Here is a 63,202-nt window from a genome sequence, read left to right on the forward strand (position 1 = left end):
CATGCTGTCTCTGACCTATCCTGGTACTACTATCCAGATGTGTCGTAATTTCATCCTTTATAATAGACTCCAGCATCTTTCCCACCACTGAGGTCAGACTAACTGGTCTATAATTTCCTGCTTTCTCTCTCCCATCTTTCTTAAAAAGTGGTACAACATTAGCCACCCTCCAATCTGCAGGAACTGATCCCGAATCTATTGACCTCTGGAAAATAATCACCAACGCATCCACGATTTCTCGAGCCACCTCCTTCAGTACCCTGGGATGTAGACCATCAGGCCCCGGGTACTTACCAACCTTCAGACCTAACAGTCTCTCCAACACCAATTCCTGGCAAATATAAATTCCTTTCAGTTCAGGTCCTTCAGCCACTGTTACCCCAGGGAGATTGCTTGTGTCTTCCCCAGTGAACACAGATCTGAAGTACCATTTCTTTGTTCCCGTAATATATTCCCCTGTTTCTGTCTTCAAGGGCCCAATTTTAGTCTTAACCAATTTTTTGCCTTTCACAAACATAAAAAAGCTTTTACTATCCTCCTTTATATTTTTGGCCAGTTTACCTTCGTACCTCATTTTTTCTCTGCGTATTTCCTTCTTAGTAATCCTCTGTTGTTCTTTAAAAGCTTCCCAGTCCTCCGTTTTCCCACTTATCTTTGCTATGTTATACTTTTTCTCTTTTAACTTTATATGTTTCTTAACTTATCTCGTCAGCCATGGCCACCCATGCCTCCTCCTGGGATCTTTCTTCCTTTTTGGAATTAACTGATCCTGCATCTTCTGCATTATACACAGAAATATCTGCCATTGTTCCTCCAGTGTCATCCCTGCTAAGGTACTGCACCATTGAACTTTGGCCAGCTCCTCCCTCATAGCTCCCTTTATTCAACTGAAATATTGTCATTTCTGTTTGTACCCTCTCCCTCTCAAATTGCAGATTGAAGCTCATTGTATTATGGTCACTACTTCCCAATGGCTCCTTCACTTCGAGGTCCCTGATCAATTCTGGTTTGTTGCACAATACCAGATCCAGAATTGCCTTCTCCCTGGTAGGCTCCAGCACCAGCTGTTCTAAGAATCCATCTCGGAGGCACTCTACAAAGTCTCTTTCTTAAGGTCCAATACCAGCCTGATTCTCCCAGTCTACCTGCATGTTGAAATCCCCCATAACTACTGTAGTAACATCTTTGCGACAGGCCAATTTCAGCTCCTGATTCAACTTACATCCGACATCCAGACTACTGTTTGGGGGCCTGTAGATAACTCCCAAGAGGGTCTTTTTACCCTTAGAATTTCTCAGCTCTATCCATACTGACTCTACATCCCCTGATTCTAGGTCCCCCTCACAAGGGACTGAATATCATCCCTTACCAACATGGCCACCCCACTCCCTGTGCCCGTCAGTCTGTCCTTACAATAGCGCGTGTAGCCTTGAATATTCATTTCCCAGGCCCTGTCCACTTGAAGCCATGTCTCAGTTATCCCTACAATATCATATCTGCCAATTTCCAAAAGAGCCTCAAGCTCATCCATCTTATTTCTAATGCTTCGTGCATTCATATATAGTATTTTTAATTTGTTACTGCCCTCACCCTTCCCATCAACTCCTATTTCACTCAACCTTACAGCATGATCCCTTTTTGAGTTTTCTGCTTCATTGAAACAGTTGTCTTTCTTGACTTCCTTTGTTCTAATTTTTCCTTCAATTTCCTTCGTCAACATCCAGTTTGTCCCCTCCCCCCCACTACTTAGTTTAAACGCAGCTGTGTTGCAGTAGCAAACCTGCCTGCCAGAATGCTGGTCCCCAACCAATTTATGCTTACCACAAAACATACCCCAGTGATCTAAGAATTTAAATCCTTGCTTCCTGCACCAGTTCCCCAGCCACACGTTCAAGTCCATTATCCCCTGTTTCTGGCCTCACCAGCCTGAGGAACTGGAAGCAAACCGGAGATAACCACCCTGGACATCCTGCTTTTCAGCCTTCTTCCTAGTTCTCCAAAGTCCCGCTGTAGTATGTTCCTCCTCTTCTTCCCAACATCATTTGTGCCGACATGTACCACCACCTCTGGCTCTTCACCTTCGTCCTTGAGGATTTCCTGCACTCTGTCTGTGATGTCTTTAACCCTGGCACCAGGAAGGCAACACACCATCCTTAAGTCCCGCCTGCTGCCACAAAAACCCCGGTCAGTTCCTCTCACTATGGAGTCCCCTATTACCACGGCTCTGTGCGATGTCCGACTCTTCCGCTCTGCCTCCACGCCAACTTTTAATTCACAGACCTGGCCGCCTCGCGGACTGGCAGTGTCATCTGTCTCTAATGTTTCCAAAAGATTCAACTTGTTCCTGACAGGTACTTCCCCTGGGGTGTCTTGCACCTGTCTCCTCTCTGCCTTCCTCATTGTCTGCTCTCTTCTGGTATGGTCGGTGTAATAACCTCACTGCAGGTCTTGTCCAGAAAGATCTCGTTCTCTCGGGGTGCACAAAGGATAGTACATTAGAAGGAATGGTTCAGGAATAGGAAGAAAAGCCAATGTAGGTAGTTCTGATTAGATAGACAAAAATGGAACCTAGGTGAGTGCAGTCAAAGTTCCTTTAAGCTACAACACAAATGCTGCAACACAGGCTTCGCACGTCAACCCTTCTTATGTACCATGTGTGCGTGGCAGCACAGAAAAATTTAAAGGGTCCATGTACATACATGGAATAGCACTACACTACAAAAGAAAATTAGAGAGGCCATTGGTGTAGTCCCACCCAGCTGGTCAACAGAAGGGATATGGTGGACGAGGGTTTACTCAACCTTGTCAAAAGACAGGGTGAGAATGATATGGAGGGTTATGATGACCAATATCAAGTTAATAGGCCTAAGTTTAATTGTTTCGCCGATTCTGCTGAGTACCAGCATTACATTTTCCACTTTCCAATCCATTGGATCTATTCCAGAACTTTAAGAATTTTGGTAGATTACAACCGTGTCCACCTCTTTAAGAGCCCTGGGAAGCAGGCCATTTGCTCCATAGAATTTGTTGACTCTTAGTCCCACTAATTTCTCCAGTACGTTTACTCTAATAATATTAAATGGTCTATGAGAACAAGGTTACTCTCAGCATGGTTCGCCATTATTTTTGGTATGATTCTGCATCTTCTACTCTAAAGAGATATACAAATTATTTGTTTCATTTCTCTGCCATTTTCTAATTCCACATTATAACTTCTGTCTCATATCAAGGTTACCCACATTTACTTATGCTACTTTCTTCCTTTCACATATTTATGAATATCTTACTATCTGGTTTTAGACTTTTTGCTAATTTACGCTCATAATTTTCTAACTATTTAACAACTTTTTAGTATCTGATTGGATCATGGCCCATCTCCTTCAGGGCTTCGGAAGATTCCACTCTGTAAAACACTGAAACCAAATGAAAACCTTTTGTATATGAAAAAGTTTACAAGGATGCTGCCAGGGTTGGACGATTTGAGCTATAGTGAAAGGCTGAATATGCTGGGACAGTTCTCCCTGCACCATCAGAGGCTGAGGGGTAACCTTATAGAAGTTTATAAGATCATGAGGGGCATGGGTAGGGTAAGTAGACAAGATCATTTTCCTTGGGTGGGAGAGTCCAGAACTAGAGGGCATAGGTTTAGAGTAAGAGGGATTTTTTTTTTTAAAGGGACCAAAGGCGCAACTTTTTCACACAGAGGGTGGTGCATGTATTGAATGAGCTGCCAGAGGAAGTGGTGGAGGCTGGTACAATTACAGCATTTAAAAGGCATTTGGATGGTATATGAATATGAAGGATGTAGAGAGATATGGCTAACGCTGGCAAATGAAACTAAATGAGGTTAGGATATCTGGTCAGCATGGATGAGTTGGACCAAAGGGTCTGTTTCTGTGCTATACATCTGTGTGATAAGTCTGTAACATAGTCATGGTATTATAATGTGAGGAAAGGTTACACTCATAGATTTGCACTTAAATTGTGAGGATCTTTTCCAATTACGAGGCAAACTCTGTTGTCTATCTTTTACCGTACAGAGATAAAAAATATAAAAATACTAAGTGATATTACATTAGATGTGGAAGGGAATTAAAAATCTGTTTAATTCTTCCTTAAATTCAATGTTTTGGCATCCACCACACTCTGAGGTAATGAACTCTACAGATTCATGGCCCTTTGAGAGAAGTAATTTCTCATCCGTTTTAAATTGGCTACCTCTTATCCTAAAACTATGACCTCTCGTTCTGTGATGTTCCACAAGAGGAAACTTCCTCGCTACATCTACTTTGTCAATTTCCTTGAGCATCTTATATTCCTCAATTAGATCTCTCATTCATCTAAGCTTTAGATACAATGCTGGATTATAGACACGAGGATAGCATGGTGATTATGATACCTTGATTACAGTTTGAGTGCGTGTAATGTTTGAACAAGTTTGGAAACTATGATCATGAATAGGTTTGAACACAATATTGTATCTCCACTGATAAACAAAACCATGATATTATGATAAATTCATTACTGGTTCTAAAAGGCAGACTGCAACTGCCAGTCAACATTACATAATGCCAAAGAAAATGTTAACTATTTTTCTCTCCACAGATGCTGCCTAACCTGCTGAGTTTCTCTAGCACTTGCTGTTTTTTCCTTCAGATTTCCAGTATTTTGCAAATATTTCAGTCAATATTACACTTGTGATCAAAATATTTACTCCTAGTGTGGCTAGGGACATTGATGGAGGATTGTTAAAGCAGCTTTCCTTCAGAAGTTTCAATAATGACTATTATAGAAATTGAAAAGGATAGACAAAGTACACATAGCACAGCTTTCTTGTGATATGTTATTGCAATGCCGGGCATTATTAGGCTAGTTTGGGAATTAAATTTTCCCTATGCTCATGGATGACATGAGAGCAAGTACAAGTATGCAGCAGCAATAATTTTCTGGAATCAGAATCTGTTTATTTTTGGCGTTTGTCACTCAGCTTGGGTGTAAAAGTCAATAAGTATTTAAGTTCTGCAAGATTGCCCAACAAGGCAGAGTGCTGAGAGCATCCAGATGGAACTCATTCACTTTGAGCCTATTAGACCAATTAAACAACTCACAGATGTAGTCTGGTCCAGTCCATCTGCTAGGCATATGTTCCAGAGTGCAAAGTATCCTTGCTGCAACATTTCAATAATTGCCATTTCATTCTCAGGTGCAGCATTGAAGTGCACTGTAAGTGGATCAGAGATTTGCCATGACGGCTTTTAGAGGCTGACATATGTCAGATGCCAATGTCCATCGACTGAAGCAATATTTGTCAAATGGCCATGGAACACTGAGAGTTTGGTGCCTGGTTTCCAACATGGAGATCCTTTGAAGCAAATAGCAAGCTGAAGTTATCAAGTAACTATTCTGACTTCTATATTGAGAATGTTCACAATCCAGTTTGCTCGTGGTGTGTGATAGGATAGGCAACTGTATAAACTGAGGTGAGATGTGTAGTTTGTTAATAAGCAATAATCCTCCTTAATAGGCAACTTACTGCTCCCTAGTGAGAATCTCACCTCATTGCCCAGAACTTAGTAAGAAGATGCAAGTTTCTTCCAGTGCCAAAATAGGCCTCACCGAACTTCTTGCGCTATTCTGCCATATTTCTCCCTGGAGCATCTATTGTTCAGATCCTATGTTTTATTCTGGTAGGAAGTGGCATATCCCAATGTTAAATAGGTGCTTATATCTTATACTTTTGGGTTCGGGAACTATTGTCTATTTCTGGCCCTGGTTTTAAGACACATTACTGTTGCCATCAGCCTATAAAGCAAATAAAGGGTAAAGTTCAGACAATATACCTTAAGTAACTATAGTGTTTGTATATCCTGTAACCGCCTATCAGTTTTAGTCTATTACAAGTAATAGATATAGCATCTCTGTCTCTAAAACACACCCAGTGAAAGTTCAACAATTAGTTTTAAAAGGAGACAAAGAGTTTTGAGGGCTCGTTCATGATGTATACAAAACATTGGAAAGAGCCTGGGCTATCTGTGTATCTCATAGACTGTGTTGCCCGGATCATAATAACTGAATTATTGTTGGTTAGTTGGTGGGTTTGAAAGTTGGTGAGGATTTTTGAACTAATATGAACTACCCATTAAAAGTAATGGCGCTGCTGAAGTGTTAGTGAACCATCAGAAAGGGATTTCTTCATTTTCAAGAATGGCACTGTAAGCTATCCCAATTACTATATGTATGTATATTTAGTTTATTCTCATACGTATAAAATTTATGGTTTCTTTTTAAAATGTAATAAGTATTTTAAAATAGCCAATTTCCACCATACTTTCAGTTTTGATTTATCCATGTACAATTTACCCGATAGCTTGGTTCGGGTTATAAGAGATTTGTGTTCCTTGCTTCGTTTGCATTGGGAATCGGGTCAAAAATCAAAGACAGCAGGTTATCAGTGAATCAAGGCAGTTTTGAAATAAAAAAGTAGAACAATGGAATAACATCTGGTATCTGTCATTTTGAATGAGTACATCTTTTCTGTAGATTTAATGATCTATTTCTCTGTACATCCACTCTTTACAGTTATTGTAATTGTCTAGACTTCGTTTGATACAAGTGAACAAGAGTTGTTGCAAACCATGTTCTGATGTCAGAATCAAGCTCATTATAATTTCCACAGTAACCATAAATAATAGATCATTTTTAAGAGTAATGCATCATTGTGAATGTTTCTTTACAACGCAACAATCTATCTCTGTTTATATTTGGGACAAAAGTGAAGACAAAGTTACATACAACTTTATTATCCAGTTTCACTTTCAAACATGCCCTGAGTTTTTCAGGTATCTGAGCCTGATAATATATTAGGTAGGATATCTTCAATGTGAAAGTGCAGTGTATTTACTATAATTCTCTTCACACTGTTGAACACATCTGATGAAGTAACTCCGGTCATGGATAGCTCTGAGAAGGTCTGTCTGAACGAGACAAATATCAAACAACTCTGAAGTTGGCACAGTCCTGGTGCCAGAACCATCCTTCATAAACACCTGTTTATTTATTAAAACAAAAGAAGAATAGTTGATTTGAAAATTGTGCTATAAACACAGCTTGGTACCCATAAATTTCAATACTTAACTATCAATAAGTGAAATACAGTAATTCATTAAAAACCAAAAGAACTGCAGACTCTGGAAATCAGAAACAAAAATGGAAATTGCTGGAAAAGCTCAGCACATCTGGCAATATCTGGGGAGAGAAATCAGAGTTAAGTTTTTGGGTCCAGTGACCCTTCTTCAGAACTGATGGCAGTTAGGAAATTATTGGTTTTCATGCAGCCGATAGGTGGAGGGGGTAAGGAGTAAATGAGAGATGGATATAGAGCCCAAAGAGAGAGAAGGACAGTTGGACAGGTAAAGGAATGGATAACAGTCAGCCTAAGAGAATGGATATTTATTAAAGGGGACTACTGGGCTAACAATGGGTTGTGTGTAAAAGGAGACCACTTGATAACAAGGCCTGGTGTGAGGAGTTTGGGGTAAGGACATTAGAGTTTGAGACACCTACTCCAAAATTGTTGAATTTGATGTCGAGTCCTGAAGGCTATAGAATTCCCAATTAGAAAATGAGATGCTGTTCTTCCAGCAACGCTTTACTGGAGCACTGCGACAGCCACCCCATTCATTGGTAACAACTCCTACCAATCCCTTCAAATTTTCACGTGAGGCAAGCAATAGATGCAACATGTATTGTTTACCTTCAGGGATCAAGATTTCTTCAAAGGGTACAGATTAATTTCTATGCATTTTGGGTAAGTGAAAGAGATTTTAAGATTCATACAGGTTAGCAAAAAGCAAAGTACAGCAGATGTTAGAAATCTGAAATAAAATCAGAACATGTGGGAAATATTTAGCAGGGAGCATCTGTCATGCGAGAAACAGACTTGAAGTAAACATGAAGACAGTCATTACAGCAATAGACGCCTTCAGGCGTGAGTTGACCTTTGCTGGAAGAGAGCCACAGGCTAAAAGCAGGGATGTCAGCATAACAGAAGGGTCAGTGGAAGCTTGGGGGCATGCTTTGGTGTAAACAGAAATATTCTACAAGGTGGTTACCCGATCTTTGTTTTTTCTCTCCAATATGGAGCAGACTACAAATCATGCCTTGTCAGCTTTACTGGAAGTTATGTCTTTGTTCATCATAGTGAGATCAATCAGCCATCAATGTTCAAGATCAGAAATTATTTTCCTGTTCACCTTAATAGTAGCTGTGTTAGGGGAGATTGAAAAACAGAGTGGTTTGTGTGCTTGCAAGGATTTTATGTTCCTGGTTTTCTCTATCAAAAGAGTGAGCAGGAGGATACTGGTGTTAGAACATAAATGGCTTTCCGATAATATTTATCACGATCCTGAAAATTTTGATCCTGCTAAAGTGGAACTTTGTTCAAAAACTGTCTAAATAGACAAATCCTGGAAGTTGTAAGTGGTACAATGAAGTCAATTAGAGCATAACTTCAGCTGATAGTAAATTTCAATGCTGCACAATAATAATATGCACTACATCACGTTTTCACTCTCAGAGCTACACTTCCTAAAAGAAAGCTTCTTCCCATATGAATCTATCGTAGCATCCTGAAACTCAAAATACATTTTTAAATACAATTCAACAGATGATTACGTAATGTTAGAATTATTTGACACATTGCAGCTCCTCTCAGTATGGCACTTAAAGTAGATAAGGACTCAGAAGTGAAGAGTAATGTAGGATTGTATCGTGGTCAGTCACGTGGACCTCTTAAAATATGAGTTCCCCGATTGTGGCTCTTAATCCAGTCCAATCAGAGAGCCCTGGCTGACAGACACAAACATCCTGTTTTCTCTGACAGCTGGTTCTGAGGGAGCTGAATCGGTGCCAATGACTCTCCACCTGTAAATAAAGGGTGACTTGGTGACGGGATAGTGGCCTCTGTAGAATTATTTCAAGTGTCAGATGACTCAAGGTTGGCTTAATGCTATCATTTGCTTTGATTTTCAGAGGCTTTTCATGAAGGTTCTAATGTAAAGCATTTAAAGTAAAGATTTGTTGACAATTATTGACTTGGATTAACAAGCACCTTATAAAATTGAAAGCACCAGTGATGATTAATGGAAGAACTGTAGAAACACAGAAAATAGGTACAAGAATAGGCCATTTGGCCCTTTGAGCCTGCACTGCCATTCAATACAATCATGACTGATTATCCAACTCTCGCTTTCTCCCCATACCCTTTGAAAACTCTAAGGTGAACAGAAAGCCAATGCCAGAAACTTGTGGAGTTCTATAGGATCTTGTTCAAAGAATATGCAAATTTGTGGAGTTGGCTGCTGAGGCAATCTTGAAAATGATGGTTTTAATGTCAAATAAGCAGCAAAATAAGCTTCACTGGATAGATAAAAGGTCCCAGGGTAGACTGTTACATTTGAATTTTGACATTCAATATTATAACCAAGTGGATCAAATTACAAAGTTATCTTGAGTTGAAAAGTTTAACGAGTTACTGTTTAATTTCTAGAGTCTGCTATAAGGAACCAGAAGGACATTCAAATTAAAACTATCAACTCAGATGTACGCATTCTAAATGACAAATTATTCTATCAAATGTAGCATTTCATCTGTATCTTTGGCTCTATAAATAAATAAATGGAAATACATTCAATCAATAGTCTAGCCAGTGAATAAATTCTAGTATGGAAATGTGTTGCTGGAAAAGCGCAGCAGGTCAGGCAGCATCTAGGGAACAGGAGAATCGACGTTTCGGGCATTAGCCCTTCTTCAGGAATTCCTGAAGAAGGGCTAATGCCCGAAACGTCGATTCTCCTGTTCCCTAGATGCTGCCTGACCTGCTGCGCTTTTCCAGCAACACATTTCCATCTCTGATCTCCAGCATCTGCAGACCTCACTTTCTCCTCAATAAATTCTAGTAACCAATTTACTTTGACTGGATGTTTGCATATGCTAACTTAGCATAGTGGAGACTGGAAGGTAGCAATTGAAGTATGCTGATGTTACAGAAAGAATCCTCATAGAATTCCTCTCTATTCAACACAAGTGTTCATTTTTATTGACCATTCACCAACATATGCCATTATGAAGTTATCAATGATCCAAAACAAGCATGAGAAGTTGAATGCTTATTTTAACCATTTGAGCACAAGTGCAAATTTGAACAGAACAGAAATCAACCTTATAAATCAAGTGCTAAAATAACTTTTTTAGTACATTTTCTGGTCTAATGTATTCTACTTGGAAAAGGACGTGAACAACAATGAGGATGAATCAAGGATGGTCATGAGGGATATGGATAGAGTAAATTATAGGTGTATTTTCCCAGGATGGGGGACTTGAGGACTGGATGACACATTTTTAAGGTGAGAGGAGAGAGATTCAAAAAGGCATGGAGACATTTTTTTTAAATAGAGAGCGATTCATGTATGGCATGAACCTCCTGAGGAAGTGGTGAATATAGGCACCATTACAATGTTTAAAAAAGACACTTGGATAAGTACATGAATAGGAAAGGTTTGGAGAGTTATGGGCCAGGAGCAGGCAGGTGGGACTAGCTTGGTTTGGGATTATATTCAGCATGGACTGGTTGGACCAAAGGGTATGTTTCTGTTCTGTATGGGTCTATGACTCCATGATCCAGGATGCTAAGTGGTGAACAGGACTCACTGTAGAAAAAGTAATTATAAGCAGGGATAAAATCGTTAAAATATTGAGAACTATAAGTAATGGATGCAAAGTTATTATTAAATTTGAATGATGATGAGTGCAGTATTAGAGAAAACAGGTTAAAAATAAACCAGTTCTCAAACTAGACTCAAAATTAGAATATTTGCCTTTCATTCAACACAATAGTGAATGAATCAGAGATTTCAGGTAAAAACTAATGCTTCATAAAAGATAAATATCTGAAGGTTATTGCTTTAAGCAAATCAAATGGTCAAATTGAACTTTTGTGATCAACTAAATGTTAAAATGCACAGAAACTATAACAGTCCTTAATATTCAAACAAAGCTATTAAGAATTTAGAAAAGCAAAATTATTTGTCTAATACTGCATTGAGTTAAAGTTTTGCCAAGGAACTGGGAAACAACAGCCAAGTTTGACTTTTGGTCAGAAGTTCACCTCTGATGGGGACCTGATTAAAACTACCATTTTCATGGGAATTTGGCAAAGCCGGGAGGATTTGGTGAACGCTTAATAGACATGGAAATGGTTTCCTTATTCAATTAGAGCCAGCTTGAAAAGGAACAGTGAATATATCGAGTGTGAAATTAATTTTCGTTTAAAAATTCCAAAGCAGCTATTATGAAGGCTGCTGGATATCCTGAAGAAGAGAATTGCAGTTTGTGTAGAAACCTTTCACTGCTGCAATAGCATGTGAAATTATGGAGAGAACAGGAGGCCTTGCACCCAGGGCAGGGCTGCTCCTCTATTTATTGATGGGGACCTGGATCACATGTTGGAGGTTGAAGGAGAAGAGGATCATCCTACTACCAGAGGTGGCAAGAGGAGGGTACCTTTGCTGACCACACAGGTCTAGCTCCAAACGGCTGTAGCCAACAGCGACAAAGGTGAGACAACGGGAACTCTGTTAGTATTTCAAGAGTTTAATGACCTCATAAATTCTGGCAAAGGGAATGCCCCCAACACACTGAGGACACCTCAGGACTTGCACTAACCAGCAAAAACATCACCAAAGCAGCCTCAGAATGCATTCTGCTCGTAAATTAGGAATGAGCAACTGAGGCACTTATTGGCTCCTCAGAATTGCTTACAGCCAGAGGGCTCCTGAAAGCTTTCACCACTGAGACATATAACTGTAAATGGACAGGAGATTTGGCACCCTATAAAGGTGAGAGGGATGGCAGTCACCCTTCCTCTATCAAATAGCCATGAAGAAAACAATAATAGAGATCACAAAAATGTGAATGAGGAGGAAGTCGGGCCTGGCAAAACAGAAGCTCCTGGTTGACCTGGTGATTACAGAAGGAAACTTGTTGATTGAGGAAGTAGATGTGCAATGTATTTGCTAGCATGTCATGCACTGAGTAGCATTTAGAAATTTTAGCATTGCAGTGGTTTCTAATCTCGTAAATGAGGTTTTGTCATCTCTTCAGGTGCAGACTTCCAACCCATGACATATCTTTTCCCTCTAGATCCATAGGGCAACAGAAGCATGAGCATGAAGCAGTAGCTTAGTCACACTTTATAGGTGCACCATCCACCATCACAGGTACTCTAACATGTGGAGCCTTGCATGTGCGTAGATTGTGTAGCAGATGACAATGATCACATCAATAGTATGCAGCTTGAGGCAGTGAGAGCTGTGGTCAACTCCCAAATGGGGACAACATACACAGTTCTATTCAGTTCAACACAAGTTCAAGATTGGGGTTCACAGAAAAGATGGTCCTACCTTGAATAGCAGTAAGAAATATGTTCCCACATCTCAGTGTTCACTGAGATAGTGTGGGTTCTGCACCGACCTGTTTTTCCAAAGAACTAATTATCTGTTATTTATAAACCACAAAGACCGATAGCATATTTCCAAGCACAATGAAACCACTGCAATGCTGAAATTTCTAAATGCTACTCAGTGCATGACATGCAAGCAAATACATTGCACAGAGAAGACATGCAAGTTATATGGTCACAAATTTGGCTCCAGAAATGAATTTTGGCAGTTAACTACAAAATCCAATCAATGACATATCCTAAATCATACCCTAGCAATTTGTACCTGTGGATGAACAATGCTCTCAGCATCATTCAGACGGATATTATCATCTATAAATATATGCTGTATTCCAGTTTCAGAAGGATCGATCCAAAATGGTTTACCACCTTCGTTTGAGAAGCTATTCCTAGACCACCTGAAAGAAAAAAGGAACACAAAGCACCTTTTCAAAATTAGTAAAGCAATTTTCTAATACTTGGAGTTTTGCTCCAATATAATGACGAAACAATGACAAATTTGAAGCCTAGTCACAGCTAAAAAGTTCAGTATGAGATTATTTGAAGCAATCACTACTATTTCCTGATACCAACAAACTGTTAACATGCTGATTTATACAGGTGTTAGGATTTTTTTCATGAATAATGAACTGTAGAAATCAATCTAATTTTTCAAACCAGCAAGTTAAAACTTGATTAAAGTATTGTGGTCCAAACAATTCTTTTTGGTTTTGTGAAGTAATGCTATTGTAATCCTTAAATTTGCAATGCATAATTAACTTCTAAGACTCACCAGTCAAAATGATCCTGAAAACCTACAATTCCTTCCAATGAAGAGAAATAATGATATACAGCTCTATCGTCTGACTGTGTAGAAATCCGCTCAGATCCCAAGGTCAACACAACATTCTTTTTATTACAACGGATTTTACCCGGAGATATTCTCAATGGAAGCTAAAGGGAAAAAAATAAGTGTAATATCTGTTAGTTAATGTTTTATAAAAGCCTTTCATCTTAAACTGGAAGAATCACGTGCTCTCGGCTGTTAGAAAAATCTAACTATCTCTGAACATTAAATTGTTCACAAAACAAAAAGAGAGACTAAAACAAAATACACATTAGACCAATTCGTCTAGGTGAAGGGAACAAGAAAGCTAATGCTTTAAGTGCAGATTTCTATTTGGGAAAAGGATTCCGATCACAAACATGAATTTACCTGTTAGATCCAAAAATGACAATAACTAAATCCACTGTTGCAAATTTCCAGGCTGTTTTGTTTTTGTTTCAAATTAACAGTAATCTGCAGTATTTACCTTTCACTTGGAACAATCAAGTTATTTATATCTATTATACAGTGTTTAAACACCCCCACGCATAAAAAGACAACTTTTAATCTTTCAACAGAATTATTAAATATCTTTTTCTCTCTATTTTGTTGTGATACACTTCAAATTCCATTATGTGAAAAGCAACGTAGACGACCGATATCTAGCTTTTCCCAAAGTTCCTCCTGAGGTAAGTACAAAGTGGTGCATAACAATAGTCTGCACTAACTTGACTGACTGTCTTCCTTTATCCCCGGTAGTAAAGTATCAAGTTCAAGGTGAAAATATTAACATACGCACAAGAAACAAAAGTAGGCCACTCAGCCCTTTGAGCCTGCTCTGCCACTCAATTTTGATTTTAACTTCAAGTTCCTGCATATCACTATTAATCTTTCACTCCCTTGGTAATCAAGTATTTATTCTACTTCTGCCTTAAAATTATTTGCTGTCCACTGCCTTTTGTGGAAGGGAACTCCAAAGACTCATCATCCTGACAGAAAAATGCTTGCTCATCTGTTTTAAATGGACACTCCCTTAGTGTTAACCCATAACACCTAGTTCTACAATCTCCCAGAAGAGGAAGCATCCTTTCAACAATCACCCGATCAAGTCACCTCAGCATCTGAAATGTTTCAATTAAGTCACCAACTCCCATGTTTACAAGCCTAGACTGTCTCACCTTCCCTCATGCCAATATTCAGTACTGTAGAGGCAGAGTTTAATGTCTCCTCTACTCTCAAGGTGAGTTCCAAGGGGCGAGGAGTAGAGGGGGTGGGAATTTGGACCCTCTCGCCACCACACTTTAAGCAGACTTGTGGGTCACCTATTAGCCTGGACAGCAATTCAGGCTCTTATAATGTAATTAATGCCTACATAAGTGTCTCCACCTCCTACCTCGGGTGAACTCACCATGTGGAGAGACTGGCAAGCAAACCTGATTGGGCTGTATCTGCTCTCGAGACCCAAATCAAAAATAGGGGCCTGTTCACAGTTAGACCCATGTCTTTCCCCTGCCCTTTCTTCATCCAGCCCCACCTTTTCCTTAATGACAAAGCCTAAGTGTGTTACTGGCAACAATTGACACCAGAGAGCTTCCAGCATCTGATTGGCACCTCTCAAGAATGAGATTCCCATCCTGTCGGGGGAGGTGCAGAGACTAAATGTCCCAGTGGAGGCAAGAATCATGGGCAGCAGGGTTTCTGCTACTCATGAGCAGCTTCATTTCCTGAGAGTTCCCAATGATTGCGACAATAGGGGGGTACCAACAGTGTTGGTTGTCAGACCCTTTCCAACCCCTTATTAAATTCCATCCAATAAAGAGAAATTCAAGTTGTCTGGTTTGGAAAAATATCAGAATGAATAATCACTATAGCTTACCAGACCAATATTAAAATTTTTAAAAATTCTGTCTTTATGCATTCATTTGAAAATTAAGCTTTGCTTACATGTTTCGTTTGAAGGTGTTGATACTGAGGATGCTGACCAGACAGGGTGATCTGAATGGTCTTTAAAGTTCTACTCAAGTCCGACCCAAAGGTTCGAAGTACGATGGCAAATTCTCTGCCTTGTGATGACAAACAATCAATTAACTCAAAGAAAGCTGGCAGGATCCGATGGTACTCTTTGCCATCTTCATCAGTCATAGACAGAAGCTCATTGTGGGGACCCATCCATTCTACTTTCTGTAGGTGGTCAGTAAAAATCTTTTTAAAGAGGGAACCATCACCAGTCTCTGTGAAATCCAATGGCCTCCCAAACTGCGAATAATAGCTCACAGCACCATCACAAGGTGGGTTCAAGGAAGGTACTTTACTCAGCCATTCCCATTTTCCTGAAAAATAATTCACACTGTAATCAGCTTAACTTTAGATTAGATTACATTACAGTGTGGAAACAGGCCCTTCGGCCCAACAAGTCCACACCGACCCGCCGAAGCGCAACCCACCCATATCCCCACATTTACCCCTTACCTAACACTATGGGCAATTTAGCATGGCCAATTCACCTGACCTGCACATCTTTGGACTGTGGGAGGAAACCGGAGCACCCAGAGGAAACCCACGCAGACACAGGGAGAACGTGCAAACTCCACACAGTCGGTTGCCTGAGGCGGGAAACGAACCCAGGTCTCTGGCGCTGTGAGGCAGCAGTGCTAACCACTGTGCCACCGTGCCGCCCACTATCATATCATATTGCTAGTGGTTTTGATGAAGACATTATGATGGTAACAACATCTAGTAGGTAAATACAGGGAAACTTACCTCTACTAGAGAAATAACCAAATAAAAGATTTATCACTTCAAAATTAGCATTAGGTAGGTTAGGATGAAATAAAGAGGCTCATCCTTAAAAAGAAATCACGGAAAAGTTGAAACTCACTACTTAAAATGTTCTTGAGGCTAAGTCAATTGAAAATGTCAAAACTGAAACTAAAATGTTTTTGTTGTGCAAAGATCCTGTGGTAGATGAAACCAAAGGGAAAAGAGAAACTAGAAACAGAATAGGGCCCCTTAAAAACCAAGAAGGCTGTGTGCGTATCGACTCACAAAAGATGTGTGAGATACTAAACAAGTATTTCGCATCACTAGAGAACTTGGGAAAATGGTGATACCTTGAAAAGTGTCCATATTAGAGAAGAGGAGGTGCTGCACACCTTAAAACGCATGAAGATGGATAAATCCCCAGGACTTGATCAAGAGTATTCCAGACTTTGTGGAATTATTATTTATATTATTTTTTTATTATTTATTCTTTATTTAGTCATAGAGTCATAGGGATGTACAGCATGGAAATAGATCCTTTGGTCCAATTCAAGCACTCCAACCAGATATCTTAAACAAATCTAGTCCCATTTGCCACCATTTGGCCCATTTCGCTCTAAACCCTTCCTGTTCACATACCCATACAGATGGCTTTTAAATGTTGTAATTGTACCAGCCTCCACCATTTCCTCTGGTAGATCATTCCATACACGCACCACTGTGTGTGTGAAAAAGTTGCCCCTTAGGTCCCTTTTAAATCTTGCCCCTCTCACCTAAAACCGATGCCCTGTAATTTTGGATTCCCCCACTCCAGGAATAGGACCTTGTTTATTTGCCCTATCCCTGCCTCTCATGATTTTATAAACTTCTGTAAGATCTCCCCTTAAACCTTCCAACCTGGCAACATCCTCGTAAATCTTTTCTGAACCCTTTCAAGTTTCACAATATCCTTCCTATAGCAGGGAGACCAGAATTGCATGCAATATTCCAAAAGTGGCCTAACCAATGTCCTGTACAGCTGCAACATGACCTCCCAACCCCTCTACTCAATGCACTGACCAATAAAGGCAAGCATACCAAATGCCTCCTTCACTATCCTGTCTACCTGCGACTCCATTTTCAAGGAACCATGAACCTGCACTCCAAGGTATCTTTGTTCAGCAACACTCCTCAGGATCTTACCATTAAGTGTATAAGTCCTGCCCTGATTTGCCTTTCCAAAATGCAGCACCTCACATTTATCTAAATTAAACTCCATTGCCATTCCTCGGCCCACTGACCCATCTGATCAAGGTCCTGTTGTACTCTAAGGTAACCTTCTTCGCTGTCCACTACACCCCCAATTTTGGTGTCATCTACAAACTTACTAACCATACCTCCTGTGTTCAGATCCAAATTATTAAGTATTATTTAATTATATTATTTATTTTTCTTCCAGCCAAGTTTATTGGATTGTTAACTATAACCACTTCCACACCCAAAAAAACTAGAAATATTTGAATAGAAAAATATGAATTCCTACCTTCCTGGTTGATCCGACCCCAAGTAACAGTGGTGAGAAAGGAACTGAGAGCTCTCCTGGGCCCTTGTCTGGTAACTGTGTCAAACAACAGGACGGTGTTATTTAAATCCAAGTGCACAATCAGTTTTGACCTACTACAATTTAAAGTCTTAGGAATCTCAGTGATCATTTGGCTTGAAACAGATTCCACTCTTTCAGTATCGTGATCTGGATGAAGCAAAGCCATTTATAATTTCTGTACTAGATGATGTAGAAATCAATTATCTTGTCGGACGTGCATTGTTACTTGCAGTTATTGCGGCCATTCAAATTCCCTGTGCTTACGGTCACATAGGATTCATTTGTAAAATTTCTGCTTTCAGCATTATCCCAGTGACGTGGATTATGGAGTGGACTGGTTGGGCCTCAAAGACCTTCAGGAAAGAAGATGAAAATTTTGTAATTATTAATATGACTCTGGTTGGATTCTGTATGTTTTAAATCTGTAAGTAAATATAGACTAAAACAAATGGCAAGCAATGAGAATTATAAAACAAAAGCTACTGTCAATACAAGTGCAATTACAAATGGTGCACAGAGGAAACACTAATTACAGTAGATAGACTAGGATGAGAAAGATAATTGAAAATGGCCCATTACTTCCTAGATGAACTATGAAGATTTTCCCCAGAGTGACAGTAAGTTCTTTTTTCATTGCTCCCCTCTGCGCATTTATATAACGTGCCTGAGTATTGCACACAATTAGTATACTCTCTTCTATTATGCTCTGCAACTCCATGATTGTCTGATGTTTTCAAATTTACCAATGACTTTCCAGGAACCATAAAATATATGTGAAATTTGAGAATTGCTCAAATACTAAAAGTAATTCTAGTTTTGCTACTTCAATAACCAGACAAATCTTCAGAAATCAAATGCATGAAGACATTTTTACTTTTACTGATTTTATTTTTCTTAAACTAGCATTTATATGGCACAAACCAAAAGACTTCAAAGCACTTTAAATTGAATAACTTTTGGACTGAAGTACTGCACTTGCAAGGCAATCTAAATTATATGCTGAAGTCCCATTGCTGTACTTGAACATAAGTATTTCCTAAGCTACAGGCAAAAAGCTACGACAGATGGATGAGCCATGGATTTTGCCCTTGAATGCGATTACGTTTTACAGATTTTTGTTTTATTTTGGTCAGCTAGTTGCTAAGAAACAGCTTGGTGACTGAAGTCCAAACTGCTCAAGCACAGTTTAGAAAAAGTCAAGGCTCCTGAAAGATGCAGGAGTTTAAGGAAAAAAAACACACAGCTTAACAGTGCAAAGCATTATAAAAGTTCTAAAAATTGTATGCGGCATAAATATATATTCTTTCCATGCAATACCTTTCAAACTAGCACATCACCGTCCACAGATACCAGTGTTCCCAACCCCCTGCATCCCTCTTCAACATCCAGTCCACCCATCCATTATCTGGTTTTGCGGAGGGGTAGTGTGGCACACCTGCAGTCATCCTACTGCCACTGTAACACACACTAACACACACACTCACTCACTTACTCCTCAGCTTTCAATTATTGATGCAAATTACATAACGTCACCACTGACTCTCCTTCTTCTCTAGGTACTAACTTGGTGGGGAATCAAACTGTTCACAAACTGATTGACTGTGAAAGGCTTGCTAACCCCTAAATTCTCTCTATTAGCCCACTTCCACATCTGTAAAGTTAGCCATCTCAGTCTCCAACTCAACTAACCTGTAACTAAAACCCAGGTATATTTTGGCCCAGATACGGTTACATCAATTCTCTGCTGCTTAATCTCCATTCCTCAGCCAAAACAAAAACCAAAAGAACTATGGATGTTGGAAATCATAAACAAATCAGATCGGCCTTCTTGAGAGTGAACCCGAGGAAAGCAACTAGCCCAAATGGAGGCCACAGCCGTGCACTCTGTCCTATGAGGACCAGCTGGTGGGAGTATTCGCTGACATCCTTAATCTCTCCTTGCTGCAATCTGAAGTCCCCACCTGCTTCAAGAGGACCACTATTATCCCAGTACCAAAGGAAACACATCAAATGTGCCTCAACGACTACCGCCCAATGGCTCTGACCTCCACAATCATGAAGTGTTTTGAGAGGTTAGTCATGACTCACATCTACTCTAGCCTCCCAGCATGCCTCAGTCCTTTGCAACTTGTCTCTGGCAGATTAAGTCCACAGCAGATGCCATTTCTGTAGCTCTTCGCTCATCCCTGAAATATATAGATAAGAAGGATAACTACGTCGGGCTCCTACCTTTCGACTACAGCTCTGCCTTCAACACTATAATCCGCCTTCTTGCGGATTGTTTCAGAGAATATCTCTGGGACACCCACACCCACCAACCTCACCGCCTTATGGCTGAACGCTTCAACTCCCCCTTCCACTCCACCAAGGACATGCAGGTCCTGGGCCTCCTCCACCACCAAACCGTTACCATCTGACGTCTGGAGGAGGAATACCTCATATTCCGCCTTGGGACCTTGCAACCACTCAGGATAAATGTGGATTTTAATAGCTTCCTCATTTCACCTCTCTCACATTATCCCAGTCCCACGCCTCCAACTTGGCACCGCAATCTGGACCCCTCCATCACTACCCCCACTGACCTATCACCTTCTCCCTCACCTTCATACACCTATCGCTTTCTCAGCTACCTCCCCACAACGCCACCCCCCTCCCATTTATCTCTCAGCCCTGACCCACAAGCCTTATTCCTGATGAAGGGCTTATGCCTAAAACATCGATTCTTCTGCTCCTCGGATGCTGCCTGACTGGCTGTGCTTTTCCAGCACCACATGCTTGACTCTGATCTACAGCATCTGAGTCCTCACTTTCTCCTAGTTGATTTCAACACTAATCACTACCAAACTGATCTCAAAACTTTGAGATCTCGGTCTCGGCTCCGTTGTCTGTAACTGGATCATCAGCTTCCAGACTCACAGACCGCAATCAGTGAAGGCAGACAACAGCACCCCCTCCATGACAATCCTCAACACCAACGCCCCATAAGGATGCATACTCAGCCCCCTGCTGTACTCCCTGTACACTCTCAACTGTATGGCCGAATTTTATACAAATACCATCTACAATTTACTAACAACATCACCGATGTAGGCCGGATATCAAACAATGATGAGTCAGAATATAGGAAGATGATAGAATACTTGGTATCATGGTGCAAAGATAACAAATTCTCCCTTAATTCAGCAAAATTTAAAAAATTATTAAGTGACATCAGAAATAAAGAAGAAGGACACACTCGTATTTACATTAATGAAGCTGAAGTGAAGATGGTGGAGAGCATCAAGTCTCTAGGAGTGACAATAACTGACAACCTTTCCTGAAATTCCCAGGTAGATGCCACAGTCAAGAAGGCATAACAATGCCTCTGCTTCCACAGGATGCTAGGAAATTCCATATGACCATAAGGACCCTCATTAACTTCTACAGATGCATCATAGAAAGTATTCTATCTGGGTGCAACACAGCTTCTTTCTTGCTGTTATTAGACTGTTGAATGGACCTCACTAATTTCAATTATAATGTTGATCTTGCTTTTGTGCACCTCCTATGCAGCCATAATGTTGTATTGCCTTGTTCTACCTGAACACTCTATGATCTGTATGTCATTGTACATTAGGATCTGGCTGTACTGCATGCAGAACAAAACCTTTCATTATACTTTAGGTATATGTGACAGTAATAAATCAAATTAATTCAAGATCAAATCAAGAACAAATCAACAAAATCAGAAATAGTTAGAAAAACTCAGCAGGTCTAGCAGTATAGTGTCAGAGAGATGTACTGCATGGAAACAGACCCGTCAGTCCAACTCATCCACGCCGACCAGATAGCCAAAGTAAATCTAGTCCCATTTAGCCCAATCCCTCTAAAAGTTTTCTTTTCATATACCAATCCAGATGCCTTGCAGTTGTACCAGCTTCCACCACTTCTTCTGGCAGGTCATTCCATACATGCACCACCCTCTATGTGAAAAAATTGCCCCTTAGGTCCCTTTTAAATCTTTCCCCTCTCACCTTAAGCTTATGCCATCTAGTTTTGGACTCCCCCACCTTGAGGAAAAGACCTTGTCTATTTACCCTACCCATGCCCCTCATGATTTTATAAACCTCTATAAAGGTCACCCCTTAGCCTCCGACGCTCCAGGGAAAACAGCCCTAGCCTATTCAACCTCTCCCTATAGCTCAAACCCTCCAAATCTTGCAACATCCATGTAAATCTTTTCTGAACCCTTTCAAGTTTCACAACATCCTTCCGATAGCAGGGCGACCAGAATTGCACACAGTGTTCCAAAAGTAGCCTCATAAATGTCCTGTACATCCGTAAAATGCCCTCCCAATCCCTATACTCAATGCACTGACCAATAACGGCAAGGATACCAAATGCCTCCTTCACTATCATAAGAACATAATAAGAACATAAGAACTAGGAGCAGGAGTACGCTGTCCGGCCCTTCGAGCCTGCTCTGCCACTCAATTACATCATGGCTAATCTTTTTGTGGACTCAGCTCCATTTACCCACGTTTTCACCATATCCCTTAATTCCTTTGTTTTTCAATAGAGTATCTATCTTAGCTTTAAAAGCGATTACTGAAGTAGCGTGAACTACTTCCCTGGACAAGGAATTCCACTGATTAACAACCCTCTGGGTGAAGAAGTTCCTTCTCAGTTCAGTTCTAAACCTGCTTCCTCTAATCTTGAGGCCATGCCTTCTGGTCCTAGTCTCACCTACCAGTGGAAACATCCTCTCTACTTCTATTTTATCAATTCCTTTCATAATTTTACATGTTTCTATAAGATCCCCCCCATTCTTCTGAATTCCAATGAATATAATCCCAATCAACTCAGCCTTTCCTCATAAGCCAACCTCCTCAACTCTGGAATCAACCTAGTGAACCTCCTCTGCACCCCCTCTAGTGCCAGTACATCCTTTCTTAAGTAAGGAGACCAAATCTGCACACAGTAATCCAGGTGTGGCCTCACCAGAACCTGGTACAGCTCTAACATTACCTCTCTGTTTTAAAGCTCAACCCCTTCAGCAGTAAAGGACAAAATTCAACTTGCCTTCCTAATTACTTGTTGTACCTGCAGACTAACCTGCAATTCATGCACAAGGACACCAAGATCCCTCTGCAAATTAGCATGCTGCAACTTTTTAACCATTCAAGTAATCTATTTTGCTGTTACTCCTACCAAAATGTATGGCTTCGCATTTACTACATAGTATTCCATCTGCCAGACCTTTGCCCACTCACTCAAATGCATCTATGTTCTGTCTACCTGCAACTCCACTTTCAAAGAACAATGAACCTGCACTCCAAGGTCTCTTTATTCAGCAGCACTCTCCAGGACCTTACCATTAAGTGTATAAGTCCTGTCTTTCCAAATTACAGCACCTCACATTTGTCTAAATTAAATTCCATCTGCCATTCCTCAGCCCAGTGGCCATCTGATCAAGATCCTGTTGTACTCTGGAGGTAACCTTCTTCACTGTCCATTACACCTCTAATTTTGGTGTCATCCACAAACTGCTTAATTATATTTCCTATGTTCACATCCAAATCATTTATATAAATGACAAAAAGCAGTGGACCCACCATCAATCTTTGTGGCACATTTCTGGTCACAGGACTCCAGGCTGAAAAGCAAACCACCTCCATCTCTGGAGGGAAAGCAAATTCAACATTTCAGAATAAAGTGTCCCTGGACCCGTAACATGGGCTTTGCTTTCTTGACACAGATGCTGCCAGATCTGCCGAGCTGTTCCAATTTTCAGCCACCTTCCATACATAGACTTGAAACTTCCAAAGCAGCTCCATTTTCAGCCCCCGATCGGTTCTTAACGGCTAATTTCACCTTCCCCCAAAACCTCTCCACTTCTCTTTCCTTCAAGACTCAATTTTTAAACGCTCCGGCCAACCTTTCACTTCCCCTTCCCTATGTCGATTTTGGTTTCAGGTCTGGTTTGCCATGCCACTCAAGCTGCTGTAAAGCGTCCTGGGTCTTTTCTGTTTTCTCCCCCCGGGTTGTTTTGCAGGATTTCGGTCCTGTTACTGACCTTGAGTCAGGAGCAGTCACTAGAGTTTGGCCCTCTGGTACAGGAATAATCTCTGATGATGGAGAGACACAGCTCCTCACTCACACACAGCTCCAGGACCCGGCCGGCAGATTCTCCTCAGGATCAAAGACCTGCTGTTAATCAAAACACATAAATATTTTAAATATTTCACCTCCGGGCATTCCGAAGTGTCTCTAATACCTTAACTACTCCACACACACACACACATCCTCCTCATAACGTTATATCCACTTAACCGACCGGCTTTTTGTCTCCGAGAATTGTGGGATACAGGAGGACCAGTCAAACTCCAGGGCGACAATTAGCCTGTAATTTCTGCTTACTTACCATTGATGGCTCATTATTTTTTTCCCTAAAAGTGCTTTGACAGCCTTAAAACAATGCATTTTTTTAAATTCAAAAAAATCTATTCCATCTAAATGGGTATCCGTTCAGTTATCAGACCTCTTGGTGCCTCAAATGCATATAAATGTCATGATGTGGAAGTGGTAGTGTTGGACTGGGGTGGACAAAATTAAAAATCACACAACACTAGGTTATGAGTCCAACAGGTTTATTTGAATGTACTAGCTTTCAGAGCGCTGCTGCTTCATCAGGTAGCTGTGGAGCAGGATCATAAGTCATAGAATTTATAGCAAAAGATCACAGTGTCATGCATGCAACCATTACGATATATTAAACAAACCTGGATTGCTGTTTATGTCTTTCATCTTTTAGATTGGTTGCAGGGTTTGGTTAATTAATATGTAAATCCCAGAACTTCTTTCAAATCACATTTGGTTTTACAAAAAATGTTACATCTCAGCTCAGATAATGCATTAAAAGTGTGAGGTTAAAGTCTGCCTCTATCCCAATCCTAGGTTAGACTGGTTCTATTTCCAAAGTAGGAATTTACAAAATGTTTCATGGATTGACTGCTTGCATTGACAGCCTGCAGATTGTGTGCTTTTTGAACAAAATAGAATATATCTGCAATCACAATTTTCCAAATGCAAATTCACCTCATGGTGCCACTGTTTAAGAAAAGATGGTAAGGACAAGCCAGGGAACTATAGACCGGTGAGCCTGACCTCAGTGGTGGGCTAGTTGTTGGAGGGAATCCTGAGGGACAGGATGTACATGTATTTGGAAAGGCAAGGACTGATTTGGGATAGTCAACATGGCTTTGTGCATGGGAAATCATGTCTCACAAACTTGAATGAGTGTTTTGAAGAAGTAACAAAGAAGATTGATGAGGGCAGAGCAGTAGATGTGATCTATATGGACTTCAGCAAGGCGTTCGACAAGGTTCCCCATGGGAGACTGATTAGCAAGGTTAGATCTCATGGAATACAGGGAGAACTAGCCATTTGGACACAGAACTGGCTCAAAAGGTAGAAGACAGAGGGTGGTGGTGGAGGATTGTTTTTCAGACTGGAGGCCTGTGACCAGTGGAGTGCCACAAGGATCGATTGGTCAGAAAGCCAACTATTTTGCAGGATTGATCATTCTCACTACATAGTGGAGCATTAAACCTCTCCCATGAATCAATGTGAGATTTTTAAGAAATAGTTGAGATGTAAATCTGATAACGTAAATTAGGGAGATTTAAACAATCCTTCGATAAACACATGGGTGATTTTGCAATAGTGTAGGGGACGAGTTGAGAATAATTCACAGGTCGGCGTGAATAATTCACAGAGGTAGGGAGGAGGGACTTGGAGGAGGGGCGTTGGAAATGTGATAGGTGGAAAGAGGTCAAGGTGAGGGTGATAGGTGGGAGTAGGATGGAGGCGGAGAGGTCAAGAAGAAGACATTTCCAACTCCCCTCCTCCAAGTCCCTCCTCCCTACCTTTTATCTTCTCCTTTCGGGCACAGGCCCTTCTTCAGGAAAGAAGGGCCTGTGCCCGAAACGTCGAATCTCCTGTTCCCTGGATGCTGCCTGACCTGCTGTGCTGTTCCAGCAATAAAGTTTCAACTTTGATCTCCAGCATCTGCAGACCTCACTTTCTCCCCGAAGGGTCTGTTTCCATGCTGTACATCTCTATGACTCTATGTGTAAACAGTATTCATTGTTTTGCATTTTGCTTTACTCTAATCTGGAGGTGGACTCAAAATTCCAACTGAAATGAACAGATGCACAAAATAATGAAAAATGCTTGTATATTTCTTGTATATTGCTGGCCTTTATATCAAGAGGAGTATAAGAGAAGGGAGTACAAGTCAAGGTCTGGACAAATAAAGCCCTGGCTAGATCAGACCTGGAGTACTGTGAGCAGTTCTTGGACTTACCTTAAAAGTTTTTTTTCCCTCTGGCATTAAGAGTGCAGTGTAGGACAGCTGGAGGTGGGATTACACAGAATAGGGTATTATTTAAGGGTTGATCCACTCAATACTTTCAAGCTATTAAGGGGAACAGACTGAGCAGATAGCAAGAAACAATTTCTGTTCATTTGGAAATCTATGATTAGGGAGCATAATCTAAAATTAGATCCAGATCTTTCAGGGTAAATTACACAGAAAGGTTTTTTACGGTACAAAAGTGGCTACACGTAAAAAGATTTTCATTGGTTGTAAAGCACTTTGAATCATTCTGTGGTCAAAAAGGTACATCATGTAAATCTTTCTTCGAAGCTTGAAAGCTGTTCAGTGAACAGTAATTAGTGCTAAATCAACTACCTATAAATTAAAACTTTAGATTGATAGATTATAGCTAATAAGAGAAGATACAGAATATGATGCATAAATGGGTATATCAAATTATATTGCTAAATTGACCATGATCTTTATGTTGGCAGAAGAAGCTGAAAGGAAAATCAGCCTATTCAATTTCATACTATCTCTAACTTTTTCTTGTATATTGAAAGTAGTCTCCTGTGTTTTCAAAGTTCCCTGATCACTGCGACCTCTCAGTTCTAGCTATATGGTATTTGTAAATCTTGTGTACTAACTATTGAAAGTTCAGTCTCATTTTTATCACATGGCATAAAATTAAAATCGATCATTCTTTTTAACTTTTGAAGAAGGGTCACTGGATCTGAAACATTGACTCTGCTTCCACTCCAAAAATGCTGCCAATTGCTGTTGAGTTCCTCCAGCAATTTCTGGTTTTGGTATCAGATTTTCAGCAGTTCTTTGCTTTATTATTCTTTTTAATTTGTTGTCGCTAATATGTGGCATGCTTGCCTGTGCTGCTAATCAGAGGGCACAGTGGTCATCAGACTTGGTGTGAAGTGAATGGAGAAGCTTGAGGAGAGGGAAGTCCCTTCAACCACTCTTGTCCTTGACATCCTGCAATACCTCACGTCAGCCACTAGGACAGGGTTATGGGCAGTTTCTGACGCAATCACAATGTGCCAGGTGAGCGAAGCTGGCTGCAGAATGATGACGTAAAGGCACACATGGGAGCGTGCGGGTGAAGTATTAAAACGGGATTGAGCCTAATATTAATTAACTGGTTCATCAGTACTTTTCGATGAGAAGTAGTCGTTACTGTTTTTAATCTGCTGCCCTCCAAACGCTTAGTTTTCCACCGTATCTGTACTTAACCCACTTTCATTGGGAAACATCTGGATCAGAAATGGCTGATCCCAGTCTCGCTGCAAAAGACCAGTATTTTCAGAGTTTGGGAAGCAAAGTGTGCGCATCTCAGAATCAGGAGCCGCGTAAACGAAAGCTGGGTAAGGAACGCAATACAAATCGTAATACTGAGGGGGATTTTTCTTACTCCTGATTAACGAATGACATGGGGCGAAAGCAGTCCTGGTAGCAATGTTCAAAAAGTCAGGCATTGTAAAAGAAACTAATATTGTGGAACTCTCTAGAGCAGAGAGACTTATGACTTCATGAACATAATTATTTGCGTCACACGTAGACAGGATGGTTAAGAAGGCGTTTAGCACGCTTACCTTCATTGCTCAGACCTTTTGCGGGAGGAATTGGGCTGTCACGTTGACGTTGCACAGAATATTAGCCAAGCCTTTTCTGGAATAATGTGTCCGATTCTGGCCCCTGTTATTGGAAAGATATTATTAAGCTGTTCAGGGTTCAGAAGAGATTTACCACGATGTTGCTGAGAATGGAAGGTTTGAGTTAGGAGAGGCTGGGACTCCTTTCACCTGGAGCCTAGGAGGTTGAGGGATGACCTTTGTGAGAAACAAAGCTCACTCACTTCAATAATTTCAGTCCGAGACAAGATCTGAAGCAATCAGTATATTTATTATACGCTTGAAAGCGTAGTGCCTAAAATAGACACACCGAGTTTAGCAAGTACATATTTTATATAGGATTCACTACTCCAAACCCAGTGCCTATTACTATTGCTTATCTCTTGCCGTATCCGGCCTTGTGCATAACAAAGTACAAGTTTTACTCGGCCATTTCACCACATCCTGCTATGGCCCATTGTTAGGTATATCCTTCTTCATGATTATCTACTACCTCCACATGTGCGATTTCCTTCCTTTCCCTCACCATATTGATCCTTATGACCTTTTAATTGGGGTTTGTTTTTGTGTTTTTGCAAAAGTGGGAAACAGATGCTTATACCTACTGCTTGCACAAGCATATCTGGCTTAACCTACATCCTCACAGCACCTTATCTATTTGTCTACCATTGTTAGCAGGCATGTTTCATTCTTGCATTTACATTTTAGCTAATACAAAAACAATTATATATTCCCTCCACATAGTTTTCATTGTTGTTGACTCAGCTCTTGGGTTGAAACAATTATACACTGGTGTGAGTGCATTTACCTTGCATAAGTAATTATGATTGCAGAAGTAACACTACTTTACCTATATCCCACACCTTATAGAGAATTTATAAAATCATGAGTATAGCTAAGATGTCTTTTCTGTACGTTTGGGGATTTAAAGACTAGGGATTACGTTTTTAAAGTGAGAGAAAGATTTAAAGAAGATGGGGGGGGCAACATTTTTACACCGTGGTTTGCATGTGGACTGAATTTCCAGAGGAACTGGTGAGTGGGAGTACAGTTACAATGTTTGAAAGACATTTGGATAAGTACATGAAGAAGAAATGTTTGGAAGAATATGGGCTAAGTGCAAGTAGGAGGGACTAGTTTAAGCCACTGCAGGAGATATTTGCAGGACACAATTTAACAGGTGAGGATGATGCAAAATTAGACTCATTGCACTTAGCTGAACAGTATGACAGATGTAAAATTCTGAATTAAACCATACAATGTAGCATCTGTCAAAGAATAAACCCAAGAGGTCAATAACTTTAAAAGTTAACTATTTCCCTTTCGTAGATGCTACTTAACCATATCCAGCATTTACTAGTTACTCCAGCATCCACAGTAATTTGCACATTCACATTTTATAAATACAGAAGCAAAAGGTAAATTGGGATTGTAAAACCATGGCAGAAGTAAGGGTTAGAGATTGGTGGCTAATCTTTTTGGATTGTGGAATCTGGAAGTGTTAATGACAGTAAAATATTTTCAGTAATAGATGAATTAAAGCAAAGATAGTTGGAAGTACCATCTACAAATACAACTCACCTAACCTCCTCCCACAATACTTTCCAAATCCATAACGCCAGTGTCCAGATGGAAATTGGCAGCAGATGCATGGGAACAAAACCATCTGGAGTCTTCCTCCAAGCCATGTGCAACTATCACTGTTCCTTCACTGCTATTGTATAAAATCCTTGAACTTCCTTTCTAACAGCACTGTTGGTGTCCCTGTGCCCCAAGTTCTGCAATGGTCCAGCTCATCTCCACCTTCTCCAGCAATTAGGAATGGGCACCTTCTGACATCTCATGAAAGAATTTAAGATAAAAAAATCTTATTCTGATTATAGTTTGAGGATACAATAGGAGTATAATGGAAGTAAAATTGTGAGCTATAATTCTGGGAGGATGTTAACTTGTGAAGTCAGCTTGTATCATTCACAAGCTAATCTCCAGATTTCAGGAGAATTATGCACAGACAGTGAATTCAGGAACTGTTTAATGGACAGAATCAATAGGTGAATTGTTGGCGGTTATCACTGAAAACTGGAGAACAGGAGGGTTGGTTTAATTCTGAAGTACATTGATAAAAATTAACCATTTAGAAATTCTGTAATGAAAATACTGAACATAAAGCTGGAGTAAATAAATCAAGATTTAACATTTTGTGTTGAGGCCCAGATGCAGTGTCTCTCATTGAAACAACATAGAACGTTACAGTGCAGTACAGGCCCTTTGGCCCTCTGTTGCAACGACCTGCGAAAATCATTTGCTGCCCATCTAACCTCCACCATTCCATTATTATCCACATGTATATCCAATGCCCATTTAAATGCCCTTAACGTCAGCGAGTCTACTACTGTTGCAGGCAGGCTGTCCCACGCTGCTACTATTCTGAGTGAAGAAACTACCCCTAATATCTGTCCTAAATCTATTACCCCCCCCGCCCCAAATTTAAAGCTATGTCCCCTTGTGTTAGCCTTCACCATCCAATGAAAAAGGCTCTCACTGTCCACCTTACTTAACTCTCTGATTATCTTACACATCTCGATTAAGTCACCTCTTAACCTCCTCCCCTCCAACGAAAACAGCCTGAGTTCCCTCAGCCTTTCCTCATAAGACCTTCCTTCCATACCAGGCAACATCCTGGTAAATCTCCTCTGAACCCTTTCCAAAACGTCCACATCCTTCCTGTAATGCGGTGACCAGAACTGCACGCAATGCTCCAGGTGCGGCCTTACCAGTATCTTGTACAGCTGAAGCATGACCTTGTGGCCCCGAAACTCAATCCCCCCCAACAATAAATGCCAACACACCATATGCTGCCTTAGCAACCCTATCAATATGGATGGCAACTTTCAGGGATTTATGCACCTGGACACAGATCTCTCTATTCATCTACACTGCCAAGAATTTTACCATTAGTCCAGTACTCTGCATTCGTGATACTTCTTCCGAAGTGAAATACCTCAGACTTTTCCACATTAAACTCCATTTGCCACTTCTCAGCCCAGCTCTGCATTTTATCTATGTCCCTCTAACTCACAATATCCTTTGGCACTATCCACAACTCTGCCTATCTTATTTACTAAGCCATCCTTCAATGCCCACATCCAAATCATTTGTATAAAAATGACAAACAGCAGTGGCCCCAAAACAGATCCTTGTGTCACACCACTGGTAACTGAGCTCCAGGATAAACATTTCCCATCAACCACCACCTTCACCTCCCCAAATCCTTTGATCCCTTTAGCACCATCTTCTTTCAGCTAGCCAATTTCTGATCCAGTTTTCTTTTGTTTTAAATTCTGATGAATTATATACTGTTTCTCTCTTATACAAAATGCAGATAATTTTAAAGTTACTGAGTGGAGACTAACTTGTAGAAATATTCAGGTGATGCTGTTAATTATTAAATGTGAATTAAATAAAATCAAGTCCTGTTCAGGTTGTGTGGTTTTGTTTGTATCTTTAGTTTCTAAAAAGGAGGGCTCAAAAGCTCTAACCCAACCTAAAAAGAAGAAGAGGAGGAGAAGAAAGGAAGCTCTAAAGGAGCTGAAACATTTTCAACCAGTGAGTGGGGGTCAGCCTAATACCGTTCAAAATGGAGTGAAAGTGGACAAAATCCAGCAAAATACCAGAGGTGTGAGAATTCTGTCTTGCTATGAGTATTGTTTCCCTGTTCTCCACTGAGGTAGTGAAATTAATCTCCTTTCACAATTTAGGTACTTAGATTAAATTCTTTTACACTCTTTATTATCATTGTTACCTCTAGATTCCAATATATTCCTGGCTGGTCTCTTACATTTTACCTTCCCATAGACTGGACGTTATCCAAACTCCAGTGCCTGTGTATTGATTCACAGTGAGCCTTGTTCACCAAATACCTCTGTTCACCTACCCACATTGGCTCCAAGAAAAGCAAGCTTTGATGTTAAAAGTCTCATGCTTGTTTTCAAAACCCTCTGAGGTCTAGCCCCTCCTGAAATCTCTAATAAATACTTTTAATCAACCTATTTCAGATGTTAATACAATACCTGTCTGGTGCAGGTATAACGTGAATCCTGACCTTCCAGCTGAGAGATAGGGATATTACCACTGCATTGCAAGAGCCCCAGTACTGGCTAACTGCAGGCAGTTGTAACTGGTTTAGTCTGGAATTATGACTGATATGGACTGAAGGGTCTGTTTCTGTGCTGTATGACTCTGACTGTAATATCCCTCACAAACTTTTGTGTTTTCCTCTAATTCTAATATCTTACATATTCCTATTTAAAATTACTATGCTATTAGTGGCCACGCCTTTAGATTGCCTAAGTCCCAAGCTTTGGAATTCCCTTCCGACATGTCACCACCTCACGTTCCTTTATAAAAACTCTTAATACTGACTTTGTCCAAGTTTTTTGTTATCTGACTATTACCTCCTTATGTATCTTGGTGTCGTATCTTCATTTATACTGCTCCTTTGAAGTACCTTGGGATGTTTTATTATGCTATATAAATATGCCTTTGTTTATTCCCCATCCTCATCTGCTCCCAGCACACTCATGCTTTCACCTTTACGTCGAAAATATAAATGCAGAAAACAGGAGCAGGATTAGCCCATTCAGCCTTTTGAGGCTGCTCTGCCATTCATCATGATAATGGCTGTTCACCCAACTCCATAGCCTGTTCCTACTTTACACCTCCCCAAATCCTTTGATCCCTTTAGCACCAAGTGCTAAATCCAACTTCTCCTTCAAACCATAAAATATTTTGTCCTTGATTGCTTTCTGTGGTAGTGAATTTTACGGGCTCCTCACTCTCTGGGTGAGCGGTTTTCTCCTCACCTCAGTCGTAAATGATTTCCCCTGTGTCCTTAGATTGTAACCTCTGGTTCTGGACCCCACAACTGGAAATCCATCCTGCATCTACCCTGTTCAGTCCTGTTTCTAGGTTTCTATGAGATCTCTCTCCATTCTTCTGAACTCCAAGTATAATCCTAACTGAATTTTTTTTTAAAAACCTGAACTTGTATGTAATTCTCATCATCCCAGGAATCAGTTTAGTAAATCTTTGATGCACTCCCTTTATAGTAAGAGTATTCTTCCAAAACTGCTCACAACGTTCCAGTTGTGGTATCACCAATGCCCCTGTAATTGCATGATGTGGAGGAACCGGTGTTGAACTGGGTGGACAACGATAAAAATGACATAACAACAGGTTTATTTGTAAGCACTAGCTTTCAGCACTGCTCCTTCATCAGGTTGTTGTGGAGCGGGACCATAAGACACAGAATTTATAGCAAAGGATTACAAATATTTGTTCAGTGTCTCATTTCAGTTGCATGATGCTGTAATGTTTTGATGTAAATTCTGTGTCTTATAGTCCTGCTCCACAACTACCTGATGAAGGAGCAGCGCTCCAAAAGCTAGTCCTTCCAAAATAACCTGATATTGTGATTTTTAACCCTGTAATTGCAGCGAGACATCCCTGCTCCTGATTATTTTTGTATTATCATATTGTTTTAAAGCTTTTTCTACATAGCTAATCTACGTTTAGTACAGATGTAATTGGTGAATATGATATGTTATAACTTTAAACTTTCCTTTCAGTCAGTGAAGTGAACACAAGCTCGTTTTCAACAGTAAATATTCTTCGTCAGAGACTACATGAGAAAATCCAAGAAAGCCGCGGTCAGGTAAATTTTGATATGCCTTACATTTTGTGTGCTGGGTATATTTGGAGTCACTATTGGGTCACCTAGTCAGTCAGTTAGCTCTGAAGTGAATACAAGTTAAGTAACTATTAGTTTGGAAAAAGAAATTCAAATTGTGTCTAAATGCAGTGAAAGACGCTTAACTGGATTTGGATTGAAATATTATTGATTGAATGAATATCAAACTTTATCTGTTTTTAAACTTTAATGTTTACAGTTCCCCTGGAGAATTAATTAACCAATGCTTTTGAATTTTAAAGTATATGTAAAAAGATTCAAAGATCTGACAGTACAATTCTGGGTGCCACAAAATAGAATGGGATTATTGAATGTATATTTTGAATTGTTTTTTTAAACTAGTAATAATTTCACGGTATATAAAGCTTTTTGCAGTCAGAGATGTCAGATTAGAATAGTCTCAGTTAAATAGTAACTTTACAGTCTTGACCCCCCCCCAAGCCAAAATTCAAATCCTGGCAAAATATTTGACTGTAGAGACCTTTGTTAGAAAGGGTCTTTGTTTTTTAATTTGTATTGGATTCTGGGAGACTATAATTGTGAAAATGCCTCCATTTACAGGAGACTAATTTAATACCAAGTAATTTGATAAGTAAATGGGACAAGTGGAATGGCATGCAATTTATTGAGAGTAATTCTAGTTTTTTTGTCTGTATTCCAAGCAAACTTTATATGTAGTCTACATAACTTTCCAGCTATTCACTACAGATTTTCATTTACTACCTTTTCATTACTCTGTCATCAATTGTGTCATGTCTTGTGTTTTTTTGACAGTGCAATCCAAAAGGCTTGCTTCCTGAAGAATTAGAGAAGAAACGGCTGCACAGAAAGCGGGAGAGGGAAAAGAAAAAACAGAAACGGAAAGAGATGCGAATGAAAAAAGAACAGCAAATTGTTCAGGAAGATAGTATTGCAGCAGAGGCTCAAGATACAGAGAAAAAAGACACATCGAAGAAAATGGAAAATCAATTGCTCTTCAATAAAGTGGATTTGCCATCTGAGGTAGTTAAAGACAAAAAGATGAAAAGAAAAGAGAAAAAACAGAAAATTAAAGGTGGCATCACACCTCTCACTGGTAAAAACTACAAACAACTTTTATCTCGACTGGAAGCCCAAAAGAATAAGATTGAAGAATTGAAGATTAAAGATGAAAATAAGGCAAAGGAAGTTGAAATGAAGATGAAGTGGACCAATGTTCTGTACAAAGCTGAAGGCCTGAAAATTAAAGACAATGAAGAATTGCTGAAAGCTTCACTAAAGCGAAAAGAAAAACTCAAATCCCAACGGCAGAAGAACTGGGAAAAGCTAACAGAACATGTTGTTGAAAAGATGCAGCGTCGTCAAGATAAGAGGAAAAGAAATATAATGCAAAAGAAGCATGCCAAGATAGAACGGAAAAAAGACAAGGCAAGAAAGAAAGGACGTATTCTACCTGAAGATTTAAAAAAAGCAAATCTTTGAGAGAAGAGTTGAATTTTGTATTAACATAAAATAGTCTCAAACCTACACTGTGACCAATTTTTGTAAAGCATTGATATACAATGGTGTTGCTCACTAGTATTTTATTTACTGTATTATATTGAGTAAAGGATCCTGGCACTGTTAAATATGTTACAAACAGATTTTCTATCAACATTAAATATTTCCACCTTCATAAATAGTAAATTATTTGACTAATCAAGTATATAATGGCACAGTAATATTTTCTTGCAGGATAATTCAGTTCATGTAGCTGAATCAAATTCTGCCCTGATCAACGTTTGCTGTTAAGAGTGAATGTGTAAATAACGGACTCTTTAATGCGTAATCATAGTATCCCAACACTGTGGAAGCAAGCCGTTCAACCCATCAAGTCACAATCTCTGAACAGCATCCCACCCAGACTCAAACTCCTACTTAATCCCTGTAACCTTGCATTTCTCATGACTAATCCACCCAACCTACACATCCCTGAATGCTCTGAGCAATTTAGCATAGCCAATCCACTGAACTTGTACAGCTTTGGACTATGGATGGAAACCACTGCAGGCACAAGGAGAACGTGCAAACTCAATGTTGGATTCAAACCTGGCTCCCTGAGGCAGCAGTGCTAACCATTCAGCCGCCCTGGCCTCTATACTCCTGATAGACGTCATTGCTTGTAGCAGTGAGAGTGGAAATTAAAAATAATGACTGACTTGGCAAGATGGCGGTGATTCAGTAGAACTGCCGTGGATGGCTCTACCTAACAGCCAAGGCATATTGGTGTTTTTTTTAACCATCCCCGGCCAACTTTTTTTTGTTTGATTGCATTACTGAACATTGCCCAGGAATGTCTGCAGCCTGTGTTCCACATTTCCAAAAGTATGCTCCAGAACTGCCCCACCCACAAAGAGAGTGACAAGGCCAAAATGACTACAATTGTCACCTCGCCCATGTACAATAGCTCCACCCTCGCCAACTTAGTTGGAGGAATTGTTAATTTGAACTAACAAACAACACATTTGTTGACAATTTGGAGTGGGCAGGATGCCAAAAGGAAAAGGAGCGAACAAACATCAGCAAGGAGGACACTCTCCTGCAGCACTTTGTATGCCTGTGGCCGTAGCAGCAGCCCCTCCCGAATCCCCCCTGGGGGACCAGACGGGGACTCAGGAATTGGTGGCAGTGAGACTTAGTGCGAAGGTTGAGGCTGCGATCAAGGAGATCCATGCCAAGGTCCAACCCATTGCTTCCATGCTGCAGAAGCAGGCCCTTGGGGAGCAGGTGGAGGGTCGAACCACAGCCTCAGAAGTGATAATTGAGGCCTTGTTAGGACAAATCCATATACTGAAGCAGGAAGTGTGGGCCTTACGCGATCAGGTCAGAGGGTGAATCTTCAGATTGTCAGGCTTCTGGAGAGTGAGGAAAGTGGGCAGCCAGTCAGCTTCTTTGCAAGCTGGCTGTCGCAGTTCCTGGGCTTTCAAATTGAATCGGGACGGCTGCATATTGAAAGGGCGGTGCACAGGTCTAGTCCGGTACAGCACCCCCGCCTGGTCTTAGTGCACATCTTCATGTACAGGGCACAAGCAAAGAGAGATAGAAGCCTGCAGATCACTGGGGGAAGATCCACAGGCACTGCTGCACAAGGGGTCAAAAATTACATTTTTCCAGGATTTCTCAGCCGCTGTAATTCGAAAGAGGAAGTTCTTCAATGAAATTAAAAAGAGGCTGAAGAACCTGGGTATCCAGTATTCCATGAAGTACCCTGTGGTGCTCCATTTCAGCCACGAAGACTTAGTTTATATCTTGGCGGATAAAGCCAAGACCTTTATAGACACTTGAAAATAGACCGATTGGTCTGAAGAATACCGTTAATGTTCGTCCTCTTTTCCTTCTTTCCCAGTGTTTTCCATTTTCCCTTATTTTTCTTTCCCTAATTTTTTTTTTAAGAAAACAGATCTTGGAATATGTTGTTCCTATTATATTTTTATAACTGGATTTTATTATGGGAAGTTTTGTGGGCATCCTTTGTTGAATTCCCTTTTTTTTGTTCTTTCTCTCTTTTAGTCACAAGTAGGGATGACATGAAACTGGAGATGGGTAGAGTGCTTATCCTGACTTTTTCTTTTTGTTGACTTAAGGATCATTTCCTTGTTTATTTACTTTTGTTTGCCTAAGGCTGGGGCACAGTCTGGGCCTGAGGGAGATGTGCAGGAGGGACGTGTCCCCTATGGACAGGGGAGAGTGTCTTCCATTCAAAGTTTTATAGTTGGTTTTCTTTGTAGTTTTTTTTGGTAGTAATAGCTGTTTGTAGTTATGATAGAATAGTTTTTGTATACACAATTCGGCGACTCTGAGTCTCCATTTACTTATGCTCGGCATATTTGCAAGCAGGGTTCTCCCTCCTGGCGGTTCACGGGTCTCTGAAAGGGGATATGGCTAAGTGGCTTGTTAAAGGGTGCATCTGGAACGTCAAGGGAAATCATTCGCCTGTTAAAAGGGAAAAAAGTGCTTTCTAGCCTTAAGAGGGAAAGGGTTAACTGCCCTGTTGCAGAAAACCCATCTTAACGATGGGGAACACCTGAAGTTGCAACAGGGGGGTTATGTTTGGGTATTCTTTTCATCCTTTACTACTAAAAGTAGGGGAGTTGCTATACTTATGCAGAAAACCTTCCATTCACATTATTAGAGCAGGTGAAAGATGAGCAAGGGCAGTTTGTGATACTTAAAGCCCTGATACATGGGGAGAAATATGGCATTTTAAATATCTACTACTCTCCAGCGCATCCCCTCAAATTTTTGATTGATGCCTTCTCTAAGCTGAGTGCCTTTGGAACACGCACATTATTATAGGGGGGGGGGGGGATTCAATTGCCTTTTGGATCCAACAGTGGACGGGATGCCTAGTGGCCCCCCAACAATTTCTTTGCAGGTCAAGCAGGTGACTGACTTATGTGAGGAGTTGGGACTGGTGGACATTTGAAGATGTCTTCACCCTACCAGCAGGGACTTCACCTTTTTTTCAAATCCACATAAATGTTACATGAGGATTGATTTTTTTATTTGGCTCCTTCGACCCTTCTGGTTTCGATAATGGGTTGTAAAATTGGGAATATTACTATCTCTGATCACACAGCGGTATATTGGGGGTTAAGGCCAAGAGTGAGGTGCTTGGTTTGCACCACTGCCATCTGGATCCTTTTCTCCTTAAGGATTCCAAATTTGTGAAATATCTTTTGAGGGAGTTTTGGGAGTTTCAGGAGTTCCTGACTATCAACCCAGGCACGGCTAGTAGTCCTTCTATGCTATTGAAGACCGCTAAGGCCTTTGCTAGGGGATTAGCTATTTCCTATTCGGCTAGCCGGAAATGACAGAAGGGGGAACAGCAGCGTCTACTTGAGACACAGCTGAAAGCCGCTGAGACAGCATATTTTGCGAGGCCTTCAGTGACTAAGCTACAGCGAATCACAGCCCGAAGGGCTGCCTTGAATTCAATACTTACACAAACTGCAAAGAAATCATTTGCTTTTGTTAGACAAAGGATGTTCGAGTATGGGGATAGGTCAGGGAAGTATTTTGCATATCTGACTAGGAAAAAACGTGCTCCCTAATCCATTACTGCAGTTAGAGACAGCACCGGGGTTCTTACATACGATGCCAAAAGGATTAAGAAGGCTTTTCGGAGTTTTTACTCTGAATTGTATCAGTCTGAAGGTTGCGAGGATAGGAGAGCCAAAATTGAAGCCTTTTTAAGAGCCTGAACCTCCCAGGGATAAGCTTGGAACAGGCCTCTCTCCTCAATACCCCCTTGACAGTTCAGCAAGGCAGCTAGGCAACTTCAGAATGGAAAAGTGCCCAGCTGTGATGGTCTCCCTGGTGAGTTTGACAAGGAGTTTATAGAGATTCTGTCAGGACTGATGCTGGAAATGTACAATCACTCCTATATGAATGAATGCCTACCACCACCTTTGAAAGAAGCTAATGTTTCCCTCATTCATAAGAAGGGGAAAGTTCCTCAGGATTGTGTCTCACACAGGCCCATCTGTCAATTAAATGCAAATTTTAAGATTCTATCTAAGATTTTGGTACTAAGATTGGAGAAGGTATTGCCCTATATTGTCAAAAGAGGACCAGACAGATTTTATAAGGGGCCATAGGTCTTCTATTAATATTAGAAGGTTGCTGACTATGATCCAGGCATGTCAGCAACGATTGATCCAGGGGTTAGTGATTTAGAGTCATAGAGATGTATAACATGGAAACAGACCCTTCGGTCCAACCCATCCATGCCAACCAGATATCCCAACCTGATCTATTCCCACCTGCCAGCACCCGCCCCATATCCCTCCAAACCCTTCCTATTCATGTACCCATCCAAATGCCTTTTAAATGTTGCAATTGTACCAGCCTCCATGACATCCTCTGGCAGCTCATTCCATACATGTAGCACCCTCTGCATGAAAAAGTTACCCCTTGGGTCCCTTTTATATCTTTCCCCTCTCACTCTAAACCTATGCCCTTTAGTTCTGGACTCCCCCACTCCAGGGAAAAGACTTTGTCTATTTATCCTATCCATGCCCCTCCTAATTTTGTAAACCTCTATAAAGTCACCCCTCAGCCTCTGACACTCCAGGGAAAACAGCCCCAGCCTGTTCAGCCTCTCCACATAGCTCAAATCCTCCAACCCTGGCAACATCCTTGTAAATCTTTTCTGAACCCTTTCAAGTTTCACATCTTTCCAGATAAGAAGGAGACAAGAATTGCGAGCAATATTCCGACAGTGGCCGAACCAATGTCCTGTACAGCCACCACATGACGTCCCAACTCCAGTACTCAATACTCTGACCAATAAAAGAAAGCATACCAAATGCCTTCTTCACTATCCTATCTACCTGCGACTCCACTTTCAAGGAGCTATGAACCTACATTCCAAAGTCTCTTTGTTCAGCAATACTCCCTAGGACCTTACCATTAAGTGTATAAGTCCTGCTAAGATTTGCTTTCCCAAAATGCAGCGTCTCGCATTTATCTGAATTAAACTCCATCTGCCACTTCTCAGCCCATTGGCCCATCTGGTCAAGATCCTGTTGTAATCTGAGGTAGCCCTCTTCGCTGTCCACTACACCTCCAATTTTGGTGTCATCTGCAAACTTACTAAGTGTACCTCTGATGCTTGCATCCAAATCATTTATGTAAATGACAAACATAGAGGACCCAGCACCGATCATGGTGGCCCTCCACTGGTCACAGGCCTCCAGTCTGAAAAACAACCCTCCAGCACCACCCTCTATCTTCTATCTTTGAGCCAGTTTTGTATCCAAATGGCTAGTTCTCCCTTTATTTTGTGAGATCTAACCTTGCTAACCAGTCTCCCATGGGGAACCTTGTCAAACGCCTTACTGAAGTCCATGTAGATCACATCTACTGCTCTGCCCTCATCAATTCTCTTTGTTACTTCTTCAAAAGTCTCAATCAAGTTTGTGAGCCATGATTTCCCATGCACAAAGCCATGTTGACTATCCCTAATCAGTCCTTGCCTTTCCAAATGCATGTACATTCTGTCCCTCAGGATTCCCTCCAGCAACTTGCCCACCACCGGCGTCAGGCTCACCGGTCTATATTCCCTGGCTTGTCCTTACCACCTTTCTTAAACAGTGGCACAACGTTAGCCAACCTCCAGTCTTCTGCAACCTCACCTGTGACTATCGATGATACAAATATCTGAGCAAGAGGCCCAGCATTCAAGAGTTCTAGGGTACACCTGATCAGGTCCTGGGGATTTATCCACTTTTACCCATTTCAAGACATCCTCCAGCACTTCCTCCTCTGTAATATGGACATTTTGCAAGATGTCACCATCCATTTCGTTACTTTCTCTATCTTCCATATCCTTTTCCACAGTAAACACTGGTGCAAAATATTCATTTAGTATCCCCCCTCCATTTTCTGCACCTCCACACAAAGGCCATCTTGCTGATCTTTGAGAGACCCTATTCTCTTCCTAGTTATCCTTTTGTCCTTAATGTATTCATAAAAACACTTTGGATTCTCCTTAACTCTATTTGCCAAAGCTATTTCATGTCTCCTTTTTGCCCTCCTGATTTCCCTCTTAAGTATACTCCTACTGCCTTTATACTCTTCTAAGGATTCACTCGATTTATCCTGTCTATACCTTACATATGCTTCCTTCTTTTTCTTAACCAAACCCTCAATTTCTTTAGTCATCCAGCATTCCCTATACCTACTAGCCTTTCCTTTCACCCTAACAGGAATATACTTTCTCTGGATTCTCGTTATCTCATTTCTGAAGGCTTCCCATTTTCCAGCCATTCCCTTACCTGCGAACATCTGCCCCCAATCAGCTTTTGAAAGTTCTTGCCTAATACTGTCAAAATTGGCCTTTCTCCAATTTAGAACTTCAACTTGTAGATCTGGTCTATCCTTTTCCATCACTATTTTAAAACGAATAGAATTATGGTTGCTGGTCCCAAACTGCTTCCCCACTGACACTTCAGTCACCTGCCCTGCCTTATTTCCCAAGAGTGGGTCAAGTTTTGCACCTTCTCGAGTAGGTACATCCAGATACTGAATCAGAAAATGTTCTTGTACACACTTAACAAATTCCTCTCCATCTAAACCCATAACACTATGGCAGTCCATAGATGCAAGTGCATTTCCTTAGATGCAGAGAAAGCATTTGACCAGGTGGAATGGCCATACCTCTTTTATGTCTTGGAGCCGTTTGGGTTGGGTGGGGTCTTTGCTAAGTGGGTGGAGGTTTTAAATCACCACCCTCTGACCGGGATCATCACCAACAGGGTGAAGTCTGGGAACTTTAGGACAGGTAGGGGTAGTTGTCAAGGCTGCCCCCATTCACCATTGTTGTTTATGTTGGTGATAGAACCGCTGGCAGAGGCCATTTGTCAGAACATCGACATAATCGCTGCGGAAGTGGGATCAAGGGTATACAAAATTACACTGTGTGTGGATGATGTCCTTCTGTTTTTATTGAACCCGATGACCTCCGTTCCCTATCTGATACAGTGTAGTAATTCATTTGGGGCTATTTCAGGATATAAGATCAACTTTACTAAGTTGGAGGCTATGCCCTTGGGGGACCTCAAGGAAGTTCCAGAGGCTGAAAGTGGCCCTAGGTTCCCCTTTAGATGGTCACAGGTGGGTTTCTGATACCCAGGTATCTTTATTACCCCCATGTTTGGTCGGTTATTTCGGACTAATTTTGCTCACCTGCTTGACAATATTTGGCGGGATCTTCAGAGATGGGAGGCTTTTCCAATTTCTTAGTTGGGCCAAATAGCCCTTATTAAGATGAATGTCCTCCCTCGTTTGCTTTATCCCATGTGTATGCTCCCTATAATGTTTTCTGGGTCAACGTTGGGGAAACTTATGGGTTGGCTTAGTTCCTTCGTCTAGTGTCGTGGACGGCCCCTCATCAAAATTACTAAATTGCAGTTGCCTCAAGGATGGAGAGGAGTTGATTTCATAGGCATCAGGAGTTATCAGTTGGGTTCCCTGTTGTCCTTTGTGTGCGATTGGGCAAGTAACTATCCAGTCTCAGTATGGCTGGATATCAAGGCCTCCCAGGCAAAGTGCTCTCTTATTAACCTATTGTTCATGGATAAGATGAGGACAGTTATGGACCACTGCCGGAACCCCATTGTTATTAGTACAGTCAAGGCATGGAGGGCAATGCGCGAGAGTGAGAGTTGCTTATCCAAGACTTCGCCACTTACTCCCATAGTTGGTATGCCAGGGTTCCGACTAGGGATGGTGGACTCAGGGTTCAAACTATGGGCGGCGAGAGGAGTTTCAAGTTTGGGAGACTTGTTTGAGGGGGACGTTATGATGTCTTTCGAGCAACTGAGCTGCAAATACTGGCTGCCCAGCAGAGATCTTTTCTGTTTTTTTCAGGTTAGGGATTTCATCCAGAAGAAGAATACACTTCTCACTAAGCCCTATAAGCCAGATACAGAGAGATTGTTGCTATGTTCCACAAGCACCCTTTCGGTTAGTGCCCTTAATCACCTGCTGAGGGTAGGGCCTGGCAGCATATCAACTGGTTATGTGAGGTTTGGGAGAAAGAGTTAGGAGTGGAGATCTCTTCTGAAACGTGGGAGGACATATGGGAGAATGTGCGAAAGATCTCAATTTGTAATAAGACATGCGCTTTGCAGTTAAAAGTTCTGCATGGGGGTTCATTTGGCACCGGACCATCTGGTGAAGTTTAAAAAAGGGGCATCGCCAATGTGCCCCAAATGTAAAATAAGTGTAGGTATTCTTACCCATTGCTTCTAGACATGCCACAGACTCCATGCTTATTGGAGCGTCGTGGCAGGAGAGATAGGGAGGGTATTGACGATCAAAGTTAAAGTAGACCCGATATCTCTCCTAGGTCTACCGAATTTATCATCTTTAGACGGGCATAGGAAGAAACTATTTAACATTCTTACTTACTGTACATAGAAGAAAATTCTGATGAATTGGATGTCTAAGGAAATTAATTCTGGAGCACGTTCCCTTGGATTTTTTTTTACAAATATGGTGCACCACAGAACAGACCTTTTTTATAAGACATAGCAGCCATTTTTGAGTTATTTGGACACAGATCTGTCTGCTATCTTAATCAGGGCATTCGTTTAACCAGGATGGGTAGGTTCGCTCACCCCTGGACCCTGGAGGGGTGTCTCCTGAGTTAATACAGGTACATATACAATGCTCTCGTTTTTTTGTTTGGGAGCTTTGCACCGAACATTGTTATTTTGTGTTATTGTGTGTCCTTTTGTTGTTTTTTTATTTTATTAGTCACTTACTTATTGGTGTTGTTTTGCACAGTGTTTGTTTTGTATTATAGGGTAGGTTAGGAGTTAGTAGATAGTAATTGAATTGTAATTTGCATTTTTTTATTATACTGGTATTTGTCATATTTTCAATAACTTTATATTTTTGTAAAGTCAAAAAAAAATTTTTTTTTGCTAATAAATATATTTACAAAAAAATGTGCCTGGTCTTTTGAATGAGAAACTCATCATATTTGGGATTGTTTATGAAACAATAAATGGGCACTTTAGAAAGGACGTGAGATAAACTAAACTTTCAAATGAAAAATGAATCTGAAGATGGTGTTAGTGTGAGTGTCAACTGAAATCTTACAATATACCAACTTGCCCATATTTCAGGTAGTAATCCAGAGATTGGCAACCTGGACATTCTGTTTTCTGATTTCACTCTTAACTGTTCAACCTCTTTCGGCAGAACCTCCTTTAAAGACCTACTAATGTCACTGGTCAAAGTGCGGATGACAACGATGATGATAGGAGCTCTACCCCCTTCCAAATACTTTTCTAGCCCTGAGGAGATATCCATAACCCTGGCACTGGATATCAGTCCATCTTGCTTGTCAATAATGATAAATCTAAAACTTTAGTATTCAATTCACTTCCAGTTCAGCTCAAATTAATTTCAATGGATTTTAAATCCCTCAAATTTTGAAGACATAGCTTATATATCTTGATTTTCCAAGAAAATTAGGCACATAAGTTCACAGGCTGAGAGGAACACAACATCCATTTTAGTAAAGCATACAACTTGAACTGATAGAATAATGAAAATTGAGATGTTTGTATTATTTTAGCTTAAGTGCCATACAACTTCAAAAAAAAAACTGGAATTGCATTTTGTTTACCTGTGCTTTGATGTTTAAAAAATGCATCCTTCCTGCCAATGCTGCAATTTGGATCAGAAACAACTGTGCTAAGCTCAACTATGGGTAATCAAAAAGGAATTAAGGGAGAGCTCGCTGGAATGGGCTGGGAAAGGAGTTGTCAAAAAGTGTGGCGTTGGAAAAGCATAGCAGGTCAGCCAGCATCCAAGCAGCAGGGAATTCGATGTTTTGGGTATAAGCCCTTCATCAGGAATGTGGGGGTGGGGGGGAAGGTGGGGAAGCTAAAAGATAAATAGGAGGTTGGGGGTGGGAGCAAGGTAACTGGGAAGGCAATAGGTAGTTACAGGTCAGGGGTGATAGTGAAAGGTGAGAGGGGAGTGTGGAGCAGATAGGTGGGAAGGAAGATGGACAAGTAGGGCAGTTCAAGAGGGCAATGCCAAGTTGGAGGATTTGGAATGAGTTGGGTGGGGGGAAGGGAGACAAGGACACTGGTGAAGTCGACATTGATGTCATGTAGTTGAAGAGTCCCAAGGCAGATGATGAGGCGTTCTTCCTCTAGTTGTCGTGTGGTTTGGATTTGGTGGTGGAGGAGAACTGGGACTTGCATGCCCTTAGCAGAGTGGGAGGGGGAGTCGAAGTGGTTGGCCACAGGGGCGGTGGGGCTGTTTGGTGAGTGTGTTCCAGAGATGTTCCCTGAAACGTTCCGTGAGTTGGCATCCTGTCTCCCTAATGTAGACGAGACCACATTGACAACAACGGATACAGTGGATGAGGCATTTGGATGTGCAGGAAAATCTCTGCCGGATGTGAAAATATATTTTGGAACCTTGGATGTACGTGAGGGATGCAGGTTTTACACCTCTTGTGGCAGCATGGGAAGGTGCCAGGAATGGAGGGTGAGTTGGTTAGGGGGCATGGACCTAATGAGGGAGTCACAAATGTAGGAGGTAGAAATGGGGGAACGATAATTTGCTGTACCTGGAGATTAGTGCAGTGGAAGGTGAGGACCAGGGGGGTTCTATCCTTGTTGTGGGTGGAGTGGTGGGGTTCAAGGGTGGTGGTACGGGAAGTGGAGGAGATACGCTGGAGAGCATCGCTGATAACGTGGAAGGGGAAATCGTGGTCCTTGAATTAGGAGGACATCCAAACTCATAGTCCCAGAACCCCACACTGCCCAGATCCACCTCTTACCCAAAATCCACAAACCTGACTGCCCTGTTTGACCTATTGTCTCATCTGCTTCTGCCCCATTGAACCTATCTTCTCATATTTTGATACTGTCCCCCTTGGCCCAGGAACACCCACATATACTTGGGACACCATCCACACCCTCCACCTCCTCCATGACTTTCATTTCCCCAGCCCCCAAAGCCTCATCATGTAAATGTCCATCTGCCATGGCAAAGGCCTCGAAGCCCTCTGTTTTTTCCTCTCCCATCAACCCAACCAGTACCCCTCCACTGACACACTCATTTGATTGGCAGAACTGGTGCTCACCTTCAACAACTTCTTCTTCGAATCCTCCCACTGCCTTCAGAACAAAGGGCATGGACACCCACATGGGCCACAGCTATGCCTGTCTCTTTGTAGGATATGTGGAACAATCCATCTTCCACAGTTACACTAGCACTATTCCCCACCTTTCCCTCCACTACATCAATGACTCTATCGGTGCTTCTCCGTGCTCCCACAAAGATGTTGAACAGTTCATCAACTTCACTGATACTTCCATCCTGACCTTACGTTCTGCTGGACCATGTCAGACATCACCCTCCCCTCCCTGAACCTCTCCGTCTCCATCTCCAGCAATTGCCTCAATACGGACATCTATTTCAAACCCACTGACTCCCACAGGTACCTGGACTACACCTCCCCCCAACACCAGCACACACCCCTGTTCCCCCATCAACCCCCACCTCCACTCCCTTCCCCCCCAGAAAAACACAATCTCTTTCTCCTAATTCCTCCAGCTCCACCATATCTGCTCCCAGGAGGAGCAATTCCACTCCAGGACATCTCAGATGGCCTTCTATTTCAAGGACCACAGTTTCCCCTCCAATGTGATCAACAATGCCCTCCAGTGCAAATCCTGCACTTCTTGAACCTCTGCCCTCAAACCCCACCCCTCCAACCAAAACAAGGATGGAAACTCCCTGATTCTCACCTTCCATGCCACCAATCTCCATATACAGTGCATGTCCGCCCTCCCCTCCCCCATCCTCCACTTCCTTGCCATCTCACCTCCCACCACACCTCTGTCCAAGGGTCCAATGGATCTTTTCATATCCAGCAAAGATTTTCCTGCACATCCAAACACCTCATCTACTGTGTCCATTGCTCTCGATGTGGTCTCCTCTACATCAGGGAGACAGAACGCTTACTCATGGAAAGTTTCAGTGAACACCTCTGGGACACACACCAAACAACCCCACTGCCCTGTGGCCGACCACTTCAATTCCCCCTCCCATTCTGCCAAGGATATGCAAGTACTGGGCCTCTTCCACAGCCAAATCCAAGCCACCTGATGGTTGGAAGAAGAAGGCCTTATCTTCTGCCTTGGGACCCTTCGACCACATGGCATTTGCATTGACTTCACCGGTTTCCTTATCCCTCCTCCTGCCACCTCATCCCAGATCCAACCTTCCAACGTGGCACTGTCCTATTGAACTGTCCTACCTGTCCATCTTCCTTCCCACCTATCCGCTCCACTCTCCCCAGTGACTTATCACAACCCCTGCGTCTACCTATCACCTTCCCAACTACCTTCACCCCACCCCCACCTCCTATTTACCTCTTAGCCCCCTTCCCTCCCTCCACATTCCTGATGAAGGGCTTATGCCCAAAACATCAACTCTCCTGCTCTTCAGATGCTGCCTGACCTGCTGTGCTTTTCCAGTGCCACACTTTTTGACTCTGATCTCCAGCATCTGCAGTCCTCACTTTCTCTTGGGAAAGAAGTTGAGCAGTTAAGATGGTTGAGGAACAATGGCTGATGTTCAAGAAGGTAGTTCATGGCTCACAGCAAGGATATATCCCAGTGGGAAAGAAGGATTCCAGGAAGGGGATAAGCCAACCAAAGTTAACCACGGAAGTTAAAAGTAGCTCCAAGTTAAAATGAAACAATGTGGCAATGTTTAGTACTAAGACAGAATATTAGGAAAGTACAAAAAATGAATAACAGACTAAAAAGAGAGGGAGAAGTTGTCAATTTTCATCAATGACATAGACGAGAATGTAGAGGGATAATAAGTAAATGACATAAAGATTGGCTGAGTGGTTGACAGTGAGGACGAAGGTCTTCAGTTACAGGAAGATTTGGACAGATATTGATATAGAGTTGAAGTGCATGGCGCTGGAAAAGCACTCCGGTCAGGCTTCATCCAAGGAACAACATTTTGGGCATAAGCCCTTCATCAGTAATGAATAGCCTGATCTCCAGCATCTGTAGTCCTCACTTTCTTCGTGATATCGATATAGGGTTGGGCAGATCGGGGCAGATAGAACTTAACCCTGATAACTGCGAGGTGATGCACTTTGGAAGAAGCAATGAGACAAAGAAGTTCTCAATGAATGGCAGGACACTAGGTAGCTCAGAGGAAATTTGGGGTGCTTGTTCATGAAAGCGGCTGGACAGGTTAACAGGGTAGTTAAGGCATATGGACACTTGCATTTATCAATCAAGGTGGAGATTATCAGAGCAGGGAGGTTATGTTGGGGCTGTACAGCTCCATTGATCCGGCCACAATGAACGAACTTTGTTCAGTTTTGTTTAACACATTATAGAAAGGATGTGATTGCACAGGATTGGGTACAAAGGGAACTCACCAGGATGTTGTCTATAATGGAGCTTTCCGCTCTGAACACAGGCTGGATAAGCTCACATTGTTTCCTTAAGAGCAAAGAAGGATGAAGGGGAACCTGATAGAGGGGTATAAGATTATGAGGGACATGGACAGAGTGAACAGAAAGCAACTGTACTCCTTAATTGAAGAGTCAAGAACAGGCACATGAAGTGAAAGGCAGGAGATTTAAAGGGGATTTGAGGAAAGGTTTGTTCATCCTAAAAGTGGTGAGTGTCTGAATTGCACTGGTTGGAGGGTAGTTGAAGTTGGTAACCTCACAACCTTTAAAAAGTATTTGGATAAACACTTGAAGTGTCATAATTTTCAAGGCTATGGGCCTAGTAGTGAAGTGAAACTGGAAGTCAAATTCATGTAGGTAGCATGAATTTCAGTGGTAAAGACTGATGGTCCAAAGAATGTCTTCTATACCATATGATTCTAAGATAAACTTTAAGGTAATTTTACAAGTAATGTCAAGCTAGATAGCAAGAATTTCTTTAAATATATTAAAAGGAAAAGAGAAGTCAAAGTGAACACAGGCCCCTTCGAGAATGAGGCTGGGAAATAATAATGGGGAACCAGAAAATGGCAGAGGAATTGAATAAATAAATCAAACATTCCAAAACTACTAAATATTCACGGGGCAAAAGGAGGAGAGGAAATAAACGCAGAAGCTATCACTAGAGAAAAAGTGCTAGGGAAACAAATGGGGCGAAAGACTGATAAATGCCCTGGGTGTAACGGAATGCATCCTAGGATAGTAAAGAAAGTAGGTACAAAGAGGTGTTTTGGTAGCAATCTTCCAAGAATTTGTTGACTCTGGGAAAATCCCTGAGGACTAGACTAGACAACTGCCAATAAAACACATTTATATCACAAAGGAAACCTTTAAAAAGGACAAAACACAGGTATCTTAACATTATTAGGATATAATACCACAGCATTTAAAAATATGTATGTTCGAGCAGAGTCACCACATCTTCATGTGGGTCCACATTAGGAGTCAACTTAGAATGGAAATGAGGTGACATTTCTTCAGCCAGAGAATGGTGGGCCTGTGGAATTCATTGCCATGGAGTGCAGTGGAAGCTGGGACTTTAAATGTCTTCAAGGCAGAGATTGATAAATTCTTGATCTCGTAAGGAATTAAGGGTTACGGTGAGAGTGCGAGTAAGTGGAGTTGAAATGCCCATCAGCCATGATTAAATGGCGGAGTGGACTTGATGGGCTGAATGGACTTTCACTCTTATGTCTTATGGTCTTATGAAGGGAATGCACGTCTGACAAACTTACTAGAATTCTTTGAGGAAATAATAAAAGGATGGATAAAGGGAAAGCAGATAAAGCATTTGATAAGGAACCAAACATTAGACCACTTAATAAGACAAGACCCCGTGATGTTAGTGGTAATATATTCAACTGGATATAGAATTGGCTAACTAATAGAAGACAGAGAGTTGGGATAAGGGGGGGGGCACTTTCAGGATAGCAACCTGTGACTAGTGATGTGTCACAGGTATCGGTGCTGAGGCCACAATTATTTACAATATATTCATGACTGAAGTGAATGTACTATCGTCAAGTTCGCAGAAAACACAAAAAGTAAGTGGAAAGTCAAGTGATGAGGATAGCACAAAAAGTTTTCAGAAGGATTTAGACAGTTAACTGAGTGGCCAAAAACTTGGCAGATAGAACATAATGCAGGAAAATGTAAAGTTATGCACTTGGCAGGAAGACTAAAGGAGCTGAATACTATTTAGATTGGATTAGATTCCCTACAGTGTGGAGACAGGCCCTTCGGCCCAACCAGTACACACCGACCCTCCAAAGAGTAACCCACCCAGACATATTTTCCCTCTGACTAAATGGAGAAAGATTGCAGAAAGACCATAGCAGTGGATTTTGTGGTCCTTGTCCATGAATCACAAAAGCTCACCTGGTAATAGGGAAGGCGAGCGAAATGTTGGCATTGGTTTCAAAGGGAACGGAATTTAAAAGTAGGGAAGTTTGTTAAAACTCCACAAGGCACAAATACTGTGAACAACTATGGTTCCCTTAGCTAAGAAAGAATATACTGGCTCTTCAGTGGAGGCTCACCAGGCTGACCCCAGATATGGAGTGATAGTCTTATGAGGAGAGCTTGAATCGTTGGGTATGTACTCACTGAAATATAGAAGAACGAGAGGTAAACTTATTCAAACATAAAAGATTCTTAGGGGATTGGATAGGGTGGATGTGATCCTCTTGTGGGTGAGTCTAGATTCAGAAGGCATAATCTCAGAGTAGGGTCTCACATTTAAAACATTTACTTTCTTCTCAGAGTGTACCGAATCTGTGGAATTCTTTACTGCAGAGGGGTGTTGACGCTGGGTAATTACGTATAGTCAAGGCTGAAATAGACATTTTTAATCTAAAGGGAATCAAAGATTACAGGGAAAAAGTAGGACAGTGGAATTGATGACTATCAGATTAGCATTGATCTCATTGAATGCGCTACGTCTCCTCTCCCATCTTACGGTCTTATAAACTAGTAATCTGTGTGAAGTTACTGGCTGTAAGATGTGACTACAATTGACAGCAATGAAGGTGTTATTTGTATTTGAATCAATTTCTATGAGCTTAAGAAGATTGTATTCTATTCTCAGCATCAAGTCATAGGAAGGATTTGTTGGCTTTGGTGGGAGTGCAGCATGAATTTACCAGATTGATATCTAGATGTCTAGATGCAACAATTACATTACAAGGAGAGATGATATAAACCAAAGTTTTATTTCTCAGAATTTGGAAGGGCAAGGAGCAATGACATTTTCACGACATAAAAGGGAACTGATAGGGTGAGCAGACAATTTCATTACCAAGGGAAATGAGGAATGAAAGTTTGGTTAAAAATTTAAGCCTGAATTTTCAGGAATGAGGTTAAACTGAATTTTAAATTAAATTTAATTAGCTTTGTTGTCATATACTCAAATGAATACAATGGAAAGTTTACAAGTTGCCACTCACGATCACATCTTAGGTACAAAAGTACATATGTACAAATTTTCAGTACAAGTTCTTAGGAAAAAATTTAGAAAAGAAATAAAACATCCAGAAATACAGATTGTAGGAATAACCTAGAAAATAGAGAATTAAGAAGTTCAGAACAATGATCTTTCTAACCCAGTCCACGCTGACAGTTAGCTTCCCGTCCAGGCCGGGTCTTGATTCCAGACCATGCTGGGGTTTAACTTGAGATTCTCAAGGCCAGGAGATCACTCTGGAGTCACCTTGAAACCAGAGGTCCAAACTGAGGCCATGTGGGGCCGAAAGACCACTATGGGCTGTTGAAAAACAACCATGCTGGGCCGAGAGACCCATACACTGGGACACTCAGAGATCATCACGCCTGGTTGTTGAGAAAGACCACCATTCCAGGATGACAGATTGCCATGCTGGTTGAAAAATTGCCACACCAGGCTGGGAGGCTACCATGCCAGGCTAGGAGGCTGCTATGCCAGGCAGGGAGGTCACATCACCAGTCAGGGAACCTGCTACACCAGGCTGGGAGGTGCTACATCTGACATGGAAGATGCCTCCCTGGTTCTGCGCTGAGGCTGGGAGTCCGAGGCTGGGTGTTTGAACCGACATTGAGGCAGGGAGTCCAAGGCTGAAAAAAAGGAGAGAAGAAAGAAAACACAAAAGAGAGAAACGAGAATGTACAGAGTGGACAAGCTCCAGCTGAAGCATCCCACTCTGCCACCATCTTGGACATGAGATTAGCAAATACTTATGTACACAAAGGGTGATAGAACTGTTTTTCACAATAGCAATTGATGCTACTTTAATTAGTTGTTTTAAATCTGAGATTGATAGATTTGTGCTAATTGGAGTTATTAAAGAAGTAAGGCAAATATAAGTATAAGGAACTAGATCACAGATTTATCATGAACTCATTGAATTTGGGGCACTTGATGGCCTCCTGTTCTATTCAGGACTACTTTGAAATAATTTTCATTTTTTGTATATGTGCCTAATGCTGAACAATGACAATTCTTGTGGGTGACCTCAATTAGATTGCAGTTTCTGGAATTTGCGATTATGCAGCCAGTTAACTGGAATAAAATACCCAGCTTGGTAAAGGATAAAATGGAGTCCAAGCAACACATGCAGTTTTATTCACAAAGTTCCATGCTTACAAGCGTAAACCTCCTAACTCCTCCAACTACTGCTTCAATCTGTATCTATGAATATAGGAAGTATGGTTAGTAAGTTTGTAGATGACATGAAAATTGGTGGTGTGGTAGACAGTGAAGAAGGTCATCTTAGAGTATGAGGTCTTGATCAGATGGACCAATGAGCCAAGGAGAGGCAGATGGAGTTTAATTTAGATAAATACGAAGTGTTACATTTTGGTCAGTCAAATCAGGGCAGAACGTATACAATTAATAGTAGACCCCTAGGGAATGTTGCTAAACAAAGAGTCCAAAAGGTGCAGGTGCATACTTGCTTGAAAGTGGAGTCACATGTAGACAGTGTGATGAAGAAGGCATTTGGCATGCTTGCCTTCATTGGTCAGTACGTTGACAACAGGAGTTGGGATATCATGTTGTGCCTGTACTAGACATCAGTGAGGCCAGATTTAGAATACTACATTCAATTCTGGTCTCCCTACTGTAGACAAGATGTTGTTAAAATTCAAACAGTTCAGAAAAGCTTTACAAGGATGTTGCTGGGATTGGAGGGTTTGAGCTATAGGGAGAGACTGAATAGGTTGGGGCTTTTACCCCTGGAACATCAGAGGCTGAGGGGTGACCTTACAGAGGTTCATAAAATCGTGAGGGGCCTGGATAGGGTGAACAGCCAAGGTCTTTCTCGCCAGGGTAGGGGAGTGCAAAACCAGACAGCATAGGTTTAAGGTCAGAGGGGAAAGATTTAAAAGGGACCTGAAGGGCAATTTCCTCATGCAGAGGGAGGTCCGTGTATAGTCCTAGCTTCTAGTGGAAGTGGTGGAGGCAGGTACAGTTATGAGATTTAAAAGGCATGGAGCAGCACAGTGGCTCAATGGTTAGCATTGCTGCCTCACACCACCAAGGATCCGAGTTTGATTCCAGCCTCGGGTGACTGTCTGCATGGAGTTTGCACAATCTCCATGTCTCCATAGATTTCCTCTGGGTGCTCTGGATTCCTTCCACAATCCAAAGATGTACAGGTTAGATGAATTGGCCATCCTAAATTGCCCATAGTGTTCAGGAATGTGTAGGTTAGGTGCATCAGTCAGGAGTAAATGTAATGTAATAGAGTAGGGGAATGGATCTGGCTGGTTACTCTTTGGAGGGTTGCCGTGGACTTGTTGGGCCAAAGGGCCTGTTTCCACACTGTAGGGTTTCTATGCATCTGGATAGACACATGAATAGGAAATTAGAGAAATATGGGTCAAATGTGACAACAAAAGTTTAGGATATCTGGGTGGCAAGTTGGACAAGTTGGACTGAAGTGTCTGTGCAACTCTATGCCTTGATTAACGAGGGGGTCCTCTAATCAATCCATTCAGAGTTTTATTACCCATCTTTGGAGGAGGTGGAGCTTGAACCTGGGCCTTGTGTCTCAAAGGTAGCAACACTACCACTACACCACAAGGGGACTACTACACCACATAAAGGATTCTTATGAATGCCCAGTTAATTTCCATCACCTGCATACATTGAAACAATTCATATACAATTTACAGAGAAGCAAACTTCAGAGGACATAAACTGGTTAAGCACAAGTATGTCATAAGAGAGATGACAATTTTATGAGAAGAACTATGCTTGCATGATTAGCGACGTATAGCAGAGCAAACAAAATGGAGGCTAAATAAGTCTGATGAAGGTAGGAATAAAATCAAAAGTACAATGCATTATGGTTTTTATCAGGGCTGCAGTATCCTAAATATGAATTAAAAATAAAACCAGAAATCAGACCATTAATTATAAAAGAACAACGTAATACAGGAAAGGTGGAAATTACTTAATAAATTTGCAGTATGAGTCTGCATTGAATTCTGAAAAAGAATCAAGGGATTGAGCATATTAGATTTCTACATAACGGAAAAAAAACAGTAAAATTTATATGCAATAGGTTTACAGCCATAATCAAGATGCAATTGTAAACAATTATGGCTGTCCTAAGATAGAATGTGTTAAGACAAATGTGGTGGGGTTCTGAAAATATGTGCAGGATGATTTTGAGGATTTCAGATATGTATTCAACTGCTCAAATCTCAATGTTAGCAGATTTACATATTAGTTAAAACTAGAGGTAAAGATAGACTCATCATTGACCTACCGGATTATCGGCTACTTTCACATTAGAGATAACTGAAGGCCACCATGCCTTAGACAAGGGGAGAGGTTGAGATGCAGAGTTATTCATTCTAGCAGATTCCGAGGGTGATTCCGCCCTGAAGTCTGTATGAAGTCTGTACATCCTCCCCTACATGATTTCCTCCTGCAGTCCAGAAATGTGCAGGCTAGGTGGAGTAACTGTGGAAATGCATGGTTACAGGGATATGGTAGGGAGGTGGATCTGGGTGGGATGCTCTTCAGGGGTTCAGTCTGGACTCGATGGGATGAATGGCCTACTTCCACACTGTAGGGATTATATGATTCATGAATCACAGTAACCTCAGCCACTGTAGGAATGTCAGCACTGTTTGCATCACTTTACATTGCAAACCAGCCATCGAGCCAACTGAGCTAAAACTAGTGTACTGTGGAAATTGGTAAGTTACAATAAAATCATCCAAGAGTAGTAACTCTTTTCGCCACCTGATGGCAGAACATGTAGCTTTAGTACTTCATACACCTTCATGAAGAGAAGCATTTCTCTTGTAAGAAAAGTGCAACCTCATTAAATGATAATTTGCATTCATTGATCTGTGCGTAACACTGGTCAGCCTGACTGACATGTATATTTCTGCAATTCAATGAAACCAAATTCTGGAACCAGTAGGATGGTAGAAATGAAACCATCAATGTGCAGTGGCATAAGGTTGTGTCGAGGCTGCAGTTTCATAAATGTGTCCAAATTAAAACTGTGAAATCAAAGCATCAATTACAAAAGAACACTGTAATATAGCATAGGTGGGAATTATTTAAAAGATTTGCAGTTCACATCTGCATTGAATTCTGAACCTGGGGATTGAGCACATTAGACTCCTATATAGCAGAAAACAAAACAGTAACATTTGTAGGCATTAGGTTCACAGTCATAACCAAGTTGCAATTGTAAACAATTGTGGCTGTCTTAAGTGTTAAAACAAATGTTAAGGGGGCAGCATGGTGGCTCAGTAGTTAGCACCTGCTGCTTCATGGTGCCAGGGACCTGGGCTCAATTCCTTGGGTGACTGCCTGTGTGAAATTTGCACATTCTCCCTGTGTCTGCATGGGTTTCCTCCCAGAATCCAAAGATGTGCAGGTATTACCCAAAGTGTTCAGGGATGTGTAGGTTAGGTGCACTAGACAGGGGTAAACGTAGAGTAGTAGGGGAATGAATCTGGGTAGGACACTCTTTGGAGGGTCAGTATGGATTTGTTGGGCCAAAAGACCAGTTTCCAAACTGTAGGGATACTATGATTAAAAACAATCTCTACAGTTCTGGATGTAGGTTTGCTCGCTGACCTGGAAGGGTCATATTTAGATGTTTCATCACCATACTAGGTAACATCTTCAGTGAGCCTCCAAACGAAGCACTGCTGATGATTCCTGCTTTCTATTTATATGTTTAGGTTTCTTTGGGTTCGTGGTGTCATTTCCTGTGGTGATGTTATTTCCTATGGTGATGTCATTTCCTGTTCTTTTTCTCAGGGGGTGGTAAATGGGTTCCAACTCAATGTGCTTGTTGATAGGTTGGAATGCCAATGTAATTGTACATTGGACAAACAGGCAGAAAACTACCCACATGAACATCAACGAGCCACAAAATGACATGACCTCTCTCACTAGTGTCCTTACATACAGATAAGGAAGGACACTACTTTGTTTGGGACAACACATCCATCCTAGGACAAGGCTAACGGAGACACACATGAGAATTCCTAGAAGCATGGCATTCTAACCGGAACTCTATCAACAAACACTTTGAGTTGGACCCCATTTACCATCCCCTTGAAAAAGAACAGTAAATGACATCACCACAGGAAATGACATCACCAACCCAAAGAAACCCAAACATATAAACAGAAAGCAGAAATCATCAGCAGTGCTTCATCCAGAGACTCACTGAAGATGTTACCGAGTATGGTGACAAAACGTCTGAAAATGAACCTTGCAGCTCAATGAGCAAACCTATGCCCAGAACCTCAATCTGAGCTACAAATCTTCTCAAAACTCATTAATCTCTACAGTGTGGAAATTGGCCATTCAACCATCAAGTCAACACTGACCCTCCAAACAGCATCCCAACCAGTCCTACTCCCCTACCTTATCCCTGTAACCAGGCACTTCCAAACGCAAATCTATCTAGCATGCACGTCCATGGACATTACAGAGCAATTTAGCCTGGCCAATCCACCCAAACTGCACACCTTTGGATCAGCTAGATCTCTGAAGGTGGCAGGGCAGATTACTAGGATAGTCAAGGCGAAATAAGGACACATGTTTTTATCGGTTGCAACATTGCTTATGTTGGGAGACCACATTATAGGAAGGATGTGATCATTCTAGAAGAGTTGCAGTGGAGATTACTAGGATGGTAAGTAAAAAAAAATGAGAAACTGCGGATGCTGGAATTCAGAAACTAAAACAGAAATTGTTGGAAAAACTCAGCAGGTGTGGCAACAGCAGTGGATAGAAAGCAGAGTTAACATTTTAGGTATGAAAATTATCACTGGACCTGCTGAATTTTCCAGCAATTTTCTGGTGTTGTTTCAATAGGATGTTGCCTGGGATCAAGCAGCTTAGTCATGAAGGAAGTCTGGACAAGCTTGGGTTGTTTTCTTTAGAGCAGAGAAGGTTGAGAGGGGACCTGATTGAAGTGTATAAGATTATCAAGAACAGGGTGGATAGGAAGCATCTCTTCCCCTTAATTGAAGGGCCAAGAACAAGGGGACATAATTTTCAGGAAGAAGGCAGGAGGTTTAGGAGGATTTGAGGAAAATCTTTTTCACCTATTGGGTGGTGGGTGGCTAGATTGCACTGTCTGGGCAGGTAGGTGAGAAAAATACTCGGATGAACATTTGAAACATCATAATATTCAAAGCTATGAGTCAAGTGCAGTAAAGTGGGACTAGTGTACCATTACAGTCATTTTTTTGTTGATGAGCCAAAGGACTATTAGAGAACAAGATTTACTCAAATTTGGAAAAATATGAACTAATTTATGATACACAGCACAGCTTTGTGTAAGGAAGGTCGTGTCTCATAAACTCGATTGGGTTTTTTTGAGAAAGTGACAAAGGTAATGGATCACAATAGGGCAGTAGATGATGTCTACATGGACTTTAGCAAGGCCTTTGACAAGGTCCCGAATGGCAGGTTGATATAAAAGGAGACGTCACATGGGATCTACTGTGAGCTGGTAAGATGGATACAGAACTGATTTAGTCATAGAAGACGGAGTGGCGGTGGAAGGGTATTTTTCTGACTAGAAATTGGTGAACAGTGGGGTTCTGCAGGGATCAATGCTGGGAGCCCTGTTGTTTGAAAGATATACATTTGATTTGGAGGAGAATGTAGGTGATTTGAATAGTAAGTTTATGGGTGACACAAAGATTGAGGGAGCTGTGGATAGTGAGGAGGATTATCAGAAGATACAGTAGGATACAGATAGGCCAGATAGAGATTCTATGACTCTGTGGAGACTTGGACGAAGATATGGCAGATGGAATTTAATGCAGGCAAGTGTGAGCTGGTGCATTTTAGAAGGTCTAATCAGGAGGGAAGTATACAGCTAATGGCAGAAGCCTTAGAAGCGTTAACATACACAGGGATCTAGGTATACAATTCCCTGAAAGTGAAGTGGATATGGTCAGGAAGGCATAAGGAATGCTTGCCTTCATTGGTCAGGGCATAAATATAAAAAGTCACAAGTCACGTTGCTCCTGTGTAGAACTCTAGTTAGGTCACCTTTAGAATTTTGGGTACAGTTCTGGTTGCCACACTACCATAAAGATATGGAAGCTTTGGAGAGGGTACAGAAAAGGTTTAGCAGGATGATGCCTAGTTTGAGAGGGGGGGGGGGGGGGTATTAGCTATAAGGAGAGATTGGACAAGCTTGGTTTGTTTTCACTTAAACATGAGAGGCCAAGGGACGACCTAATGGAAATTTATAAAATGATGAGAGATATCATCATCAAACTGTGTGGAGTTTGCACGTTCTCCCCCTGTCTGCGTGGGTTTCCTCCGGGTGCTCCGGTTTCCTCCCACAGTCCAAAGATGTGCAAGCCAGATGAATTGGCCATGCTAAATTTTCCGTAGTGTTAGGTAAGGGGTAAATGTAGGGGTATGGGCGGGTTGTGCTTCAGCGGGTCGGTGTGGACTTGTTGGGCCAAAGGTCCTGATTCCACACTGTAAAGTAATCTAATCTAAAGTAATATAATCTAATCTATATGGAAAGAATGAACAGTTGCAGTCCTTTCCCCATGTAGAAATATCAATTGCTTGGGGATGTAGGTTTAAGGTAAAAAGGGAAAATTTAAAGGAGATGTGAGAGGCAAAATTCTAGACCGAGGGTGGTAACTGCCTAGAATGTGCTGCCAGAGGAGGTGCCAGCAGATAGAATAGCAATGTTGAATGTTTAAGAGGCATCCTGACAGATACATGAATAGGCAAGGAATGGAGAGGCACAGGCCGCATAGAGGCAGACAACCTTTCCTTTAGAAGAAAGTCAAATGTTGGTGAAGTCTTAGTGGGCTGACGTGCCTATTCCTTGTTCTTTGTTCGGTACTGCATGATCCTATGATTTTATACTTCTACATTCCATGTCCATGAGGATGTAGCATGCTTTGGATGTCCAAAGAGAAATACAAATTGATTTTTTTAACTTCAATACAACTCTTTGATTCAAATGGTATTATTGCACTTTCTCCAGATGCCTAGCTCCACTTTGAGAGCTTGGAGAGCTGGCACACCTAGTTAGATGTCCTTTGCCTGTTATAATGTTTGTGACAAATCTGTACATAACACAGCAGCATGTAGCCCAATGCTTAATAGTTTATTTTATTTGTATTATCTATTTGTTTTGCCGTGTCTAGGTCTGCAGTATACTTTCCTTGATCTATGAAACATTCAAATATTATTCAACGTAAGCCCTATTAGTAAAGATGAAAGTTGTCATCGAGTATTTGAAAAATTGTTTGAGTTACTTTGAGTATTGCGCATCATCCATTGTTAAATCACATAATTCATTTTGATTGGAGAAGTCTCGTACTTCAGCATAAAAATTACTTGAATGTATGGACATTTGATTTTCACACAATTACCTCAGCGTACAATGGGATCTTGATAAGATAGGCCAATGGGCCGAGGAGTGGCAGATGGAGTTTAGACAAATATGAATTGCTGCATTTTGGAAAGACAAATTAGGGCAGGATCAAAAAAAATAATAGTAAGGTCCTGGGAAGTGTTGTTGAACAAAAAGACCTTGGAGTGCAGGTTCATAGTTCCTTGAAAGTAGAGTCTCAGGTAAATAGGATAATGAAGAATGCTTGCCTTTATTGGCCAGAGCATTGAGTATAGGAGGTGTGAGCTGAAAATGTGTTGCTGGAAAAGCGCAGCAGGTCAGGCAGCATCCAAGGAGCAGGAGAATCGACATTTCAGGCATGAGCCCTTCTTCAGGAATGAGGAAAGTGTGCCAAGCGGGCTAAGATAGAAGGTAGGGAGGAGGGACTTGGGGGAGGGGCATTGGAAATGCGATAGGTGGAAGGAGGTTAAGGTGAGGGTGATAGGCCGGAGTGCGGGTGGGGGTGGAGAGGTCAGGAAGAAGATTGCAGGTTAGGAAGGTGGTGCTGAGTTCGAGGGTTGGGACTGAGACAAGGTGGAGGGAGGGTAAATGAGGAAACTGGAGAAGTCTGAGTTCATCCCTTGTGGTTGGAGGGTTCCTAGGGGGAAGATGAGGCATTCTTCCTCCAGCCATCATGTTGCTATGGTCTGGCGATGGAGGAGTCCAAGGACATGCATGTCCTTCCCTGCAATTAGCCCTACACCAGCTCAGGACAACATTCTCACAGACTTGCAAAGGACCTCTACTGTTCTTCATCCACAGAAGAATTCATACACTAAACAAACAGTTTTTCCTAGCCATATCGGAAATTAAAGACAGTAATAACCAAAAACTTTCATGTACTTACACCCACACTCTGGGTTCCTCAACCGTTCCAGAATCTTCCATCGGCTTCCGAAATCACTTGGGCGCCATTAACCACGCGGTCGTTGCAGCGTCCGCGGCATCAACCGCCTCCGGGAACCATGATGTCACCTCCACCCCCACTGACCTTGCAGCCTCCGCAATCGCAGCCCAGACAACCACCTCCACAATCGCCAGGAATACCAACGCTGACAGATTCGTGGCCTCCGCGGGGTGCACGGCTATTGGGACAACACCGTTTCTTCCGTCGCCACAGCCACTTCTGCCCCTGGGTTGCTGTTACCGCAGCCACTTCTGCCCCCATGCCTAATCCCGCCCCCACTCCCAACTCCAGCCCCAAACCAGGTCCTAGCTCCCAGCCCTGCCATGTTTTCACCATCCCTCCAGAACTACCCCTCTCTGAGGATGAAAGATCAGTCCTCGGCAGAGGCCTCACCTTCATTCCCCTACGCTCTCGGATTAACGAGTTCAACACGTGGCGAGACATCAAACAATTCTTCCGCCGCCTTCGTCTCCACGCCTACTTCTTCAACAGGATTCTCGCTCACCCTCTGACGACCCCTTCTCCCACCTCCAACACACCCCATCCACCTGGACACCCCATGCTGGCCTCTTACCTGTCCTCGATCTCTTCATAGCCAACTGGCGCAGCGACATTAACCGCCTCAACTTCTCCACTCCAACCTCTCACCCTCGGAACGTGCAGCCCTCCACTCCCTCTGTTCCAACCCCAACCTCACTATCAAACCGGCAGATAAGGGAGGCGCGGTAGTAGTTTGGCGCACTGACCTTTACACCGCTGAGGCTAAACGCCAGCTCGCAGACACCTCCTCCTACTGCCCCCTTGACCATGACTCCACCTCCCACCACCAAACCATCATCTCCCAGACCATCCATAACCTCATCACCTCAGGGGATCTCCCATCCACCGCCTCCAACCTCATAGTCCCACAACCCTGCACCGCCCATTTCTACCTCCTGCCCAAAATCCACAAACCTGACTGCCCCAGCCGACCCATTGTCTCAGCCTGCTCCTGCCCCACCGAACTAATCTCTGCATACCTCGACACGGTCCTGTCCCCATTAGTCCAAGAACTCCCCACCTACATTCGTGACACCACCCACGCCCTCCACCTCCTCCAGGATTTCCGCTTCCCCGGTCCCCAACGCCTCATCTTCAACATGGACATCCAGTCCCTGTACACCTCCATCCCCCATCACAAAGGACTCAAAGCACTCCGCTTCTTCCTCTCCCGCCGTACCACCCAGTACCCTTCCACCGACACCCTCCTTCGACTGACCGAACTGGCCCTCACCCTGAACAACTTTTCTTTCCAATCCTCCCACTTTCTCCAAACAAAAGGAGTAGCCATGGGCACCCGCATAGGCCGCAGCTATGCCTGCCTCTTTGTAGGGTATGTGGAACAATCCATCTTCCGCAAAAACACTGGCCGCACCCCCCCACCTTTTCCGTGAGAGAAACTTAAGAGACTCTTAGATAGGCACATGGAACAAAGTAAATGGAAGCATGTAGGTTAGTCTGATCTTAGAGAAGATAAATGGCACAACGTCGAGGGATGAAGGTCCGAACTGCATGCATTCCTGTAGCACTGTGAGCTCAAAAACTGCATGAAGTCATGTAAAACTCCGTTATCTCACTTTTAGATGAGAATCAATCTAAACATCATGGCATAGAGAGAGAACACAGGGAGGCAACACCGTCACCATATTGTCGAGCTCTTGTTAGCAGTTAACCTGAGAATGCAACTTTAAAAAAAAAGGTTTTGTGATTTTCATATGAAAGAAATTAAACTATCATGGTATTCTAACATATGAAAGGCTAACAATCAAATTTTCAATATATAATTTCAGTTACATCACACTGCAAATTTGTCCTATAAATTCTGTGTTAGGATTGAGCCCTCCACTATCACCTGATGAAGGAGCGATGCTGCGAAAGCTCGAGTGCTTCCAATGAAACCTGTTGGACTATCACCTGGTGTTGTGTGATTTTTAACTTTGTACACCCCATTCCCACACCAGCATCTTCAAATCAGGACTGTTCTTTGTTCTGTGCTCTATGAAAGTGCTCAAGTAGACTTGGACATTGAGGAAGATTTGAGACTTGGAGCAGGTCAGACTGGTCTTAGTGAAGGGCAAGGCCGGCTTAGGATGTGAATGGCCTGCCCCTGTTTCTGATGTTCTCCCATTCTGTTATTGGAAAGTTAGTTGGTGTTATTTTCCTTGAAGGTCTTTTACGGAATGTTGCAATCAGTGATACCAGCGGATTTTGTGAGCCGTCGCTGGGTGAGTTTTGGGGCCTGTATTCACAGTGAATCTGGGTCTCCAACATGAACAACAAATTACGCACAAGTTACAAAGAGGGGCAGCCATTGCTAGCAGGTTTGAGGGGTTGAATGGAATGCAGAAACATAGGACTGAGGAGCAGGAGTGGGTCATTAGAGAATTTGAGCCTTC

At 41.8% G+C, this 63,202-nt stretch overlaps 2 protein-coding genes across 8 annotated transcripts; one reads left to right on the plus strand and one right to left on the minus strand.

The window, feature by feature from the left end:
- Window positions 1–6,779: 6,779 nt before the first annotated feature.
- Window positions 6,780–24,038, minus strand: si:dkey-32e6.3. 7 transcript variants are annotated; one of them, XM_043707844.1, is made up of 7 exons: window positions 23,981–24,038; window positions 23,720–23,853; window positions 17,605–18,017; window positions 15,267–15,652; window positions 13,290–13,450; window positions 12,783–12,915; window positions 6,780–7,046 (listed from the first exon to the last, which is right to left on the minus strand). In XM_043707844.1, the coding sequence occupies exons 3-7, from the start codon at window positions 17,828–17,830 to the stop codon at window positions 6,876–6,878; spliced, it is 1,077 nt and encodes a 358-aa protein (XP_043563779.1). In that variant the 5' UTR covers window positions 17,831–18,017; window positions 23,720–23,853; window positions 23,981–24,038; the 3' UTR covers window positions 6,780–6,875. The 7 variants fall into 7 exon arrangements, with proteins under 7 accessions (XP_043563779.1, XP_043563781.1, XP_043563782.1 ...); XM_043707846.1 differs by lacking the exon at window positions 23,981–24,038 and adding an exon at window positions 23,947–23,967; XM_043707847.1 differs by lacking the exon at window positions 23,981–24,038 and adding an exon at window positions 19,753–19,850 and having other exon boundaries at window positions 23,720–23,937.
- A 3,056-nt stretch (window positions 24,039–27,094) lies between these two features.
- Window positions 27,095–35,069, plus strand: surf6 (surfeit 6). Its single transcript, XM_043707851.1, has 4 exons — window positions 27,095–27,399; window positions 31,175–31,342; window positions 33,294–33,379; window positions 34,190–35,069. The coding sequence occupies exons 1-4, from the start codon at window positions 27,300–27,302 to the stop codon at window positions 34,874–34,876; spliced, it is 1,041 nt and encodes a 346-aa protein (XP_043563786.1). The 5' UTR covers window positions 27,095–27,299; the 3' UTR covers window positions 34,877–35,069.
- Window positions 35,070–63,202: the final 28,133 nt, after the last annotated feature.

The sequence above is a fragment of the Chiloscyllium plagiosum genome, chromosome 18, assembly GCF_004010195.1.
Source record: "Chiloscyllium plagiosum isolate BGI_BamShark_2017 chromosome 18, ASM401019v2, whole genome shotgun sequence".
In the NCBI taxonomy this organism is placed as follows: Eukaryota; Metazoa; Chordata; class Chondrichthyes; order Orectolobiformes; family Hemiscylliidae; genus Chiloscyllium; species Chiloscyllium plagiosum.

Excerpts from the sequence above, each read along its gene's own strand:
- surf6 (XM_043707851.1), top strand. The coding sequence starts at position 27,300 with ATGGCTGATCCCAGTCTCGCTGCAAAAGACCAGTATTTTCAGAGTTTG. Across the intron at positions 27,400-31,174 it reads GCCGCGTAAACGAAAGCTGG|TTTCTAAAAAGGAGGGCTCA; the intron begins GTAAGGAACGCA and ends TTGTATCTTTAG. Across the intron at positions 33,380-34,189 it reads TCCAAGAAAGCCGCGGTCAG|TGCAATCCAAAAGGCTTGCT; the intron begins GTAAATTTTGAT and ends TTTTTTTGACAG.
- si:dkey-32e6.3 (XM_043707844.1), bottom strand. The coding sequence starts at position 17,830 with ATGGCTTTGCTTCATCCAGATCACGATACTGAAAGAGTGGAATCTGTT. Across the intron at positions 15,653-17,604 it reads GGGTCGGATCAACCAGGAAG|GAAAATGGGAATGGCTGAGT; the intron begins GTAGGAATTCAT and ends ATTATTTTTCAG. Across the intron at positions 12,916-13,289 it reads TTTCAGGATCATTTTGACTG|GTGGTCTAGGAATAGCTTCT; the intron begins GTGAGTCTTAGA and ends TTTTTCTTTCAG.